The sequence below is a fragment of the Panulirus ornatus genome, chromosome 31 (genome assembly GCF_036320965.1).
Source record: "Panulirus ornatus isolate Po-2019 chromosome 31, ASM3632096v1, whole genome shotgun sequence".
Classification (NCBI taxonomy): Eukaryota; Metazoa; Arthropoda; class Malacostraca; order Decapoda; family Palinuridae; genus Panulirus; species Panulirus ornatus.
The window spans coordinates 18,108,328-18,180,416 of NC_092254.1; the positions used below are offsets into that span (position 1 = coordinate 18,108,328).

Consider the following 72,089-nt stretch of genomic DNA (forward strand, 5'->3'; position numbering starts at 1 on the left):
ACAAGTGGTCCTGGGTCCTCAGAATGTACAAGTGGTCCTGGCTCCTCAGAAGGTACAAGTGGTCCTGGCTCCTCATAAGGTAAAAGTGGTCCTGGCTCCTCAGAAGGTACAAGTGGTCCTAGCTCCTCAGAAGGTACAAGTGGTCCTGGCTCCTCAGAAGGTACAAGTGGTCCTGGCTCCTCAGAAGGTAGAAGTGGTCCTGGCTCCTCAGAAGGTAGAAGTGGTCCTGGTTCCTCAGAAGGTACAAGTGGTCCTGGCTCCTCAGAAGGTACAAGTGGCCCTGGCTCCGCAGAAGGTACAAGTGGTCCTAGCTCCTCAGAGGGTAGAAGTGGTCCTGGCTCCTCAGAAGGTACAAGTGGTCCTGGCTCCTCAGAAGGTAGAAGTGGTCCTGGCTCCTCAGAAGGTACAAGTGGTCCTGGCTCCTCAGAAGGTACAAGTGGTCCTGGCTCCTCAGAAGGTACAAGTGGCCCTGGCTCCTCAGAAGGTAGAAGTGGTCCTGGCTCCTCAGAAGGTAGAAGTGGTCCTGGCTCCTCAGAAGGTAGAAGTGGTCCTGGCTCCTCAGAAGATAGAAGTGGTCCTGGCTCCTCTTAAGGTAGCAGTGGTCCTGGCTCCTCTAGAAGGTAGAAGTGGTCCTGGCTCCTCAAAAGGTACAAGTGGTCCTGGCTCTTAGAAGGTAGAAGTGGTCCTGGCTCTTAGAAGGTAGAAGTGGTCCTGGCTCCTCAGAAGGTAGAAGTGGTCCTGGCTCCTCAGAAGGTAGAAGTGGTCCTGGCTCCTCAGAAGGTAGAAGTGGTCCTGGCTCCTCAGAAGGTAGAAGTGTTTCTGGCTCCTCAGAAGGTAGAAGTGGTCCTGGCTCCTCAGAAGGTAGAAGTGGTCCTGGCTTCTCTCAACTTCATGTTATCATGTTTAAAACCTCCATCTTGACATGTCCCCTCAGCAGTTGTGTTGCAGCAGTTGGGTTTGACTTGATCTATAGCCTCGTTGTTCTTGTGACACATTACATGGAGGCAATAGACACCAAGTCAGTCATAATGCCGTAACTGAGTGTTCTTACAGATGCAGGACAGGCGTCAACATAGCCTTCCTTCATCGATCTTTTGAGACATCTTTCCAACTGGAACTCATGTCGCAATGAACCCAGCGCCTGAAGCAAGCTGACCCTCATCACCGTGAACAACATTGGTCAATATGTTTTCCTGTAGACAGCCGCACAGGAACAACACACACAAGATTTACTGTAATCTGACGTCTCGCTGGTGCAAAACAGAAAATAATACTTCGATGGATCTTTACGTTCCTCTCCGTCTGGCACGGGTCACCCCGCACCTCACCTGCACATACGTTGATGGCATTCACTCCACACACTCACACTCTCCTCATACATCACATGACAACGTGTAACTCGCACAAACTCCATACTTTTGAAACGTGAATCCCCGACCATAAATAGTGTAAATTGTAGTCGTACACTAATTTCATGCTTTTCCGGCGTCAGTCTGAGACAGCATCACCGGCTGAGGAAGATCCGACAGTTGCCAGGATCACCTTGACTGTCATGAAGAAACTAGGACCCACCTGCTTCTTGGCCTGTCTCTGTGTGTATTCATTTCTGCAACATTCACGATCACTGGTCTATCCTCTTCTCCGTGCTACGTCTTCCCTGACCTTCTCTCTGAAACCCAGCTCTCCCAGCCGCCTCTCCTCTGTGCTGCTAAATCTTTAGCATCGTTTCTGATGTGAGGACAGTGTTTGTGCGTACTGTAGTTCAGCAGAAAGCCTCGTGGATCCTGGATGCACCGACTTGTAAGCCAACTGTCTCAATATTTCTCTTTGTTCTGCAAATTTGATTTTATTTTCGTACATAATTTTCTCCGATTTTTTTGGATTATGTAAAACTTTTCGTCTGTTTGTTTTCCTTCGTCGAATTATTTCTGTCTCCTCATGTAAATGTTAAAGTCCTCGATGCAGGGAGTGTCAGTGTGCATCACAAGGATTAGTTAGGTTTTCCTCATTATGAGCCTGGGTGAACTAAGACCTTCTCTCTCTCTCTCCCTCAAAGATCTGCAACAAACAATTACCAGACACGAGTTCCCATCCGTCACTGCTACTCTTCCAGCACGCTCGACCAGCACACTCGACGAGCACACTCGAACACCACACTCGACCTTCCAATCATCTCTAAATCCTGCTTATGCTCACATGGGTCCGTTAACCACAGTTCCATCTGTAACACCTCCAGCTGGGCCCAGCTACCCTTTCTCCACCTCTAAACCCACCAACTTTGGCAATTCGAAAGAGCTGAGCGAACATCTCTACCTAAATATGTTCCTGATTATCTGCAAGAGAGGCCATATTTCCTGTGCTGAGTGCCTCCAGCTGTGTTGGTCGTACAGCGGAGGTGACCTTGGCTGGGATGGTCTACTTTCCTTCTTGTGTACGTCTTTCCTCCCTCAGTTCACGAGGTTATCGCTCCTCTTCTGGTCCCTGTGGCATCAAGGAGACACTCATTCTTACGGACACCATCAATACAATGTTCCTCAATACTCGCAAAGAATGAAGAGTTTAGGAGAGACTTGCATATAAGTAATGAAAAGAAGTACATAAAGGCAATTTTCCAAAACACATATCGCATACATACGGACATGCATATCACATAATGCCCTCCTGAGAGCAGGATTCGAACTCTTACCATTTGTTTGGGAGCTGAGAGTGACCGCTTAGCCATAGTCAGCCATGTGACATATCTGTGAAGTGATGGTATGATGCCCCTCGTATGCTCATCTTTTGCCATTGCCAATATATACATCATTTGTGAATTGGTGTGTGTGTGTTGAAGGAGTACCTGTACACTGATGGTATGCTGGTACCTGTACACTGATAATAACCTGTTACCTGCACTGTGATGGTATGCCGGTACCTGCACTGTGATGGTATGCTGGTACCTGCACTGTGATGGTATGTTGGTACCTGCACTGTGATGGTATGTTGGTACTTGTACAATGAAGATATACAAGTCTGCTACTGATAATTACTCTTCATTTATCGCTGATCTGTGTGGGAGCAGAAGTTGTGATGAAGTCAGCGCTGACATTATGTGGGAGCAGAAGTTGTGATGAGGCCAGCGCTGACCAGTGTGGGAGCAAAAGTTGTGATGAGGCCAGCGCTGACCTGTGTGGGAGCAGAAGTTGTGATGAGGCCAGCGCTGACCTGTGTGGCAGCAGAAGTTGTGATGAAGTCAGCGCTGACCTGTGTGGGAGTAGAAGTTGTGATGAGGCCAGCGCTGACCTGTATCGGAGCAGAAGTTGTGATGAGGTCAACGCTGACCTGTGTGGGAGCAGAAGTTGTGATAACGTCAGCGCTGACCTGTGTTGGAGCAGAAGTTGTAATGAGGTCAGCGCTGATCTGTGTGGGAGCAGAAGTTGTGATGAGGTCAACGCTGACCTCTGTGGTAGAAGAAGTTGTGATGAGGCCAGCGCTGACCTGTGTGGGAGCAGAAGTTGTGATGCGGCCAGCGCTGACCTGTGTGGGAGCAGAAGATGTGATGAGGTCAGCGCTGACCTGTGTGGGAGCAGAAGATGTGATGAGGCCAGCGCTGACCTGTGTGGTAGCAGAAGTTGTGATGAGGTCAGCGCTGACCTGTGTGAGAGGAGAAGTTGTAATGAGGTAAACGCTGACCTTTGTGGGAGCAGAAGTTGCGATGAGGTCAGCGCTGACCTGACCTGTGTGGTCGGAGAAGTTGTGATGAGGCCACCGCTGACCTGTGTGGGAGCAGAAGTTGTGATGAGGCCAGCGCTGACCTGTGTGGGAGGAAAAGTTTTAATGAGGTCAGCTCTTACCTGTGTGGGGGCAGAAGTTGCGATGAGGTCAGCGCTGACCTGACCTGTGTGGGAGTATAAGTTGTGATGAGGCCAGGGCTGACCTGACCTTTGTGGGAGCAGAGGTTGTGATGAGGTCAGCGCTGATCTGTTTGAGAGCATAAGTTGTGATGAGACCAGCGCTGGCTTGTGTGGGAGCAGAAGTTGTGATGAGGCCAGCGCTGACCTGTGTGGGAGCAGAAGTTGTGATGAGGCCAGCGTTGACTTGTGTGGAAGCAGAAGTTGTGATGAATCCAGCGCTACCCTGTGTGGTAGCAGAAGTTGTGATGAGGTCAGCGCTGACCTGTGTGGGAGCAGAAGTTGTGATGAGGTCATCGCTGACCTGTGTGGGAGCAGAAGTTGTGATGAGGCCAGCGCTGACCTGTGTGGTAGCAGAAGTTGTGATGAGGTCAGCGCTGACCTGTGTGGGAGCAGAAGTTGTGATGAGGCCAGCGCTGACCTGTGTGGGAGGAGAGGTTGTGGTGAGGCCAGCGCTGACCTGAGTGGTAGCAGAAGTTGTGATGAGGTCAGCGCTGACCTGTGTGGGAGTAGAAGTTGTGATGAGGCCAGCGCTGACCTGTGTGGAAACAGAAGTTGTGATGTGGCCAGCGCTGACCTGGGTGGGAGAAGAAGTTGTGATGAGGTAAGGACTGACCTGACCTTTGTGGGAGCAGAAGTTGTGATGAGGCCAGCGCTGACCTGTGTGGGAGGAGTAGTTGTCATGAGGCCAGCGCTGACTTGTGTGGGAGCAGAAGTTGTGATGAGGTCAGCGCTGACCTGTGTGGGAGCAGAAGTTGTGATGAGGCCAGCGCTGACCTGAGTGGTAGCAGAAGTTGTGATGAGGCCAGCGTTGACTTGTGTGGAAGCAGAAGTTGTGATGAATCCAGCGCTACCCTGTGTGGTAGCAGAAGTTGTGATGAGGTCAGCGCTGACCTGTGTGGGAGCAGAAGTTCTCATGAGGTCAGCGATGACCTGTGTGGGAGCAGAAGTTGTGATGAGGCCAGCGCTGATCTGTGTGGTGGCAGAAGTTGTGATGAGGCCAGCGCTGATATGTGTGGGAGCAGAAGTTGTGATGAGGTCAGCGCTGACCTGTGTGGGCGCAGAAGTCATGATGAGGTCAGCGCTGACCTGTGTGGGGGCAGAAGTTGTGATGAGGCCAGTGTTGACCTGTGTGGGAGCAAAAGGTGTGATTAGGCCAGCGCTGACCTGTGTGGGAGCAAAAGTTGTGATAAGGCCAGCGTTGACCTGTGTGGGAGCAGAAGTTGTGATGAGGTCAGCGCTGATCTGTGTGGGAGCAGAAGTTGTGATGAGGCCAGCGCTTACCTGTGTGGTCGGAGAAGTTGTGATGAGGCCAGCGCTGACCTGTGTCGGGCAGAAGTTGTGATGAGGTCATCGCTGACCTGTGTGGGAGCAGAAGTTGTGATGAGGCCAGCGCTGACCTGTGTGGTAGCAGAAGTTGTGATGAGGTCAGCGCTGACCTTTGTGGGAGCAGAAGTTGTGATGAGGCCAGCGCTGACCTGTGCGGGAGGAGAGGTTGTGGTGAGGGCAGCGCTGGCCTGAGTGGTAGCAGAAGTTGTCATGAGGTCAGCGCTGACTGTGTGGGAGTAGAAGTTGTGATGAAGCCAGCGCTGACCTGTGCGGAAACAGAAGTTGTGATGTGGCCAGCGCTGACCTGTGTGGGAGAAGAAGTTGTGATGAGGTCAGGACTGACCTGACCTTTGTGGGAGCAGAAGTTGTGATGAGGCCAGCGCTGACCTGTGTGGAAGCAGAAGATGTGATGAGGTCAGGGCTGACCTGACCTGTGTGGGAGCAGAAGTTGTGATGAGATCAGCGCTGACCTGTGTGGGAACAGAAGTTGTGATGATGGCAGGGCTGACCTGACCTGTGTGGGAGCAGAAGTTGTGATGAGGCCAGCGCTGACCTGTGTGGGAACGGAGGTTGTGATTAGGCCAGCTCTGACCTGTGTGGGAGCAGAAGTCGTGATGAGATCAGCGCTGACCTGTGTGGGAGCAGAATTTCTGATGAGGCTAGCGCTGACTTGTGTGGGAGCAGAAACTGTGATGACGCCAGCGCTGACCTGTGTGGGAGCAGAATTTGTGATGAGGTCAGCGCTGACCTGTGTGGGAGCAGAAGTTGTGATGAGGCCAGCGCTGACCTGTGTGGGAACAGAAGATGTGATGAGGCCAGCGCTGACCTGTGTGGGAGCAGAGGTTGTGATGAGGCCAGTGCTGACCTCTGTGGGAGCAGAAGTTCTGATGAGGCCAGCGCTGACTTGTGTGGGAGCAGAAACTGTGATGAGGCCAGCGCTGACCTGTGTGGGAGCAGAAGTTGTGATGAGGCCAGCGCTGACCTGTGTGGGAGCAGAAGATGTGATGAGGTCAGCGCTGACCTGTGTGGGAGCAGAAGTTGTGATGAGGCAGCGCTGACCTGTGTGGGAGCAGAAGATGTGATGAGGCCAGCGCTGACCTGTGTGGGAGCAGAGGTTGTGATGAGGTCAGGCCTGACCTGACCTTTGTAGGAGCAGAAGTTGTGATGAGGCCAGCGCTGACCTGTGACCTGTATGGGAGCAGAAGTTTTGATGAGGCCAGCGCTGACCTGTGTGGGAGCAGAGGTTGTGATGAGGCCAGCGCTGACCTGTGTGGGAGCAGAAGTTGTGATGAGATCAGCGCTGACCTGTGTGGGAACAGAAGCTCTGATGACGCCAGCGCTGACCTGTGTGGTAGCAGAAGTTGTGATGAGGTCAGCGCTGACCTGTGTGGGAGCAGAGGTTGTGATGAGGTCATCGCTGACCTTTGTGGGAACAGAAGTTGTGATGAGGTCAGCGCTGACCTGTGTGGGAATAGAAGTTGTGATGAGGTCAGCGCTGACCTGTGTGGGACCAGAAGTTGTGATGAGGCCAGCGCTGACCTGTGTGGGAGCAGAAGTTGTGATGAGGCCAGCGCTGACCTGTGTGGGAGGAGAAGTTGTAATTAGGCCAGTGGTGACCTGTGTGGGAGCAAAAGTTGTGATGAGGCCAGCGCTGATCTGTGTGGTGGCAGAAGTTGTGATGAGGCCAGCGTTGACCTGTGTGGGAGCAGAAGTTGTGATGAGGTCAGCGCTGATCTGTGTGGAGCAGAAGTTGTGATGAGGCCAGCGCTGACCTGTGTGGGAGCAGAAGTTGTGATGAGGCCAGCGCTGACCTGTGTGGGAGCAGAAGTTGTGATGAGGCCAGCGCTGACCTGTGTGGGGGCAGAAGTTGTGATGAGGCCAGCGCTGACCTGTGTGGGAAGCAGAAGCTGTGATGAGGCCAGCGCTGACCTGTGTGGGAGCAGAAGTTGTGATGAGGCCAGCGCTGACCTGTGTGGTGGCAGAAGTTGTGATGAGGCCAGCGCTGACCTGTGTGGGAGCAGAAGTTGTGATGAGGCCAGCGCTGACCTGTGTGGGAGCAGAAGTTGTGATGAGGCCAGCGCTGACCTGTGTGGGAGCAGAAGTTGTGATGAGGCCAGCGCTGACCTGTGTGGTGGCAGAAGTTGTGATGAGGCCAGCGCTGACCTGTGTGGGAGGCAGAAGTTGTGATGAGGCCAGCGCTGACCTGTGTGGGAGCAAAAGTTGTGATGAGGCCAGCGCTGACCTGTGTGGGAGCAGAAGTTGTGATGAGGCCAGCGTTGACCTGTGTGGGAGCAGAAGTTGTGATGAGGCCAGCGCTGACCTGTGTGGGAGCAGAAGTTGTGATGAGGCCAGCGCTGACCTGTGTGGGAGCAGAAGTTGTGATGAGGCCAGCGCTGACCTGTGTGGGAGCAGAAGTTGTGATGAGGCCAGCGCTGACCTGTGTGGGAGCAGAAGTTGTGATGAGGCCAGCGCTGACCTGTGTGGGAGCAGAAGTTGTGATGAGGCCAGCGCTGACCTGTGTGGGAGCAGAAGTTGTGATGAGGCCAGCGCTGACCTGTGTGGGAGCAGAAGTTGTGATGAGGCCAGCGCTGACCTGTGTGGGAGCAGAAGTTGTGATGAGGCCAGCGCTGACCTGTGTGGGAGCAGAAGTTGTGATGAGGCCAGCGCTGACCTGTGTGGGGAGCAGAAGTTGTGATGAGGCCAGCGCTGACCTGTGTGGGAGCAGAAGTTGTGATGAGGCCAGCGCTGACCTGTGTGGGAGCAGAAGTTGTGATGAGGCCAGCGCTGACCTGTGTGGGAGCAGAAGTTGTGATGAGGCCAGCGCTGACCTGTGTGGGAGCAGAAGTTGTGATGAGGCCAGCGCTGACCTGTGTGGGAGCAGAAGTTGTGATGAGGCCAGCGCTGAGCTGTGTGGGAGCAGAAGTTGTGATGAGGCCAGCGCTGACCTGTGTGGGAGCAGAAGTTGTGATGAGGCCAGCGCTGACCTGTGTGGGAGCAGAAGTTGTTATGAGGCCAGCGCTGACAGGATGTTCTTCAACATAGATACATAACTTAGTACGCCAGGAGAACACCAGAGATGTAGACATTGTTCAGTGTTCGTAGACCGATGGATATATTTGTGTCTGGACGTACATCATAGAAGGTGATCAAACTGTGGTGGGAGAGAGGAAGGTGCTGGAGGGTAACGTAACTCGGGGCTGCATCAGAGCAAGCGGTGTTTCTGAAGTCTATCGTTCAACAGTGAAATGTACTGTCAAAGTAGAGGTGAATCTTGTCGTTTGTTGTCCCAGCCAAGACAACGGAGGAGGAGGAGGAGGAGGTGAGCGGGTCAGTGCACCTGGAAAGAACGTTGACGCCGGCCACACGAGTTGCCACTCTTGTGTTTAGGTCAGGTGGTTGTTGACACGGAGCCACTGTGATCCAGGGGGTGGGGGATGTGGACTGCTACCTAACATCTTGTTTTTGTCTCACTTTAGTTCCGTAGTAGACGATCTCCATCGTGAAGGGCACCCTGGGAGCTGAGCCAGGGTTGATAACGAGGTCAGACAGAGGTGGGGAGAGTGTGGCACCGATCAATGACTCCTGCAGCTGCGGGTCTTCCCCTCCTGTATGTCACCGAAGTTAAGCTGCCGTAATGTAATGTTTGTGCATGTTAAAATGCTCACGAACTTACTACGTGCAACATTGTCTAATGTATGATGACGCTGGATGGTCATTAATTGTGTGGCTATAGCGACCGATGTTTTAAGATATTACAGGATCAAAGTGTAAATAGTAATACCTGATTTACATATAATGTAAAAATATTTACATCGACTTTTGATATAATTTGTAAAACTTAGTCTGTTGATTATACGTTTGGGTGAACCTGGCTGTGAACACTGGACCAAGTGCTTATTTATTTAATGATAAATGATACCTGTACAGAGGTAGTGCCTGTACATTATGGTATGCTGGAATGTGTACAGCACTTGTCCTTTACATATGGTATGTTGGTACCTGTATAGCGGTAGTGCCTGTACACTGTGTTATGCTGGTACCTGCATAGTGGTGGTGCACGTACACTATGGCATGCTGTTACATGCACAATACTGGTGCCTGTACACTATGGTATGCTGGCACTTGTTCTATGGTAGTGCTTGTACACTATATGTTGATAGTGGTATAGTGGTTGTGGTTTCAGAAAAGAAGAGAGAATGTTGAGGTGAAGAGAGTGGTCAGAGTAGGTGAGCTTGGGAAGGAGACTTGTGTGAGGAAGTACCAGGAGAGATTGAGTGCAGAATGGAAAAAGGTGAGAGCAAAGGACGTAAGGGGAGTGAGGGAGGAATTGGATGTATTTAGGGAAGCAGAGATGGCTTACGCAAAAGATGCTTGTGGCATGAGAAAGGTGAGAGGTGGGCAGATTAGAAAAGGTAGTGAGTGGTGGAATGAAGATGTAAGATTGTTAGTGCAAAAGAAGAGAGAACAGTTTGGACGATTTTTCGAGGAAAGTAGTGTAAATGACCGGAAGATATATGAAAAAAGCGACAGGAGGTCAAGAGAAAGGTGCAAGAGGTGAAAACGAGGGAAATGAGAGTTGGGGTGAGAGAGTATAATTAAATTTTAGGGAAAATGTTTTGGAAGGAGGTAAATAAAGTACGCAAGACAAGACTACAAATGGGAACATCGGTGAAGGGGGCTAATGGGGAGGTAACAACAAGTAGTGATGAAGTGAGAAGGAGATGGAGTAAGTATTTTGAAGGTTTGTTGAATGTGTTAGATGATAGGGTGGCGGAGATCGGGCGTTTTGGTCGAGGAGGTGTGCCAAGTGAGAGGGTCAGGGAGAATGATTTGGTAAACACAGAAGAGGTAGTGAAAGCTTTGAGGAAGATGAAAGCCGGCAAGTCGGCGGGTTTGGATGGCATTGCAGTGGAATTTATAAAAAAGGGGGTGACTATGTTGTTGATTGGTTGATAAGGATATTCATTGTTTGTATGGCTTATAGAGAAGTGCCTGAGTATTGGCGGAATGCATGCATAGTGCCATTGTACAAAGGCAAAGGGGATAAAGGTGAGTGTTCAAATTACAGAGGTATAAGTTTGTTGAGTATTCCTGGGAAATTTTACGAGAGGGAATTGACTGAGAGGGTCAAGGCATGTACAGAGCATCAGACTGGGGAAGAGCAGCGTGGTTTCATAAGTGGTAGAGGATGTGTTGATCAGGTGTTTGCTTTGAAGAATGTATGTGAGAAATACTTGGAAAAACAGATGGATTAGTATGTAGCATTATGGATCTGGAGATGGCATATGATGGGGTTGATGGAGATGCTTTGTGGAAGGTATTAAGAGTGTATGGTGTGAGAGGTAAGTTGCTAGAAGCAGTGCAAAGCTTTTACCAAAGATGTAAGGCATGTGTACGAGTTGGAAGAGGAGTGATTGGTTCCCATCAAATGTCGTTTTGCAGCAGGGTTGAGTGATGTCTCAGTGCTTGTTTAATTTGTTTATGGATGGGGTTGTTAGGAAGTTGAATGTAAGTGTTTTAGAGAGGGGGGAAGTATGCAATCCGTTGTGGATGAGAGAGCTTGGGAAGTGAGTCAATTATTGTTCGCTGATGATACAGCGCGGGTGGCTGGCCGATTCGGGTGAGAAACTGCAGAAGCTGATGATGAGTTTAGTAAAGTGTGTGAAAGAAGAAAGTTGAAAGTAAATGTGAATAGGAGTAAGGTTATTAGGATCAGTAAGGGTGAGGGGCAAGTTAACTGGGAGGTCAATTTGAATGGAGAAAAACTGGAGGAATTGAAGTGTTTTAGATACCTGGGAACGGGTTTAACAGCGGGTGGAACCACGGAAGCGGAAGTGAGTCACAGGGTGGGGGAGGGGGCGAAAATTCTGGGAGCGTTGAAAAATGTGTGGAAAGCGAGAACATTATCCCAGAGAGCAGTAATGGGTATGTTTGAGGGAACAGTGGTTCCAACAGTGTTATATGGCTGCGAGGCATGGGCTATAGATAAGGTTGTGCGGAGGAGGGTGGATGCGTTGGAAATGAAATGTTTGAGGACAATATGTGGTGTAAGGTGGTTTGATCGGGTAAGTAATGAAAGGGGAAGAAAGATGTGTGGTAATAAAAAGAGTGTGGTTGAGAGAGCAGAAGTGGGTGTATTGAAATGGTTTGGTTATATGGAAAGAATGAGAGAGGAAAGATTGACAAAGTGGATACAGGTGTCAGAGGTGGAGGGAACGAGGAGAAACGGGAGACCAAATCAGAGGTGAAAGGTTGGAGTGAAAATGAATTTGAGCGATCGGGGCCTGAACATATAGGAGGGTGAAAGGCGTGCAAGGAATAGAGTGAATTGGAACGATATGGTATACCGGGGTCGACTTGCTGTCAGTGGATTGAACCAGGGCATGTGAAGTATCTGGGGTAAACCATGGAAAGTTTTGTGGGGCCTGGATATGGAAAGGAGTTGTAGTTTCGGTACATTATACATGACAGCTAGAGACTCAGTGTGAACGAATGTGGCTTTTGTTGTCTTTTCCTAGCGTTATCTCGCTATTTCATTTGTGTCTGGGTGGCGACGGGAATGAGGGAAGGCAGCGAGTATGAATATATACTTGTGCATATATGTATATGTCTGTGTATGTATATGTATGTATATGTAGAAATATGTATGTTTGTACATGTGAGTGTGTGGGCGTTTATGTATACACATGTGTATGTGGCTGAGTTGAGCCAATCTTAGTCTATTTCCTTGCGCTACTTCGCTAACGCGGGAGACAGCGATCAAGTATAGTAAATGAATAATATATATGTATATGAATAATATGAATAATATAATATAATAATGAATAATATATATGTATATATATATATATATATATATATATATATATATATATATATATATATATATATATATATATATATATATATATATATATATATATATATATATATATATATATATATATATAGATAGATAGATAGATAGATAGATAGATATATAGATATAATCTCGTAAAGGTAATAGGAGATGTTTGGAGAGAGAGGGATGTCCCTTTTTACTGTATATATAGTATGCACACACTCGTTTACCGCGTGGCTTTGTAGATTTATACTTACAGTCTTTAACTGTGTAGGTTTATACTTACACTCCCTTGATGTTCCTGTGAACAGAGGAACGAACACTGTTATTGTTGCTAGGTTTGGAGAAAAAGTTAAATTCATCATTCTATGATTATTTACCAATGCAACATCCTATCTATCTGTTTACTGATAGATACCTAGACAAGAGGTGTATTGGCCTTTGTCCCGGGTGTTGACAGACACTCCAACTACATGCCCCAGCAGCAAGTTACAACCAATGAGAGCGCAGCACTACTTGCACGTCCTCCTACTGTTATTACCCAGTCTCACCCTGTACCCCTACATGGTCTGGTGAAAACAGGTTTCCTTAATTTACCATATTTCAGCTTAGCTTAACTTTACGCTTAGTCAAGCATCTAACCTTCCCTTCAACCTAAATCATATTATTGTGTTTATTTTGTGTGTTAATTTTTCTCTGTATGTTTACAGTGAGACAAGTGAGTGTTGAGCGGTATTGCTGGTGTTGCTGGACCACTGGTACATTTCAGGCAGGAAGGCTGGTGGTGGTGGGACATTACTGTGTACCCATGTGAAGGGTGACCGCAGGAGAACTCAACTCTGCCCTGTTGCGTCCGGCTCTAGTTTGGGTCGCTTTTCTGTCTGATCAGCTGCATCGTATATTTTACCTTTACCTTAGAGAAGATGTAAGGTGTTACAAGTACCTTTTGTGTGGGGTGGTAGGCCACCCCAGAATCTGGGGTCTAGCCTCACTGGTATGGACTCATGTAAGCTATTCATTACCCCAGTAGTGGGTAGTGGTGGCGACCAACCTATGCTCAATTGATGTAAAGTTAAAAAAAAAGGAAAATGAAAAACGCTGAAATAAAGTGATTGATGGCCAGCCAGGCTGGTGCTGTTGAGATGGTAAGGAAACTAGTTAGTGGTGACCTTCTTGTCAAAGTTAACTCATCAAATCAAGTCGCAGACTTACTGAAGCTGAGAAAGTTTCATTCATTACGATGTTGTGGCTTCCATTCCGGTGACCATGAAGTCATGCAGAGGAGTAATCTTGCGTCATGATGTCATGGGCATGAGTGAGGACGACATAGTGAAGGAACTTACACACGAGGAAGTGATCGCTGCTCGATTTATTACAACACTTATTGAGGGCCAGCCACGTACAACCCACCCGATCACTCTAACTTTCGGAAAATCAAAATTGCCAAAGGATATTGCCATAGGTTAGGTTAAGGTAGCTGTGAGACCTTACATACCGAACATCTTGCCATGTTATATATGGCAAGGGTTTGGTCTTGGTGAAAATATTGTACTTTTTCATCTCGATGTGGAAAGTGTGGCAGCGAGGACCATGTTGCTGACAATTGTACAGCCAAGGTGGTACTGTGCGTTAACTGTGGGGGAGAGGCAACCACCCAAGCTCGTACCGAGAATGTCCTCGGTACAAGTTTGAGAAGGAAGTCTGGACAGTTAAGGCAAAGGAGAACATTTCATATGGTGAAGCAAGGAAGAGGATGAAGGAGACTCACCAGACTCCCAAACCCAATGAGTCCTATGCTATGGCATTGAAATGTAAGCTGGTCATGGTCACAATTGCCACGGGAACTACTGAACCCACCACGACTCACCACTCCAGGCGAAACCATAACGAATCAGACAGACACTGACACTGAGTCTGACGATAATACCCACAAAGACTCGTACTCAAGAGCCACCTGCTCTGTTTGCCCCAACAATGTGAGAGGACAAGATGATGTTACCAAACTATCAGAAGAAACTAAGTCGCAGGTCGTCGTTCCTATGGCTCCAGTGAGGAACGCTACCTCGACCAAGCCTTCCTCAGTGCAATCTGTGAAAACAATAGACGATCACACTGTCGCTACCATCAGGAGCCGATTCCGTTCCCCTGGGGACTCGCCCGAGTCCAGGAAAAGGGCTTACAAAGCTGGCCGGCTAAAGAAATCTTAAACTAACGCGTTCAATATCATTCAGTGGAATTGTAGAGGTCTTAGGAATAAGCAAGCACAACTGTCACTGTTGCTTGCATTATATAGGGGCCAGACGTTATTTGTCTACAAGAGACCAATCTGAACAGCACAGTCGAAGATTATGATGTTTTAGATAACTATATATATATAACTATATAACTATATATATATATATATATATATATATATATATATATATATATATATATATATATATATATATATATATATATATATATATATATATATATGTATATATATATATATATATATATATATATATATATATATATATATATATATACATATATATATATATAGACTGGTGATTTCTAATAACTGGTTTTAAAAGAGAGATATACATAAGTATATATATATATATATATATATATATATATACATATATATATATATATATATATATATATATATATATATATATATATATATATATATATATATATATATATATATATATATATATATATATATATATATATATATATATATATATATATATATATATATATACATATATATATACAAAATGGGAAACAGAAGAAGGAGTCACGCGGGGAGTGCTCATCCTCCTCGAAGGCTCGTATTGGGGTGTCTAAATGTGTGTGGATGTAACCAAGATGTGAAAAAAGGAGAGATAGGTAGTATGTTTCAGGAAAGGAACCTGGATGTTTTGGCTCTGAGTGAAACGAAGCTCAAGGGTAAAGGGGAAGAGTGGTTTGGGAATGTCTTGGGAGTAAAGCCAGGGGTTAGTGAGAGGACAAGAGCAAGGGAAGGAGTAGCAGAACTCCTGAAACAGGAGTTGTGGAAGTATGTGATAGAATGTAAGAAAGTAAATTCTCGATTAATATGGGTAAAACTGAAAGTTGATGGAGAGAGATGGGTGATTATTGGTGCATATGCACCTGGGCATGAGAAGAAAGATCATGAGAGGCAAGTGTTTTGGGAGCAGCTGAATGAGTGTGTTAGTAGTTTTGATGCACGAGACGGATTTATAGTGATGGGTGATTTGATGGCAAAGGTGAGCAATGTAGCAGTTGAGCGAATAATTGGTGTACATGGAGTATTCACTGTTGTAAATGAAAATGGTGAAGAGCTTGTAGATTTATGTGCTGAAAAAGGACTGGTGATTAGGAACACCTGGTTTAAAAAGTATACAAAAGCATACGTATGTAAGTACGAGAGATGGCCAGAGAGTGTTATTGGATTACGTTTTAATTGATAGGCGCGGGAAAGAGAGACTTTTGGATGTTAATGTGCTGAGAGGTGCAACCGAAGGGATGTCTGATTATTATCTTGTGGAGGCGAAGGTGAAGATTTGTATGGGTTTTCAGAAAAGAAGAGAGAATGTTAGGGTGAAGAGAGTGGTGAGAGTAAGTGAGCTTGGGAAGGAGACTTGTGTCAGGAAGTACCAGGAGAGATTAAGTACAGAATGGAAAAAGGTGAAAACAAAGGACGTAAGGGGAGTGGGGGAGGAATGGGATGTATTTAGGGAAGCAGTGATGGCTTGCGTAAAAGATGCTTGTGGCATGAGAAGCGTGGGAGGTGAGCAGATTAGAAAGGATAGTGAGTGGTGGGATGAAGAAGTAAGATTATTAGTGGAAGAGAAGAGAGAGGCATTTCGACAATTTTTGCAGGGAAATAATGCAAATCACTGGAAGATATATAAAAGAAAGAGGCAGGAGGTCAAGAGAAGGGTGCAAGAGGTGAAAAAGAGGGCAAATGAGAGTTGGGGTGAGATAGAATATTTGAATATTAGGGAGAATAGAAAGATGTTTTGGAGGGAGTTAAATAAAGTGAGTAAGACAAGGGAAGAAATGGGAACATCAGTGAAGGGGGTTAATGGGGAGGTGATAACAATTAGTGGTGATGTGAGGAGATGGAGTGAGTATTTTGAAGATTTGTTGAATGTGTTTGATGATAGAGTGGCAGATAGAGGGTTTTTTTGGTCGAGGTGGTGTGCAAAGTAAGAGGATTAGGGAGAATGATTTGGTAAACAGAGAAGAGGTAGTAAAAGCTTTGCGGAAGATGAAAGCTGGCAAGGCAGCGGTGTTTGGATGGTATTGCTGTGGAATTTATCAAAAATGGGGGTGACTGTATTGTCGAGTGTTTGGTAAGGTTATTTAATGTATGTATGACTCATGGTGAGGTGCCTGAGGATTGGTGGAATGCTTGCATAGTGCAATTGTACAAAGGGAAAGGTGATAAAAGTGAGTGCTAAAATTACAGAGGTATAAGTTTGTTGAGTATTCCTGAGAAATTATATGGGAGGGTATTGATTGAGAGGATGAAGGTACATACAGAGCATCAGATTGGGGAAGAGCAGTGTTGTTTGAGAAGTGGTAGAGGATGTGTGGATCTGGTGTTTGCTTTGAAGAGTATATGTGAGAAATACTTAGAAAAGCAGGTGGATTTGTATGTAGCATTTATGGATCTGGAGAAGGCATATGATAGTGTTGATAGAGATGCTCTGTGGAAGGCATTACGAATATATGGTATGGGGGGTATATTGTCAGAAACAGTGAAAAGTTTTTATCGAGGATGTAAGGCATGTGTACGTGTAGGAAGAGAGGAAAAGTGATTGGTACTTAGTGAACGTTAGTTTGCGGCAGGGGTGTGTAATGTCTCCATGGTGGTTAGGGAGGTGAATGCAAGAGTTTTGGAGGGAGGGGCAAGTATGCAGTCTGTTGTGGATAAGAGAGCTTGGAAAATGAGTCAGTTGTTGTTCGCTTTATGATACAGCGTTGGTGGCTGATTCGGGTGAGAAGCTGCAGAAGCTGGTGACTGAGTTTGGTAAAGTATATGAAAGAAGGAAGCTGAGAGTAAATGTGAATAAGAGCAAGGTTATTAGGTACAGTAGGGTTGAGGGACAAGTCAATTAGGAGGTAAGTATAAATGGAGAAATACTGGAGGAAGTGAGGTGTTTTAGATACCTGGGAGTTGCTTGGCAGCGGATGGAACCATGGAAGCGGAAGTGAATCATAGGGTGGGGGAGGAGGTGGAAGTTCTGGGAACGTTGAAAAATGTGTGGAAGTCGAGAACATTATCTTGGAAAGCAAAAAATGGGTATTTTTTAAGGAATAGTGGTTCCAACAATGTTATATGGTTGCGAGGCGTGGGCTATAGATAGGGTTCTGCGGAGGAGGGTGGGTGTGCTGGAAATGAGATGTTTGAGGACATATGTGGTGTTAGGTGGTTTGACAGAGTAAGTAATGAAAGGGTAAGAGAGATGTGTGGTAATAAAAAGAATGTGGTTGAGAGAGCAGAAGAGGGTGTTGTGAAACGGTTTGGTCACATGGAGAGAATGAATGAGGAAAATATGTGTTAGAGGTGGAGGGAATGAGAAGTGGGAGACCAGATAGGAGGTGAAAAGATGGAGTGAAAAAGGTTTTTAGTGATCGGCGCCTGAACATGCAGGAGGGTGAAAGGCATGAAAGGAATGGAAAAAATTGGAACGATGTGGTGTACTTGGGTCGACGTGCTGTTAGTGGATTGAACCAGGGCATGCGAAGAGTTTGGGGTAAACCTTGGAAAGTTTTGTGGGGCCTGGATGTGAAAAGGGAGCTGTGGTTTCGGGGCATTATACCTGACAGATAAAGACTGTGTGTGAACAAATGTAGCCCTTGTTGTCTTTTCCTAGCGCTACCTCGGGCATTTGTGGGGGGAAGGGGTTGTCATTTTATGTGTGGCGGGGTGGCGACGAGAATGAATAAGAGCAGAAAGTATGAATTATGTATATGTGTATATATGTATATGTCGATCTGTGTGTGTATGTATGTATACTTTGAGATGTATAGGTATGTAAATGTGTGTGTGTGGACGTGTATGTATATACATGCGTATGTGGGTGGGTTGGGCCATTCTTTCGTCTGTTTCCTTGCCCTACGTCGTTAACGCAGGAGACAGCGACAAAGTTTAATAAATATGAATATATATATATATATATATATATATATATATATATATATATATATATATATATATATATATATATATATATATATATATATATATTTTCATTATTATTTTGCTTTGTCGCTGTCTCCCGCGTTTGCGAGGTAGCGCAAGGAAACAGACGAAACAAATGGCCCAACCCACCCCCATACACATGTATATACATACACGTCCACACACGCATATATACATACCTATACATCTCAATGTACACATATATATATACACTCACACACATATACATATATACACATGTACATAATTCATACTGTCTGCCTTTATTTATTCCCATCGCCACCTCGCCACACATGAAATAACATCCCCCTCCCCCCTCATGTGTGCGAGGTAGCGCTAGAAAAAACAACAAAGGCCCCATTCGTTCACACTCAGTCTCTAGCTGTCATGTAATAAAGCACCGAAACCACAGCTCCCTTTCCACATCCAGGCCCAACCGAACTTTCCATGGTTTACCCCAGACGCTTCACATGCCCTGATTCAATCTATTGATAGCACGTCGACCCCGGTATACCACATCGATCCAATTCACTCTATTCATTGCCCGCCTTTCACCCTTCTGCATGTTCAGGCCTCGATAACTCAAAATCTTTTTCACTCCATCTTTCCACCTCCAATTTGGTCTCCCATTTCTCCTCGTTCCCTCCACCTCCAACACATATGTCCTCTTGGTCAATCTTTCCTCACTCATTCTCTCCATGTGCCCAAACCATTTCATAACACCCTCTTTTGCTCTCTCAACCACGCTCTTTTTATTTCCACACATCTCTCTTACCCTTACATTACTTATTCGATCAAATCACCTCACACCACATATTGTCCTCAAACATCTCATTTCAAGCACTTCCACCCTCCTGCGCACAACTCTATCCATAGCCCACGCCTCGCAACCATACAACATTGTTGGAACCACTATTCCTTCAAACATACCCATTTTTGCTTTCCGAGATAATGTTCTCGACTTCCAAACATTCTTAAAGGCTCCCAGAATTCTCGCCCCCTCCCCCACTCTATGATTAACTTCCGCTTCCATGGTTCCATCCGCTGCCAGATCCACTCCTAGATATCTAAAACACTTTACTTTCCTCCAGTTTTTCTACATTCAAACTTACCTCCAAATTGACTTGATCCTCAACCCAACTGTACCTAATAACCTTGCTCTTATTCACATTTACTCTTAACTTTCTTCTTTCACACACTTTACCAAACTCAGTCACCAGCTTCTGCAGTGTCTCACATGAATCAGCCACCAGCGCTGTATCATCAGCGAACAACAACTGACTCACTTCCCAAGCTCTCTCATCCACAACAGACTGCATACTTGCCCCTCTTTCCAAAACTCTTGCATTCACCTCCCTAACAACCCCATCCATAAACAAATTAAACAACCATGGAGACATCACACACCCCTGCCGCAAACCTACATTTACTGAGAACCAATCACTTTCCTCTCTTCCTACACGTACACATGCCTTATATCCTCGATAAAAACATCTCACTGCTTCTAACAACATGTCTCCCACACCATATATTCTTAGTACCTTCCACAGAGCATCTCTATTAACTCTCTCATATGCCTTCTCCAGATCCATAAATGCTACATAAAAATCCATTTGCTTTTCTAAGTATTTCTCACATACATTCTTCAAAGAAAACACCTGATCCACACATCCTCTACCACTTCTGAAACCACACTGCTCTTCCCCAATCTGATGCTCTGTATATGCATTCACACTCTCAAGCAATTCCCTCCCATATAACTTACCAGGAATACTCAGCAAACTTATACCTCTGTAATTTGAGCACTCACTCTTATCCCCTTTGCCTTTGTACAATAGCACTATGCACGCATTCCGCCAATCCTCAGGTACCTCACCATGAATCATACATACATTAAATAACCTTACCAACCAGTCAACAATACAGTCATCCCCATTTTTTAATAGATTCCACTGCAATACCATCCAAACCTGCTGCCTTGCCCGCTTTCATCTTCCGCAAAGCTTTTACTACCTCTTCTCTGTTTACAAAATCATTTTCCCTTACCCTCTCACTTTGCACACCACCTCGACCAAAACACCCTATATCTGCCACTCTATCATCAAACACATTCAAGAAACCTTGAAAATACTCACTCCATCTCCTCACATCACCAATACTTGTTATCACCTCCCCATGAGCCCCCTTCACTGAAGTTCCCATTTGCTCCCTTGTCTTACGCACTTTATTTACCTCCGTCTAGAATATCTTTTTATTCTCCCTAAAATTTAATGATACTCTCTCACCCCAACTCTCATTTGCCCTCTTTTTCACCTCTTGCACCTTTCTCTTGACCTCTTGCCTCTTTCTTTTATACATCTACCACTCAATTGCATTTTTTTCCCTGCAAAAATCGTCCAAATGCCTCTCTCTTCTCTTTCACTAATAATCTTACTTCTTCATCCCACCAGTCACTACCCTTTCTAATCAACCCACCTCCCACGCTTCTCATGCCACAAGCATCTTTTGCGCAAGGCATCACTGCTTCCTTAAAACCATTCCCATTCCTCCCCCACTCCCCTTACCTCATTTGTTCTCACCATTTTTCATTCTGTACTCAGTCTCTCCTAGTACTTCCCAACACGTGTCCTTCCCAAGCTCACTTACTCTCACCACGCTCTTTACCCCAACATTCTCTCTTCTTTTCTGAAAACCCCACAAATCTTCACCTTCGCCTCCACAAGATAATGATCAGACATCCCTCCAGTTGCACCTCTCAGCACATTAACATCCAAAAGTCTCTCGCGCGCCTGTCAATTAACACGTAATCCAATAACGCTCTCTGGCTATCTCTCCTACTTACATACGTATACTTATGTATATCTCCCTTTTTAAACCAGGTATTCCCAATCACCAGTCCTTTTTCAGCACATAAATCTACAAGCTCTTCACCATTTCCATTTACAACACTGAACACCCCATGTATACCAATTATTCGCGCAACTGCCACATTACTCACCTTTGCATTCAAATCATCCATCACTATAATCTGGTCTTGTCCATCAAAACCACTAACACACTCATTCAGCTGTTCCCAAAACACTTGCCTCTTATGATCTTTCTTCTCATGCCCAGGTGCATATGCACCAATAATCACCAATCTCTCTCCATCAACTTTCAGTTTTACCCATATTAATCTAGAATTTACTCTCTTACATTCTATCACATACTCCCACAACTCCTGTTTCAGGAGTAGTGCTACTCCTTCCCTTGCTCCTGTCCTCTCACTAACCCCTGACTTTACTCCCAAGACATTCCCAAACCACTCTTCCCCTTTACCCTTGAGCTTCGTTTCATTCAGAGCCAAAACATCCTGGTTCCTTTCCTCAAACATACAACCTATCTCTCCTTTTTCTCATCTTCTCATTTTTTCTCATCTTTTTTCTCATCATCCACACACATTTAGACGCCCCTGTCTGAGCCTTCGATGAGGATGAGCACTCCCCTCTGACTCCTTCTTCTGTTTCCCATTTTAAAAACTTAAAATACAAGGAGGGGAGGATATCTGGCCCCCGCTCCCGTCCCCTTTAGTCGCCTAGAAATATGTATACATATATATATATATATATATATATATATATATATATATATATATATATATATATATATATATATATATATATATATATATATATATATATATATATATATATTTTTTTTTTTTTTTTTTTTTCAAACTATTCGCCATTTCCCGCATCAGCGAGGTAGCGTTAAGAACAGAGAACTGGGCCACTGAGGGAATATCCTCACCTGGTCCCCTTCTCTGTTCCTTCTTTTGGAAAATTAAAAAAAATTGAGAGGGGAGGATTTCCAGCCCCCCGCTCCCTCCCCTTTTAGTCGCCTTCTACGACACGCTGGGAATACGTGGGAAGTATTCTTTCTCCCCTATCCCCAGGGATAATATATATATATATATATATATATATATATATATATATATATATATATATATATATATATATATATATATATATATATATATATTTATATATATATATATATATATATATATATATATATATATATATATATATATATATATATATATATATATATATATATATCATTATTATTATTTATCCCTGGGGATAGGGGAGAAAGAATACTTCCCACGTATTCCCTGCGTGTCGTAGAAGGCGACTAAAAGGGGAGGGAGCGGGGGGCTGGAAATCCTCCCCTCTCAATTTTTTTTTAATTTTCCAAAAGAAGGAACAGAGAAGGGGGCCAGGTGAGGATATTCCTTCAAATGCCCAGTCCTCTGTTCTTAACGCTACCTCGCTAACGCGGGAAATGGCGAATAGTTTGAAAAAAAAAAAAAAAATATATATATATATATATATATATATATATATATATATATATATATTTATATATATATATATATATATATATATATATATATATATATATATATATATATATATATTTATATATATATATATATATATATATATATATATATATATATATATATATATATATAAATATATGTATATATATATATATATATATATATATATATATATTTATATATATATATATATATATATATATATATATATATATATATATATATATATATATAAATATATGTATATATATATATATATATATATATATATATTTTTTTTTTTTTCAAACTATTCGCCATTTCCCGCGTTAGCGAGGTAGCGTTAAGAACAGAGGACTGGGCATTTGAAGGAATATCCTCACCTGGCCCCCTTCTCTGTTCCTTCTTTTGGAAAATTAAAAAAAAATTGAGAGGGGAGGATTTCCAGCCCCCCGCTCCCTCCCCTTTTAGTCGCCTTCTACGACACGCAGGGAATACGTGGGAAGTATTCTTTCTCCCCTATCCCCAGGGATAAATAATAATAATGATAATAATAATAATAATAATAATGATAATAATAATAATAATGATAATAATAATAATAATAATAATCTTGTATCTTGTAGCCAAATAGGAATGCCTGATATCTAATACCCTTTGGGGGCCATATGGGTAAACCTTGGAACAATGGAATCCTCAGCTTGGCATGAGCATTAGTAGTGGAGTGGAGGTCTGGCATGGACAATCATAGCTCTCATTATATATATTACAGGAATCCTAGTCACACCTTCACCCACACCACCTGTGCCTGTCTCCCGCAGCAGAAGGTGTCACAACAGTAGCCGTAAGTAGGCTGACTGCCACTTTTAATACATTACGGCTGAAGTGATGACACCTTCCCTAAACTAAACTATATATATATATATATATATATATATATATATATATATGTATATATATATATATATATATATATTTTTTTTTTTTGCTTTGTCGCTGTCTCCCGCGTTTGCGAGGTAGCACAAGGAAACAGACGAAAGAAACGGCCCAACCCACCCCCATACACATGTATATACATACGTCCACACACGCAAATATACATACCTGCACAGCTTTCCATGGTTTACCCCAGACGCTTCACATGCCCTGATTCAACCGACTAACAGCACGTCAACCCCGGTATACCACATCGATCCAATTCACTCTATTCCCTGCCCTCCTTTCACCCTCCTGCATGTTCAGGCCCCGATCACACAAAATCTTTTTCACTCCATCTTTCCACCTCCAATTTGGTCTCCCACTTCTCCTCGTTCCCTCCACCTCTGATACATATATCCTCTCGGTCAATCTTTCCTCACTCATTCTCTCCATGTGCCCTAACCATTTCAAAACACCCTCTTCTGCTCTATCAACCACGCTCTTTTTATTTCCACACATCTCTCTTACGCTTACATTACTTACTCCATCAAACCACCTCACACCACACATTGTCCTCAAACATCTCATTTCCAGCACATCCACCCTCCTGCGCACAACTCTATCCATAGCCCACGCCTCGCAACAATACAACATTGTTGGAACCGCTATTCCTTCAAACATAGCAATTTTTGCTTTCCGAGATAATGTTCTCGACTTCCACACATTCTTTAAGGCTCCCAGGATTTTTGCCCTCTCCCCCACCCTATGATTCACATCCGCTTCCATGGTTCCATCCTCTGCCAGATCCACTCCCAGATATCTAAAACACTTTACTTCCTCCAGTTTTTCTCCATTCAAACTTACCTCCCAATTGACTTGACCCTCAACCATACTGTACCTAATAACCTTGCTCTTATTCACATTTACTCTAAACTTTCTTCTTTCACACACTTTACCAAACTCAGTCACCAGCTTCTGCAGTTTCTCACATGAATCAGCCACCAGCGCTGTATCATCAGCGAACAACAACTAACTCACTTCCCAAGCTCTCTCATCCACAACAGACTTCATACTTGCCCCTCTTTCCAAAACTCTTGCATTCACCTCCCTAACAACCCCATCCATAAACAAATTAAACAACCATGGAGACATCACACACCCCTGCCGCAAACCTACATTCACTGAGAACCAATCACTTTCCTCTCTTCCTACACGTACACATGCCTTACATCCTCGATAAAAACTTTTCACTACTTCTAACAACTTGCCTCCCACACCATATATTCTTAATACCTTCCACAGAGCATCTCTATCAACTCTATCATATGCCTTCTCCAGATCCATAATTGCTACATACAAATCCATTTGCTTTTCTAAGTATTTCTCACATACATTCTTCAAAGCAAACACCTGATCCACACATCTTCTACCACTTCTGAAACCACACTGCTCTTCCCCAATCTGATGATCTGTACATGCCTTCACCCTCTCAATCAATACCCTCCCATATAATTTACCAGGAATCATCAACAAACTTATACCTCTGTAATTTGAGCACTCACTCTTATCCCCTTTGCCTTTGTACTATAATATATATATATATATATATATATATATATATATATATATATATATATATATATATATATATATATATATATATATATATATATATATATATATATATATATATATATTTTTTTTTTTTTTTTTTTTTTTTTTTTTTATACTTTGTCGCTGTCTCCCGCGTTTGCGAGGTAGCGCAAGGAAACAGACGAAAGAAATGGCCCAACCCCCCCCCCCCATACACATGTACATACACACGTCCACACACGCAAATATACATACCTACACAGCTTTCCATGGTTTACCCCAGACGCTTCACATGCCTTGATTCAATCCACTGACAGCACGTCAACCCCTGTATACCACATCGCTCCATTTCACTCTATTCCTTGCCCTCCTTTCACCCTCCTGCATGTTCAGGCCCCGATCACACAAAATCTTTTTCACTCCATCTTTCCACCTCCAATTTGGTCTCCCTCTTCTCCTCGTTCCCTCCACCTCCGACACATATATCCTCTTGGTCAATCTTTCCTCACTCATTCTCTCCATGTGCCCAAACCATTTCAAAACACCCTCTTCTGCTCTCTCAACCACGCTCTTTTTATTTCCACACATCTCTCTCACCCTTACGTTACTTACTCGATCAAACCACCTCACACCACACATTGTCCTCAAACATCTCATTTCCAGCACATCCATCCTCCTGCGCAGGAGGATATATATATATATATATTTATTATCTATTTATTTTGCTTTGTCGCTGTCTCCCGCGTTACGAGGTAGCGTAAGGAAACAGACGAAAGAATGGCCCAACCCGCCCACATATACATGTATATACATACACGTCCACACACGCAAATATACATGCCTATACATCTCAATGTACACATATATATACACACACAGACATATACATATATACACATGTACACAATTCATACTGTCTGCCTTTATTTGTTCCCATCGCCACCTCGCCACACATGGAATAACATCCCCTTCCCCCTCATGTGTGCGAGGAAGCGCTAGGAAAAGACAACAAAGGCCTAATTCGTTCACACTCAGTCTCTAGCTGTCATGTAATAATGCGGCGAAACCACAGCTCCCTTTCCACATCCTGGCCCCACACATCTTTCCATGGTTTACCCCAGACGCTTCACATGCCCTGCTTCAATCCATTGACAGCACGTCGACCCCGGTATACCACATCGTTCCAATTCACTCTATTCCTTGCCCGCCTTTCACCCTCCTGCATGTTCAGGCCCCGATCACACAAAATTTTTTTCACTCTATCTTTCCACCTCCAATTTGGTCTCCCACTTCTCCTCGTTCCCTCCACCTCCGACACATATATCCTCTTGATCAATCTTTCATCACTCATTCTCTCCATGTGACCAAACCATTTCATAACACCCTCTTCTGCTCTCTCAACCACACTCTTTTTATTTCCACACATCTCTCTTACCCTTCCATTATTTACTCGATCAAACCACCTCACACCACATATTGTCCTCAAACATCTCATTTCCAGCACATCCACCCTCCTGCGCAGAACTCTATCCATAGCCCACGCCTCGCAACTATACAACATTGTAGGAACCACTATTCCTTCAAACATACCCATTTTTGCTTTCCGAGATAATGTTCTCGACTTTCACACATTCTTCAAGGCTCCCAGAATTTTCGCCCCCTCCTCCACCCTATGATTCACTTCCGCTTCCATGGTTCCATCCTCTGCCAGATCCACTCCCAGATATCTAAAACACTTTACTTCCTCCAGTTTTTCTCCATTCAAACGTACCTCCCAATTGACTTGACCCTAAACCATACTGTACCTAATAACCTTGCTCTTATTCACATTTACTCTTAACTTTCTTCTTTCACACACTTTACCAAACTCAGTCACCAGCTTATGCAGTTTCTCACATGAATCAGCCACCAGCGCTGTATTATCAGCGAACAACAACTGACTCACTTCCCAAGCTCTCTCATCCCCAACAGACTTCATACTTGCCCCTCTTTCCAAAACTCTTGCATTCACCTTTCTAACAACCCCATCCATAAACAAATTAAACAACCATGGAGACATCACACACCCCTGCCGCAAACCTACATTCACTGAGAACCAATCACTTTCCTGTCTTCCTACACGTACACATGCCTTACATCCTCGATAAAAACTTTTCACTACTTCTAACAACTTGCCTCCCACACCATATATTCTTAATACCTTCCACAGAGCATCTCTATCAACTCTATCATATGCCTTCTCCAGATCCATAATTGCTACATACAAATCCATTTGCTTTTCTAAGTATTTCTCACATACATTCTTCAAAGCAAATACCTGATCCACACATCCTCTACCACTTCTGAAACCACACTGCTCTTCCCCAATCTGATGCTCTGTACATGCCTTCACCCTCTCAATCAATACCCTCCCATATAATTTACCAGGAATTATCAACAAACTTATACCTCTGTAATTTGAGCACTCACTCTTATCCCCTTTGCCTTTGTCCTATAATATATATATATATATATATATATATATATATATATATATATATATATATATATATATATATATATATATATATATATATATATTTTCTTTTCTTTCTTTTAAACTATTCGCCATTTCCCGCGTTAGCGAGGTAGCGTTAGGAACAGAGGACTGGGCCTTTTTTGGAATATCCTCACCTGGCCCCCTCTGTTCCTTCTTTTGGAAAAAAAAAAAAAAAACGAGAGGGGAGGATTTCCAGCCCCCCGCTCCCTCCCCTTTTAGTCGCCTTCTACGACACGCGGGGAATACGTGGGAAGTATTCTTAATCCCCTATCCCCAGGGATATATATATTTATTATTTATTTATTTTGCTTTGTCGCTGTCTCCCGCGTTACGAGGTAGCGTAAGGAAACAGACGAAAGTATGGCCCAACCCGCCCACATACACATGTATATACATACACGTCCACACACGCAAATATACATGCCTATACATCTCAATGTACACATATATATACACACACAGACATATACATATATACACATGTACACAATTAATACTGTCTGCCTTTATTTGTTCCCATCGCCACCTCGCCACACATGGAATAACATCCCCTTCCCCCTCATGTGTGCGAGGTAGCGCTAGGAAAAGACAACAAAGGCCCAATTCGTTCACACTCAGTCTCTAGCTGTCATGTAATAATGCACCGAAACCACAGCTCCCTTTCCACATCCTGGCCCCACACATCTTTCCATGGTTTACCCCAGACGCTTCACATGCCCTGCTTCAATCCATTGACAGCACGTCGACCCCGGTATACCACATCGTTCCAATTCACTCTATTCCTTGCCCTCCTTTCACCCTCCTGCATGTTCAGGCCCCGATCACACAAAATTTTTTTCACTCTATCTTTCCACCTCCAATTTGGTCTCCCACTTCTCCTCGTTCCCTCCACCTCCGACACATATATCCTCTTGATCAATCTTTCCTCACTCATTCTCTCCATGTGACCAAACCATTTCATAACACCCTCTTCTGCTCTCTCAACCACACTCTTTTTATTTCCACACATCTTTCTTACCCTTCCATTATTTACTCGATCAAACCACCTCACACCACATATTGTCCTCAAACATCTAATTTCCAGCACATCCACCCTCCTGCGCAGAACTCTATCCATAGCCCACGCCTCGCAACTATACAACATTGTAGAAACCACTATTCCTTCAAACATACCTATTTTTGCTTTCCGAGATAATGTTCTCGACTTCCACACATTCTTCAAGGCTCCCAGAATTTTCGCCCCCTCCCCCACCCTATGATTCACTTCCGCTTCCATGGTTCCATCCGCTGCCAGATCCACTCCCAGATATCTAAAACACTTTACTTCCTCCAGTTTTTCTCCATTCAAACTTACCTCCCAATCAACTTGACCCTCAACCCTACTGTACCTAATAACCTTGCTTTTATTCATATTTACTCTTAACTTTCTTCTTTCACACACTTTACCAAACTCAGTCACCAGCTTCTGCAGTTTCTTACATGAATCAGCCACCAGCGTTGTATCATCAGCGAACAACAACTGACTCACTTCCCAAGCTCTCTCATCCACAACAGACTGCATACTTTTCCCTCTTTCCAAAACTCTTGCATTCACCTCCCTAACAAATCCATCCATAAACAAATCAAACAACCATGGAGACATCACACACCCCTGCCTGAAACCTACATTCACTGAGAACCAATCACTTTCCTCTCTTCCTACACGTACACATGCCTTAAATCCTCGATTCGAACATTTCACTGCTTCTAACAACTTGCCTCCTACACCATATATTCTTAATACCTTCCACAGAGCATCTTTATCAACTCTATCATATGCCTTCTCCAGATCCATGAATGCTACATACAAATCCATTTTTTTTTCTAAGTATTTCTCACATACATTCTTCAAAGCAAACACCTGATCCACACATCCTCTACCACTTCTGAAACCACACTGCTCTTCCCCAATCTGATGCTCTGTACATGCCATCACCCTCTCAATCAATACCCTCCCATATAATTTACCAGGAATACTCAACAAATTTATACCTCTGTAATTTGAGCACCCACTTTTATCCCCTTTGCCTTTGTACAATGGCACTATGCAAGCATTCCGCCAATCATCAGGCACCTCACCATGAGTCATACATACATTAAGTAACCTTACCAACCAGGCAACAATACAGTCACCCCATTTTTTAATAGATTCCACTGCAATACCATCCAAACCTACTGCCTTGCCGGCTTTCATCTTCCGTAAAGCTTTTACTACCTCTTCTCTATTTACCAAATCATTTTCCCTAACCCTCTCACTTTTCACACCACCTCGACCAAAACACCCTATATCTGCCAGTCTATCATCAAACACATTCAAGAAACCTTGAAAATACTCATTCCATCTCCTTCTTACATCACCACTACTTGTTATCACCTCCCCATTAGCGCCCTTCACTGAAGTTCCCATTTGCTTCCTTGTCTTACGCACTTGATTTACCTCCTTCCAAAACGTCTTTTTATTCTCCCTGAAATTTAATGATACTCTCTCACCCCAACTCTCATTTGCCCTCTTTTTCACCTCTTGCACCTTTGTCTTGACCTCCTGCCTCTTTCTTTTATACCTCTCCCACTCATTTGCATTTTTTCCCTGCAAAAATCGTCGAAATGCCTCTCTCTTCTCTTTCACTAATAATCTTACTTCTTCATCCCACCACTCACTGCCTTTTCTAATTAACCCACCTCCCACGGTTCCCCTGCCACAAGCATCATTTGCGCAAGCCATCACTGCTTCCTAAATACATCCCATTCCTCCCCCACTCCCCTTACCTCCTTTGTTCTCACCTTTTTCCATTTTGTACTCAGTCTCTCCTGGTAGTCTCTCCTGGTACTTCCTGACACAAGTCTCCTTCCCAAGCTCACTTACTCTCATCACTCTCTTCACCCCAACATTTTTCTCTTCTTTTCTGAAAACCCCCACAAATCCTCACCTTCGCCTCCACAAGATAATGATCAGACATCCCTCCAGTTGCACCTCTCAGCACATTAACATCCAAAAGTCTCTCTTTCGTGCGTCTATCAATTAACGCGTTATCCAATAACGTTCTCTGGCTATCCCTCCTACTTACATACGTATACTTATGTATATCTCGCTTTTTAAACCAGGCATTTCCAATCACCAGTCCTTTTTCAGCACATAAATCTACAAGTTCTTCACCATTTCCATTTACAACACTGAACACCCCATGTATACCAATTATTCCCTCAACTGCCACATTACTCACCTTTGCATTCAAATCACCCATCACTATAACCCGGTCTTGTGCATCAAAACCACTAACACACTCATTCAGCTGCTTCCAAAACACTTGCCTCTCATGATCTTTCTTCTCACACCCTGGTGCATATGCACCAATAATCACCCATCTCTCTCCATCAACTTTCAGTTTTACCCATATTAATCTAGAATTTACTTTCTTACATTCTATCACATACTCCACAACTCCTGTTTCAGGAGTACTGCTACTCCTTCCCTTGCTCTTGTCCTCTCACTAACCCTTGACTTTACTCCCAAGACATTCCCAAACCACTCTTCCCCTTTACCCTTGAGCTTCGTTTCACTCAGAGCCAAAACATCCAGGTTCCTTTACTCAAACATACTACCTATCTCTCCTTTTTACACATCTTGGTTACATTCACACACATTTAGACACCCCAATCTGAGTCTACGAGGAGGATGAGCACTCCCCGCGTGACTCTTCTGTTTCCCATTATTAGAAAGTTAAAATATATATATATTCCTATGAGTCCACGGGGAAAATGAAACACGAAAAGTTCCCAAGTGCACTTTCGTGTAATAATCACATCATCAGGGGAGACACAAGAGAGAAATATAACACTCAGTTGATATACATCGAAGATGTGATTATTACACTAAAATGCTCTTGGGAACTTTTCATGTTTCATTTTCCCTGTGGACTCATAGGAATATCTTGATCACTCACTAGAGGGGACGGGAGCGGGAGGCCAGAAATCCTCCCCTCCTTGTATTTCTTTAACTTTCTAAAATGGGAAACAGAAGAAGGAGTCACGCGGGGAGTGCTCATCCTCCTCGAAGGCTCAGATTGGGATGCCTAAATGTGTGTGGATGTAACCAAGATGAGAAAAAAGGAGAGATAGGTAGTATGTTTGAGGAAAGGAACCTGGATGTTTTGGCTCTGAGTGAAACGAAGCTCAAGGGTAAAGGGGAAGAGTGGTTTGGGAATGCCTTGGGAGTAAAGTCAGGGGTTAGTGAGAGGACAAGAGCAAGGGAAGGAGTAGCAGTACTCCTGAAACAGGAGTTGTGGAAGTATGTGATAGAATGTAAGAAAGTAAATTCTCGATTAATATGGGTAAAACTGAAAGTTGATGGAGAGAGATGGGTGATTATTGGTGCATATGCACCTGGGCATGAGAAGAAAGATCATGAGAGGCAAGTGTTTTGGGAGCAGCTGAATGAGTGTGTTAGTGGTTTTGATGCACGAGACCGGGTTATAGTGATGGGTGATTTGAATGCAAAGGTGAGTAATGTGGCAGTTGAGGGAATAATTGGTATACATGGGGTGTTCAGTGTTGTAAATGGAAATGGTGAAGAGCTTGTAGATTTATGTGCTGAAAAAGGACAGATGATTGGAATACCTGGTTTAAAAAGCGAGATATACATAAGTATACTTATGTAAGTAGGAGAGATGGCCAGAGAGCGTTATTGGATTACGTGTTAATTGACAGGCGCGCGAAAGAGAGACTTTTGGATGTTAATGTGCTGAGAGGTGCAACTGGAGGGATGTCTGATCATTATCTTGTGGAGGCTAAGGTGAAGATTTGTATGGGTTTTCAGAAAAGAAGAGTGAATGTTGGGGTGAAGAGGGTGGTGAGAGTAAGTGAGCTTGGGAAGGAGACTTGTGTGAGGAAGTAGCAGGAGAGACTGAGTACAGAATGGAAAAAGGTGAGAACAATGGAAGTAAGGGGAGTGGGGGAGGAATGGGATGTATTTAGGGAATCAGTGATGGATTGCGCAAAAGATGCTTGTGGCATGAGAAGAGTGGGAGGTGGGTTGATTAGAAAGGGTAGTGAGTGGTGGGATGAAGAAGTAAGAGTATTAGTGAAAGAGAAGAGAGAGGCATTTGGACGATTTTTGCAAGGAAAAAATGAAATTGAGTGGGAGACGTATAAAAGAAAGAGACAGGAGGTCAAGAGAAAGGTGCAAGAGGTGAAAAAAAGGGCAAATGAGAGTTGGGGTGAGAGAGTATCATTAAATTTTAGGGAGAATAAAAAGATGATCTGGAAGGAGGTAAATAAAGTGCGTAAGACAAGGGAGCAAATGGGAACTTCAGTGAAGGGCGCAAATGGGGAGGTGATAACAAGTAGTGGTGATGTGAGAAGGAGATGGAGTGAGTATTTTGAAGGTTTGTTGAATGTGTTTGATGATAGAGTGGCAGATATAGGGTGTTTTGGTCGAGGTGGTGTGCAAAGTGCGAGGGTTAGGGAAAATGAGTTGGTAAACAGAGAAGAGGTAGTAAAAGCTTTGCGGAAGATGAAAGCCGGCAAGGCAGCAGGTTTGGATGGTATTGCAGTGGAATTTATTAAAAAAGGGGGTGACTGTATTGTTCACTGGTTGGTAAGGTTATTTAATGTATGTATGACTCATGGTGAGGTGCCTGAGGATTGGCGGAATGCGTGCATAGTGCCATTGTACAAAGGCAAAGGGGATAAGAGTGAGTGCTCAAATTACAGAGGTATAAGTTTGTTGAGTATTCCTGGCAAATTATATGGGAGGGTATTGATTGAGAGGGTGATGGCATGTACAGAGCATCAGATTGGGGAAGAGCAGTGTGGTTTCAGAAGTGGTAGAGGATGTGTGGATCAGGTGTTTGCTTTGAAGAATGTATGTGAGAAATACTTAGAAAAGCAAATGGATTTGTATGTAGCATCTATGGCTCTGGAGAAGGCATATGATAGAGTTTATAGAGATGCTCTGTAGAAGGTATTAAGAATATATGGTGTGCGAGCCAAGTTGTTAGAAGCAGTGAAAAGTTTTTATCGAGGATGTAAGGCATGTGTACGTGTAGGAAGAGAGGAAAGTGATTGGTTCTCAGTGAATGTAGGTTCGCGGCAGGGGTGTGTGATGTCTCCATGGTTGTTTAATTTGTTTATGGATGGGGTTGTTGGGGAGGTGAATGCAAGAGTTTTGGAAAGAGGGGCAAGTATGAAGTCTGTTGGGGATGAGAAACCTTGGGAAGTGAGTCAGTTGTTGTTCGCTGATGATACAGCGCTGGTGGCTGATTCATGTGAGAAACTGCAGAAGCTGGTGACTGAGTTTGGTAAAGTGTGTGAAAGAAGAAAGTTAAGAGTAAATGTGAATAAGAGCAAGGTTATTAGGTACAGTAGGGTTGAGGGTCAATTCAATTGGAAGGTGAGTTTGAATGTAGAAAAACTGGAGGAAGTGAAGTGTTTTAGATATCTGGGAGTGGATCTGGCAGCGGATGGAACCATGGAAGTGGAAGTGGATCATAGGGTGGGGGAGGGGGCGAAAATTCTTGGAGCCTTGAAGAATGTGTGGAAGTCGAGAACATTATCTCGGAAAGCAAAAATGGGTATGTTTGAAGGAATAGTGGTTCCAACAATGTTGTATGGTTGCGAGGCGTGGACTATGGATAGAGTTGTGCGCAGGAGGATGGATGTGCTGGAAATGAGATGTTTGAGGACAATGTGTGGTGTGAGGTGGTTTGATCGAGTAAGTAACGTAAGAGTAAGAGAGATGTGTGGAAATAAAAAGAGCGTGGTTGAGAGAGCAGAAGAGGGTGTTTTGAAATGGTTTGGTCACATGGAGAGAATGAGTGAGGAAAGATTGACCAAGAGGATATATATGTCGGAGGTGGCGGGAACGAGGAGAAGAGGGAGACCGAATTGGAGGTGGAAAGATGGAGTGAAAAAATTTTGTGTGATCGGGGCCTGAACATGCAGGAGGGTGAAAGGAGGGCAAAGAATAGAGTGAATTGGAGCGATGTGGTATACCGGGGTTGACGTGCTGTCAGTGGATTGAATCAAGGCATGTGTATGGGGGTGGGTTGGGCCATTTCTTTCGTCTGTTTCCTTGCGCTACCTCGCAAACGCGGGAGACAGCGACAAAGCAAAAAAAAAAAAAAAAAAAAATATATATATATAGGGGAGAAAGAATACTTCCCACGTATTCCCTGCGTGTCGTAGAAGGCGACTAAAAGGGGAGGGAGCGGGTGGCGGGAAATCCTCCCCTCTCGTTTTTTTTTTTTTTTTTAAATTTTCCAAAAGAAGGAACAGAGGGGGGCCAGTTGAGGATATTCCAAAAAAGGCCCAGTCCTCTGTTCTTAGCGTTACCTCGCTAACGCGGGAAATGGCGAATAGTTTAAAAGAAAAAAAAAAGATATATATATATATATATATATATATATATATATATATATATATATATATATATATATATATATATATTTATATATCCACACACATTCAGACACCCCAATCTGAGCCCTCGAGGAGGATGAGCACTCCTCGCGTGACTTCTTCTGTTTCCCCTATTAGAAAGTTTAAATACAAGGAGGGAGGGTTTCTGGCCCCTGCTACCGTCCCCTTTAGTCGCCTACTGCACGTGAGGAATGCGTATATATATACACATATATATATATATATATATATATATATATATATATATATATATATATATATATATATATATATATATATATATATATATATATATTTTTTTTTTTTTTTTTTTTTTTTTTTTTGCTTTGTCGCTGTCTCCCGCGTTTGCGAGGTAGCGCAAGGAAACAGACGAAAGAAATGGCCCAACCCACCCCCATACACATTTATATACATACGTCCACACACGCAAATATACATACCTACACAGCTTTCCATGGTTTACCCCAGACGCTTCACATGCCTTGATTCAATCCACTGACAGCACGTCAACCCCGGTATACCACATCGCTCCAATTCACTCTATTCCTTGCCCTCCTTTCACCCTCCTGCATGTTCAGGCCCCGATCACACAAAATCTTTTTCACTCCATCTTTCCACCTCCAATTTGGTCTCCCTCTTCTCCTCGTTCCCTCCACCTCCGAAACATAGTTCCTCTTGGTCAATCTTTCCTCACTCATTCTCTCCATGTGCCCAAACCATTTCAAAACACCCTCTTCTGCTCTCTCAACCACGCTCTTTTTATTTCCACACATCTCTCTTACCTTTACGTTACTTACTCGATCAAACCACCTCACACCACACATTGTCCTCAAACATCTCATTTCCAGCACATCCATCCTCCTGCGCACAACTCTATCCATAGCCCATGCCTCGCAACCATACAACATTGTTGGAACCACTATTCCTTCAAACATACCCATTTTTGCTTTCCGAGATAATGTTCTCGACTTCCACACATTCTTCAAGGCCCCCAGAATTTTTGCCCCCTCCCCCACCCTATGATCCACTTCCACTTCCATGGTTCCATCCGCTGCCAGGTCCACTCCCAGATATCTAAAACACTTCACTTCCTCCAGTTTTTCTCCATTCAAACTCACCTCCCAATTGACTTGACCCTCAACCCTACTGTACCTAATAACCTTGCTCTTATTCACATTTACTCTTAACTTTCTTCTTTCACACACTTTACCAAACTCAGTCACCAGCTTCTTCAGTTTCTCACATGAATCAGCCACCAGCGCTGTATCATCAGCGAACAACAACTGACTCACTTCCCAAGCTCTCTCATCCCCAACAGACTTCATACTTGCCCCTCTTTCCAAAACTCTTGCATTCACCTCCCTAACAACCCCATCCATAAACAAATTAAACAACCATGGAGACATCACACACCCCTGCCGCAAACCTACATTCACTGAGAACCAATCACTTTCCTCTCTTCCTACGCGTACACATGCCTTACATCCTCGATAAAAACTTTTCACTGCTTCTAACAACTTGCCTCCCACACCATATATTCTTAATACCTTCCACAGAGCATCTCTATCAACTCTATCATATGCCTTCTCCAGATCCATAAATGCTACATACAAATCCATTTGCTTTTCTAAGTATTTCTCACATACATTCTTCAAAGCAAACACCTGATCCACACATCCTCTACCACTTCTGAAACCACACTGCTCTTCCCCAATCTGATGCTCTGTACATGCCTTCACCCTCTCAATCAATACCCTCCCATATAATTTACCAGGAATACTCAACAAACTTATATATACATATCATATTCTATTATAGTTAACCGCTGTCTCCCGCGTTAGCGAGGTAGCGCAAGGAAACATACGAGGAATGCTCCAACCCGCACACATACACATACATGTACACAAACGCCCACACACGCACATATAAATACATATACATTTCAACGTATATATACATATATATTCACAGACATATACATATATACACATGTACATATCCATGCTTTCTGTCTTCATCATTTCTAGTCGCCTCCCACCACACACGAAATAGGCCTCCCCCCCCCCCCCCCCCCAGAAAAAAAAGAAAAGCGCGGCAGCGCTAGGAAAAGACAACAAAGGCCCGATTCGTTCACACTCAGTCTCTAGCTGTCATGTAATAATGCACAGAAACCACAGCTACCTTTACACATCCAGGCCCCACAGAACTTTACATGGTTTACCCCAGACACTTCACATGTTCTGGTTCAATCCATTGACTGCACGTCGACCCCGATATACCACATCGTTCCTGTTCACTCGATTCCTTGCACGCCTTTTACCGTCTAGTATGTCCAGGCCCCGATCGGTCAAAATCTTTTTCACTCCATCCTTACACCTCCAGTTTGGCCTCCCACTTCTCCTTCCCTCCACCTCTGACACATATATCTTCTTTGTCAATCTTGCCTCACTCTTTCTCTCCATGTGTCCAAACTATTTCAATATACCCTGTTCTGCTCTCTCAACCACACTCAGTTTATTACCACACATCTCTCTTACCCTTTCATTACTTACTCGATCAAACCACCTCACACCACATATTGTCCTCAAACATTTCATTTCCAACACATCCACCCTCCTCCGCACAAACCTATCTATAGCCCATGGCTCGCAACTATATAACTTTGTTGGAACTATTATTTCTTGAAATATACCCATTTTTGCTTTCCGAGATAATGTTTTCTCCTTCCACACATTCTTTATCCCTCCCAGAAGTTTCGCCCCGTCCCCCACCCTGTGACTCACTTCCGCCTCCACGGTTCCATCCGCTGCTAAATCCACTCCCAGATATCTAAAACACTTCACTTCCTCCAGTTTTTCTCCATTCAAACTTACCTCCCAATATTCTTGTCCCTCAACGCTACTGAACATAACAGCCTTGCTCCTATTTACATTTATCCTCAAGTTTCTCCTAATTGCCTTTTCCAAAGCCAGTCATCAACCTCTCCAGTTTCTCACCCGAATCAGCCACCTACGCTGTATTATCAGTGAACAAATGACTCTCTTCCCAAGCCCTCTCATCCACAACAGACTGCATTTTGCCCCTGTCTCCAAAACTCTTGCATTCATCTCCCTAACAACCCCATCCATAAACAAATTAAACGACCATGGAGACATCGCACACCCCTGCCGCAAACCTAAATTCACTGAGAACCAATCACTTTCCTCTCTTCCTACTCGTACACATGCCTTACATCCTTGGGAAAAACTTTTCACTGCTTCTAGCAGCTCACCTCTCACATGATATGCTCTTAATACCTTCTTCAAAGCATCTCTAACAACCCTATCATATGCCTTCTCTAGATCCATAAATGCCACATACAAATCCATCCGTTTTTCCGAGCATGTCTCACTCATTCTTCTAAGCAAACACCTGATGCACACATACTCTACCACTTCTGAAACCACACTGCTCTTCCCTAGTCTGATGCTCTGTACATGCCTTCACCCTCTCGGTCAATACCCTCCCATATGATTTCCTAGGAATAAACAACAGATTTATGCCTCTGTAGTTTCAACACTAACCTTTATCCCTTTTGCCTTTTTGAATTTGCACTATGCATGCATTCCGCCAATCCTCAGGCGCTTCAACATGAACCATACATACGCTAAATATCCTTACCAACCAATCAACAACACAGTCATCCCCTTTCTTAATGAATTTCCAAACCTGCCGCCTTGCCAGCTTTCAACCTGCGCAAAGCTGTCACAATCTCTTCTCTGTTTACTAAACCATTCTTCATAACCCTCTCACTTCTTTACAATAGTTATATATATATATATATATATATATATATATATATATATATATATATATATATATATATATATATATATATATATATATATATATATGTATATATATATATATAAGAACAGAGAAGGGGGCCAGGTGAGGACATTCCCTCAGTGGCCCAGTTCTCTGTTCTTAACGCTACCTCGCTAACGCGGGAAATGGCGAATAGTTTGAAAAAAAAAAAAAATATATATATATATATATATATATATATATATATATATATATATATATATATATATATATATATATATATTGGAAAGGATCACAATTTTGCGAGTGATCAAGATATTCCTATGAGTCCACGGGGAAAATGAAACACGAAAAGTTCCCAAGTGCATTTTCGTGTAATAATCAGATCTTCGATGTATATCAACTGACTGTTATATTTCTCTCTTGTGTCTCCCCTGATGATGTGATTATTACATGAAAGTGCACTTGGGAACTTTTCGTGTTTCATTTTCCCCGTGGACTCATAGGAATATATATATATATATATATATATATATATATATATATATATATATATATATATATATATATATATTTTTTTTTTTTTTTCTTTTTTTTTTCTTTGAAACTATTCGCCATTTCGCGCGTTAGCGAGGTAGCGTTAAGAACAGAGGACTGGGCCATTGAGGGAATATCCTCACCTGGCCCCCTTCTCTGTTCCTTCTTTTGGAAAATTAAAAAAAATTGAGAGGGGAGGATTTCCAGCCCCCCGCTCCCTCCCCTTTTAGTCGCCTTCTACGACACGCAGGGAATACGAATATATATATATATATATATATATATATATATACGAATAAAGTGCATATGAACGCGCACCTTCATAGAACATACAAACCTCCAACAGCCAGGATCGAACCCGGGACCCCTGTGCAAGAGGCAGGCATGCTAACCGCTAGGCTATGGGACTGTATAATAGGAAACAACTATTCGTAATACTAAGTACTCGAATACCCTTCGTCTCACAATGGTGAGCAACGGGGTTTATACCGGTTATTTCCGAACAGAACACATAGCCAGCTGATAGCGTTTTACCGAACCTAACTGTACAACGCAGAGGTATATGAATACGAATAAAGTGCGTACGAACGCGCACCTTCATAGAACATACAAACCTCCAACAGCCAGGATATATATATATATATATATATATATATATATATATATATATATATATATATATATATATATATATATATATATATATATATATATATATATATATATATATATATATATATATATATATATATATATATATATATATATATACTCCTATGAGTCCATAGGGACTCATAGGAATATCCTTTATGTCGTGATCCTTTCCAATTCATATTCATACATATACATGCACATACACTGACATCTGCATATATACACATGTACATATTCTTACTAGCTTGCCTTTATCCATTCCTGGCGCTATCCCACCACACAGGAAACAGCATCTCTACCCCTGCTTCAGCGAGGTAGCGCTAGGAAAACAGACAAAAAAGATCACATTCGTTCACACTAAGCGTCTAGCTCTCATGTGTAATGCACCGAAACCACAGCTCATTGTCCAAATACTTTCCCCACAGACCTTTTCATGGTTTACCCAAGACGCTTCACATGCCCTGGTTCAGTCCATTGACATTACTCGACTCCGGTATACCACTTTGTTCCAATTCACTTTATTCCTTGCACGCCTTTCACCCTCCTGTATGTTCAGGCCCCGATCGCTCAAAATCTATTTCACTCCATCCATCCACCTCCAATTTGGTCTCCCAATTCTCCTTCCCTCCACCTCTAACCCATATATCACTCATTCTCTCTATGCGACCAAACCATTTCAACACACCTTCTACTGCTCTCTACCTTTACTTACTCGATCATACTCTAATTAAGTCTACAGAGGTCGCGAAAGACTTGCTCGTTGCCATCTTGAAGTCCAGGACGTGTTAGAATCAGGTCGTGCTGGGACCAGGCCGTGCTGGGACCAGGTCGTGCTGGGACCAGGCCGTGCTGGGACCAGTTCATGCTGGGACCAGGTCACGCTGGGACCAGGTCATGCTGGAACTTAATCGTACTGGGACCAGGTCATGCTGGAACCTAGTCGTACTGGGACCAGGTCATGCTGGAACCTAGTCGTACTGGGACCAGGTCATGCTGGAACCTAGTCGTACTGGGACCAGGTCATGCTGGAACCTAGTCGTACTGGGACCAGGTCATGCTGGAACCTAGTCGTACTGGGACCAGGTCATGCTGGCGTAAAATAGTCAAACTGATCAACCAAACTGGGGAGTCTCCACCTCCCCGCCTTGACGACGCAAGGAAAGACAACCTCGAGGATGCCCTCCGCCCATACTGTCTACTTGGTAAAATAACCCAAAAGGAAAAGTTGAAGACATATTGGTCTGTTTCCTGCCCTCTTATCTGACTTCAAACAGAATACATCCAGATGTGAGGTATCTTATCTGGACACACTGAGCGGCGAACGACCTCAGCTACTGTGTACACGAGAAAGTTGTAACAAGAATGAAATAATTCCTCATGTTGGTAAGTACTGTTACCTGATGTCAGACTGACCGTATGCATCACCCCACTCATATACGGGTCGACGTTACGTACTGTTACCTGATGCCAGACTGACCGTATGCATCACCCCAGTCACATACGGGTCGACGTTACGTCCTGTTATCTGATGCCAGACTGACCGTATGCATCACCCCAGTCACATACGGGGCGACGTTACGTCCTGTTACCTGATGCTAGACTGACCGTATGCACCACCCAACTCATATACGGGTCGACGTTACGTACTGTTACCTGATGCCAGACTGACCGTATGCATCACCCCAGTCACATACGGGTCGACGTTACGTACTGTTACCTGATGTCAGACTGACCTTATGCATCACCCCAGTCACATACGGGTCGACGTTACGTCCTGTTACCTGATGCCAGACTGACCGTATGCATCACCCCAGTCACATACGGGTCGACGTTACGTACTGTTACCTGATGCCAGACTGACCGTATGCATCACCCCAGTCACATACGGGTCGACGTTACGTACTGTTACCTGATGTCAGACTGACCTTATGCATCACCCCAGTCACATACGGGTCGACGTTACGTCCTGTTACCTGATGCCAGACTGACCGTATGCATCACCCCAGTCACATACGGGTCGACGTTACGTACTGTTACCTGATGCCAGACTGACCGTATGCATCACCCCAGTCACATACGGGTCGACGTTACGTACTGTTACCTGATGCCAGACTGACCGTATGCATCACCCCAGTCACATACGGGTCGACGTTACGTCCTGTTATCTGATGCCAGACTGACCGTATGCATCACCCCAGTCACATACGGGTCGACGTTACGTACTGTTACCTGATGTCAGACTGACCGTATGCATCACCCCACTCATATACGGGTCGACGCTGTGGATTGTCTGTGTATTATTCAGAAATGACATTTTCTGAACACAAACATCATGAATGTAAACCTCTTCAAACATGTCTGTAAAACTGCCAACACAAAAGGTCACTTCTTGCTATTCACAGTGAAGCGAAAATCAATAAAACTTGCCATGCAAGATGCCATGCCTTACCCGAGAGACACGGTGCTATGTTAGTGCCGGAGAATCTACTTACAAAGACGTTTTCATACTTCCATAATGAGGGTAGGTTTCTATAGTATTGTCAATAGACAATTATAAAGTCATCCAGACAATACACACACTACTATAATGCATGATACATGTATGATACATGTATTCTTTCTACGATTATTACTTCTATCACTTGAGATTTCTAAGTAATTGTTATCAATGTTTAATCAACATCTGTAGTGAATACATAATCAACACCTGTAGTGATTACATAATCAGCACCTGTAGTGGTTACATAATCAACACCTGTAGTGATTACATAATCAACACCTGTAGTGATTACATAATCAACACCTGTAGTGATTACATAATCAACACCTGTAGTGATTACATAATCAACACCTATAGTGATTACATAATCAACACGTGTAGTGATTACATAATCAACACCTGTAGTGATTACATAATCAACACCTGTAGTGATTACATAATCAACATCTGTAGTGATTACATAATCAACACCTGTAGTGATTACATAATCAACACCTGTAGTGATTACATAATCAACACCTATAGTGATTACATAATCAACACGTGTAGTGATTACATAATCAACACCTGTAGTGATTACATAATCAACACCTGTAGTGATTACATAATCAACACCTGTAGTGATTACATAATCAACACCTGTAGTGATTACATAATCATCACCTGTAGTGATTACATAATCAACACTTATAGTGATTACATAATCAACACGTGTAGTGATTACATAATCAACACCTGTAGTGATTACATAATCAACACCTGTAGTGATTACATAATCAACACCTGTAGTGATTACATAATCAACACCTGTAGTGATTACATAATCAACACCTGTAGTGATAACACCTGTAGTGATTACATAATCAACACCTGTAGTGATTACATAATCAACACCTGTAGTGATTACATAATCAACACCTGTATTGATTACATAATCAACACGTGTAGTGATTACATAATCAACACCTGTAGTGATTACATAATCAACACCTGTAGTGATTACATAATCAACACCTGTAGTGATTACATAATCAACACCTGTAGTGATTACATAATCAACACCTGTAGTGATTACATACTCAACACGTGTAGTGATTACATAATCAACATCTGTAGTGATTACATAATCAACACCTGTAGTGATTACATAATCAACACCTGTAGTGATTACATAATCAACACATGTAGTGATTACATAATCAACACCTGTAGTGATTACATAATCAACACCTGTAGTGACTACATAATCAACACGTGTAGTGATTACATAATCAACACCTGTAGTGATTACATAATCAACATCTGTAGTGATTACATAATCAACACGTGTAGTGATTACATAATCAACATCTGTAGTGATTACATAATCAACACCTGTAGTGATTACATAATCAACACCCGTAGTGATTACATAATCAACACGTGTAGTGATTACATAATCAACATCTGTAGTGATTACATAATCAACATCTGTAGTGATTACATAATCAACACCGTAGTGATTACATAATCAACATCTGTAGTGATTACATAATCAACATCTGTAGTGATTACATACAACCGAGAAAAGTACTGAATAATAATCTGAGCTTCCCTATATATGATCAGTTATGACAGATTATCCTTTATTTCAAGTAAAACATTTAGTCAAAATGTCGGTAACTTAACAGTATGTGTAGTGAATCACTTCAGTGTTTGGTACTACAGCATCACTACACAAACTAATACATTGCCCGACATGGTTTGTGGTCAACACTAACGTACTAATACATCATACAGTTACCTATAATGTGGACATGAAGTGCGTTACTGCATTAGTGAGAAAAACATCGAGTAGACGTATATGTGTGAGGTGAGGGTGAGTAGATGTATATGTGTGAGGTGAGGGTGAGTAGATGTATATGTGTGAGGTGAGGGTGAGTAGATGTATGTGTGAGGTGAGGGTGAGTAGATGTATATGTGTGAGGTGAGGGTGAGTAGACGTATATGTGTGAGGTGAGGGTGAGTAGACGTATATGTGTGAGGTGAGGGTGAGTAGACGTATATGTGTGAGGTGAGGGTGAGTAGACGTATATGTGTGAGGTGAGGGTGAGTACATGTATATGTGTGAGGTGAGGGTGAGTAGACGTATATGTGTGAGGTGAGGGTGAGTACATGTATATGTGTGAGGTGAGGGTGAGTAGATGTATATGTGTGAGGTGAGGGTGAGTAGACGTATATCTGTGAGGTGAGGGTGAGTAGACGTATATGTGTGAGGTGAGGGTGAGTAGATGTATATGTGTGAGGTGAGGGTGAGTAGATGTATATATGTGAGGTGAGGGTGAGTAGACGTATATGTGTGAGGTGAGGGTGAGTACATGTATATGTGTGAGGTGAGGGTGAGTAGATGTATATGTGTGAGGTGAGGGTGAGTAGATGTATATGTGTGAGGTGAGGGTGAGTACATGTATATGTGTGAGGTGAGGGTGAGTAGACGTATATATGTGAGGTGAGGGTGAGTAGATGTATATGTGTGAGGTGAGGGTTAGTAGACGTATATGTGTGAGGTGAGGGTGAGTAGACGTATATGTGTGAGGTGAGGGTGAGTACATGTATATGTGTGAGGTGAGGGTGAGTAGACGTATATGTGTGAGGTGAGGGTGAGTAGATGTATATGTGTGAGGTGAGGGTTAGTAGACGTATATGTGTGAGGTGAGGGTGAGTAGATGTATATGTGTGAGGTGAGGGTGAGTAGACGTATATGTGTGAGGTGCGGGTGAGTAGATGTATATGTGTGAGGTGAGGGTGAGTAGACGTATATGTGTGAGGTGAGGGTGAGTAGACGTATATGTGTGAGGTGAGGGTGAGTAGATGTATATGTGTGAGGTGAGGGTGAGTAGACGTATATGTGTGAGGTGCGGGTGAGTAGACGTATATCTGTGAGGTGAGGGTGAGTAGATGTATATGTGTGAGGTGCGGGTGAGTAGACGTATATCTGTGAGGTGAGGGTGAGTAGACGTATATGTGTGAGGTGCGGGTGAGTAGACGTATATGTGTGAGTTGAACCATGAATATATACCGAGAGATATCTCATGATATAATGAGGATTGATATGATATAAAGAGCAGACATGAGCAGGAACTGATAACATATGTTCACCTGAGCATGAAGAGCTAAAGAATACATAACTGAGCATGAGGGGCATACGTGAGCATGAGGAGCATACCTGAGCATGAGGAGCCACAGGGAGACATACGTGAGCATGAGGAGCATACGTGAGCATGAGCTTACATGAGCATGAGGAGCCACAAAGAGGCATAAGTGAGCATGAGGAGCATACGTGAGCATGAGGAGCCATAAGGAGACATACGTGAGCATAAAAAGCATACGTGCGCATGAGGAGCATACGTGAGCATGAGGAGCCAAAAGGAGACATACCTCAGCATGAGGAGCATACGTGACCATCAGAAGCCACAAAGAGACACGTGAGCATGAAGAGCATACCTGAGCATGAGGAGCATACATGAGCAAGAGGAGCATACCTGAGCATGAGAAGCATACGTGAGCATGAGGAGCATATGTGAGCATGAGAAGCCACAAGGAGACATACATGAGCATGACGAGCCACAATGAGACATACGTGAGTATGAGTAGCATACGTGAGCATGAGAAGTATATCTGAGAATGAGGAGCCACAAAGAGCATACGTGAGAATGAGAAGCATACGTGAGCATGAGAAACCACAAGGAGACATGCGTGAGCATGAGGAGCCACAATGAGACATACGTGAACATGAGGAGCCACAATGAGCAATACGTGAGCATGAGGGGCATACGTGAGCATCAGGAGCATACCTGATCATGAGGAGCCTCAAGGAGCAAAAATGAGCATGAGGAGCATACGTGAGCATGAGGAGCATACCTGAGCATGAGGACCCACAAGGAGACATACGTGAGCATGAGGAGCATACGTAGCATGAGGAGCATACCTGAGCATGAGGAGCCACAAGGAGGCACATTTGAGCATGAGGAGTATACGTGAGCGTGAGGAACCACAAGGAGACATACGTGAGCATGAGGAGTCATAAGAAGACATACCTGAGCATGAGGAGCATACGTGAGCATGAGAAACCACAAGGAGACATAATTGAGCATGAAGAGCATACCTGAGTATGAGGAGCATACCTGAACATGAGGAGCATATGTGAGCATGAGGAGCTAACCTGAGCATGAGGAACATACCTGAGCATGAGGATCATATGTGAGCATGAGAAGCAAAAAGGAGACATACATGAGCATGAGGAGCATACGTGAGCATGAGAATCCAAAAGGAGACATACATGAGCATGAGGAGCATATTTGAGCATGAGAAGCCAAAAGGAGACATACATGAGCATGAGGAGCATACGTGAGCATGAAGAGCATACATGAGCATGAGGAGCCACAATGGGGCATACGTGAGTATGCGGAGCATACGTGAGCATGAGAAGCGACAAGAAGACATACCTGAGCATGAGGAGCATACCTGAACATGAGGAACATACATGAGCATGAGGAGCCACAATGAGATACGTGAGCAAGAGGAACCACAATGAGACATAAGTGAGCATGAGGGGCATACGTGAGCATCAGGAGCATACCTGAGCATGAGGAACACTACAAGGAGCAAAAAAAAGCATGAAGAATACTACAAGGAGCAAAAATGAGCATGAGGAACATACGTGAGCATGAGGAGCATACCTGAGCATGAGGAGCCACAAGGAGACATATTTGGGCATGAGGAGCATACATGACCATGAGGAGCCACAAGCAGACATATGTGAGCTTGAGGAGCATACGTAGCATGAGGAGCATACCTGAGCATGAAGAGCCACAAGGAGACATATCGGAGCATGAGGAGCATACGTGAGCATGAGGAACCACAAGGAGACATACGTGAGCGTGAGGAGCATACGTGAGCATGAGGAGGATACCTGAGCATGAGGAGCCACAAGGAGACATATTTGAGCATGAGGAGCATACGTGACCATGAGGAGCCACAAAGAGACATACGTGTGCATGAGGAGCATTCGTGAGCATGAGGAGCCACAAGGAGACATACCTGGGCATGAGGAGCATACCTAAGCATGAACAGCATAAGTGAGCATAAGGAGCCACAAGGAGACATACCTGAGCATGAGGAGCCACAAGAAGACATACACGAGCATCAGGAGCAAACATGAGCATGAGGAGCATACGTAAGATAGAGGAGCCACAAGGAGACATACCTGAGCATGAGGAGCATACCTGAGCATGAGGAGCGTCAAGGAGACATAACTGAGATTGAGGAACATACGTGAGCATGAGGAGCCACAAGGAGACATACCTGAGCATGAGGAGCATACCTGAGCATGAGGAGCATACGTAAGCATGAGGAGCATACTAGAGGATGAGGAGCCTCAAGGAGACACCTGAGCATGAGGAGCCACAAGGAAACATACCGGAGCATGAGGAGCCACAAGGAGACATACCTACGCATGAAGAGCATACCTGAGCCTGAGGAGACACAAGGAAACATGCCTGAGTATCAGGAGCAAACCTGAGCATGAGGAGCATACTAGAGGATGACGAGCCACAAAGAGACATACCTGAGCATGGGGAGCCACAAGGAAACATACCCGAGCATGAGGAGCATACGTGAGCATGAGGAGCCACAAGGAGACATATCTGAGTATGAGGAGCCACAAGGGGGCATACGTGAACATGAGGAGCATACATGAGCATGAGGAGCCACAAGGGGGCATACGTAAACATGAGGAGCATACCTGAGCATGAGGAGCCACAAGGAGACATGTGAGCATGAGGAACATACGTGCGTGTGAGGAGCATACGTTAGCATGAGGAGCAAACGTGGGCATGAGGAGGATACATGGCATGAGGACCCACAATGACACATACGTGAACATGAGGAGCATACGTGAGCATGAGGAGCATACCTGAGCATGAGGAGCCACAAGGAGACATATTTGAGCATGAGGAGCATACATGAGCATGAGGAGACACAAGGAGACACACGTGAGCATAAGGAGAATACGTGAGCATGAGGAGCCACAATGAGACATACCTTAGCATTAGGAGCATAACTGAGCATAAGGAACATGAGCATGAGGAGCATACGTGAGCATGAGGAACCACAAGGAGACATACCTGGGCATAATGGGCATAAGTGAGCATGAGGAGCCATAAGGAGACATACCTGAGCATTAGGAGCCACAAGGTGACATACCTGAGCATTAGGAGCCACAAGGAGACACAACTTAGCATCAGGAGCATATATGAGCAAAAGGAGCAAACGTGAGCATGAGGAGCCCACAAGGGCACATACCTTAGCATCAGGAGCATACCTGAGCAAGAGGAGCAAACGTGAGCATGAGGAGCCACAAGGAGACATACCTGAGCATCAGGAGCATACGTAAGCATGAGGAGTATACGTGAGCATGAGGAGCCACAAGAAGATATACCTGAGCATTAGGAGCATACGTGGGCATGAGGAGCCTCAAGGACAGATACCTGAGATGTGGAGCATACGTAAGCATGGGGAGCCACAAGGAAACATGCCTGAGCATTAGGAGCATAAGTGAGCATGGGGAGCATACGTGAGCTTGAGGAGCATACCTGAGCATGAGGAGCATACCTAAGCATGAGGAGCCACAAGGAGACATATTTGAGCATGAGGAGCATACGTGAGCATGAGGAGCATGCGTGACCATGAGGAGCATACGTGAGCATGAGTAGCCACAAGGAAACTTACGTGAGCATGAGGAGCATACGTGAGCATTAGGAGCCACAAGGAGACATACTTGAGCATAAGGAGCATAAGTAAGCATGAAGAGCCACAAGGAGACATACCTGAGTATGAGCCACAAGGAGACATACCTCAGCACGAGGAGCCTCAAGGAGACATACCTGAGCATGAGGAGCATATGTGGGCATGAGGAGCCACAAGGAGACTTACCTGAGCATGAGGAGCATACGTGAGCCTGAGGAGTCACAAGGAGACATACCTGAGCATCAGGAGCATACGTGAGCATGAGGAGCCACAAGGAGACATACCTGAGCATGAGGAGCATACGTGAGCATGAGAAGCCACAAGGAAACGTACCTGAACATGAGGAGCATACGTGAGCATGAGGAGCATACGTGAGCTTAAGGAGCATACGTGAGCATGTGGAACATTCGTGAACATGATGAGCCACAAAGAGACATACCTGAACAAGAGGAGCATAAGTGAGCATGAGGATAATACGTGAGCATGAGGAGCCATAAGGAGACATACCTGAGCATGAGGAGCATACGTGAGCATGAGGAGCATACGTGAGTATAAAGAACCACAAGGAAACATACCTGAGCATGAGGAGCATACGTAGCATGAGGAGCCACAACGACACATACTTGAGCATGAGGAGCATACGTGAGCATGAGGAGCAAACCTGAGCATGAGGAGCTACAAGGAGATATATCTGAGCATGAGGAGCATACCTGAGCATGAGGGGCATACGTAAGCATGAGGAGCCACAAGGAGACATGCCTGAGCATGAGGAGCCACAAGGAAACATGTCTGAGCATGAGGGGCATACGTGAGCATGAGGAGCCACAAGGAAACATGCCTGAGCATGAGTAGCATACGTGAGCATGAGGAACATACGTGAGCATGAGGAGCCACAAGGAGACATACCTGAGCATGAGGAGCATACCTGAGCATGTGGAGCTACAAGGAGACATATGTGAGCATGAGGACCTTACCTGAGCATGAAGAGCCACAAGGAGACATACTTGAGCATGAGGAGTATGCCTGAGCATGAGGAGCCACAAGGAGACATATCTGAGCATGAGGAGCCACAAGGCGACATACCTGAGCGTGAGGAGCATGCGTGAGCATGAGGAGCCAGGAGACATACGTGAGCATGAGGAGCTTACGTGAGCATGAGGAGTATACGTTAGCATGAGGAGCATAACCGAGCATGAGGAGCCACAAGGAGACATACGGGAGTATGAAGAGCATGCATGAGCATGAGAAGCATACTTGAGCATGAGGAGTATGCCTGAGCATGAGGAGCCACAAGGAGACATGTCTGAGCATGAGGAGCATACCTGAGCACGAGGAGCGACAAGGAGACATGCCTGAGCATGAGGAGCATACGTGAGCATGAGGAGCATACGTGAGCATGAGGAGCCACAAGGAGACATACGTGAGCATGAGGAGCATACGTGAGCATGAGGAGCATACCTGAGCATGACGTTGTGTTGGTTGGTAAGGTTGAGCTGGAGTACAAGTGCCATGCTGCTGACCACACACAGGAGCACCAGTAACCTCATTAACATGGAGGGTCCACCACTCTCCTGCAGGAGTGCCAAGGTCAGTAAGTTACCTGTTTCCTCACTAACGTGTGTACGATGTCTCAAAACTCATGAGTCAAACGTAGAATTTTCCCGTCTTTTGTTCTAAGTTAACTAAGACGGTGCTTACGCCAGATACCCATCTTATCGACCAGTCCCCACGGGAGGATGAACAGCTGGGCTAACCGTGGACTCACTCCCGTAACCAGGATCGACCCCAGACAGCCCGTAAATGCATGTCACAAGCAGACACACACATACCTACCAGGTCAACTGTAGCAGTAAAGGTAATTCCTGAGCTCTGCCTTTCTTTCTGAGTATCCATGCGCTCCGTACAGCACGGTGTCCAGTAAACAGATGGAGAATATATGATAATACATATGTTATCTAATTTGCTAAACATATGATGCCTTCTGACAGATCTCTTGATTGTCAACATAAAGCGTGTGACGCGGTAGTAAGTGGTGTGCCACCACAATTACAATCTCTTCCAGGACACTATCAACATGTTTACTATTCATTAACTTTATTATGGCTTAATGAAGGGAAGATGTTACTCCAGTCATATTTCATATCAGATGTGGAACTTTATCAGGATAACTGAAACTCTGAAACAGAAACTTATTAATGTTAAGATACATAGAAAAAAATTTTTGTTTGAATTTAGTTCAATACAGGGGACAACGAGTGTTGGCAGCCACGTCCACTGTGAACACATGAGTGACAGTTTATACAGTCCAGGTCATCCAACATGACTGTTAACGTCAGAGTGATCACACTTCACTCTCCTGCTGAACAACAAAACCAAATCTGCCAAACACAATGTGTGTGGTATATACAGCTGGCAAGCACAATGTGTGTGGTATATACAGCTGCCAAGCACAATGTGTGTGGTATATACAGCTGGCAAGCACAGTGTGTGTGGTATATACAGCTGCCAAACACAATGTGTGTGGTATATACAGCTGGCAAGCACAATGTGTGTGGTATATACAGCTGCCAAGTACAATGTGCGTGGTATATACAGCTGGCAAGCACAGTGTGTGTGGTATATACAGCTGCCAAGCACAATGTGTGTGGTATATACAGCTGCCAAGCACAATGTGTGTGGTATATACAGCTGCCAAGCACAATGTTTGTGGTATATACAGCTGCCAAGCACAATGTTTGTGGTATATACAGCTGCCAAGCACAATGTGTGTGGTATATACAGCTGCCAAGCACAATGTTTGTGGTATATACAGCTGCCAAGCACAATGATTGTGGTATATACAGCTGCCAAGCACAATGTGTGTGGTATATACAGCTGCCAAGCACAATGTATGTGTTATATACAGCTGCCAAGCAGAATGTTTGTGGTATATACAGCTGCCAAGCACAATGTGTGTGGTATATACAGCTGCCAAGCACAATGTTTGTGGTATATACAGCTGCCAAGCACAATGTGTGTGGTATATACAGCTGCCAAGCACAATGTTTGTGGTATATACAGCTGCCAAGCACAATGTGTGTGGTATATACAGCTGCCAAGCACAATGTGTGTGGTATATACAGCTGCCAAGCACAATGTGCGTGGTATATACAGCTGGCAAGCACAATGTGTGTGGTATATACAGCTGCCAAGCACAATGTGTGTGGTATATACAGCTGCCAAGCACAATGTGTGTGGTATATACAGCTGCCAAGCACAATGTGTGTGGTATATACAGCTGCCAAGCACAATGTGTGTGGTATATACAGCTGCCAAGCACAATGTGTGTGGTATATACAGCTGCCAAGCACAATGTGTGTGGTATATACAGCTGCCAAGCACAATGTGTGTGGTATATACAGCTGCCAAGCACAATGTGTGTGGTATATACAGCTGCCAAGCACAATGTGTGTGGTATATACAGCTGCCAAGCACAATGTTTGTGGTATATACAGCTGCCAAGCACAATGTGTGTGGTATATACAGCTGCCAAGCACAATGTTTGTGGTATATACAGCTGCCAAGCACAATGTTTGTGGTATATACAGCTGCCAAGCACAATGTGTGTGGTATATACAGCTGCCAAGCACAATGTGTGTGGTATATACAGCTGCCAAGCACAATGTTTGTGGTATATACAGCTGCCAAGCACAATGTGTGTGGTATATAGAGCTGCCAAGCACAATGTTTGTGGTATATACAGCTGCCAAGCACAATGTGTGTGGTATATACAGCTGCCAAGCACAATGTGTGTGGTATATACAGCTGCCAAGCACAATGTGTGTGGTATATACAGCTGCCAAGCACAATGTTTGTGGTATATACAGCTGCCAAGCACAATGTGTGTGGTATATACAGCTGCCAAGCACAATGTTTGTGGTATATACAGCTGCCAAGCACAATGTGTGTGGTATATACAGCTGCCAAGCACAATGTGTGTGGTATATACAGCTGCCAAGCACAATGTTTGTGGTATATAGAGCTGCCAAGCACAATGTTTGTGGTATATACAGCTGCCAAGCACAATGTGTGTGGTATATACAGCTGCCAAGCACAATGCTTGTGGTATAAACAGCTGCCAATCACAATGTGTGTGGTATATAGAGCTGCCAAGCACAATGTTTGTGGTATATACAGCTGCCAAGCACAATGTGTGTGGTATATACAGCTGCCAAGCACAATGTTTGTGGTATATACAGCTGCCAAGCACAATGTGTGTGGTATATACAGCTGCCAAGCACAATGTTTGTGGTATATACAGCTGCCAAGCACAATGTGTGTGGTATATACAGCTGCCAAGCACAATGTGTGTGGTATATACAGCTGCCAAGCACAATGTGTGTGGTATATACAGCTGCCAAGCACAATGTGTGTGGTATATACAGCTGCCAAGCACAATGTGTGTGGTATATACAGCTGCCAAGCACAATGTTTGTGGTATATACAGCTGCCAAGCACAATGTGTGTGGTATATACAGCTGCCAAGCACAATGTGTGTGGTATATACAGCTGCCAAGCACAATGTGTGTGGTATATACAGCTGCCAAGCACAATGTGTGTGGTATATACAGCTGCCAAGCACAATGTTGTGGTATATACAGCTGCCAAGCACAATGTGTGTGGTATATACAGCTGCCAAGCACAATGTGTGTGGTATATACAGCTGCCAAGCACAATGTGTGTGGTATATACAGCTGCCAAGCACAATGTGTGTGGTATATACAGCTGCCAAGCACAATGTTGTGGTATATACAGCTGCCAAGCACAATGTTGTGGTATATACAGCTGCCAAGCACAATGTGTGTGGTATATACAGCTGCCAAGCACAATGTGTGTGGTATATACAGCTGCCAAGCACAATGTGTGTGGTATATACAGCTGCCAAGCACAATGTGTGTGGTATATACAGCTGCCAAGCACAATGTGTGTGGTATATACAGCTGCCAAGCACAATGTGTGTGGTATATACAGCTGCCAAGCACAATGTTTGTGGTATATACAGCTGCCAAGCACAATGTTTGTGGTATATACAGCTGCCAAGCACAATGTGTGTGGTATATACAGCTGCCAAGCACAATGTGTGTGGTATATACAGCTGCCAAGCACAATGTGTGTGGTATATACAGCTGCCAAGCACAATGTTTGTGGTATATAGAGCTGCCAAGCACAATGTGTGTGGTATATACAGCTGCCAAGCGCAATGTGTGTGGTATATACAGCTGCCAATCACAATGTTTGTGGTATATTGAGCTGGCAAGCACAATGTGTGTGGTATATACAGCTGCCAATCACAATGTTTGTGGTATATACAGCTGCCAAGCAGAATGTGTGTGGTATATACAGCTGCCAAGCACAATGTTTGTGGTATATACAGCTGCCAAGCACAATGTTTGTGGTATATAGAGCTGCCAAGCACAATGTGTGGTATATAGAGCTGGCAAGCACAATGTGTGTTGTATATACAGCTGCCAAGCACAATGTTTGTGGTACATACAGTTGCCAGGCACAATGTGTGTGGTATATGCAGCTGCCAAGCACAATGTGTGTGGTATATACAGCTGCCAAGCACAATGTGTGTGGTGTATACAGCTGCCAAGCACAATGTGTGTGGTATATAGAGCTGGCAAGCACAATGTTTGTGGTATATACAGCTGCCAAGCACAATGTTTGTGGTATATACAGTTGCCAAGAACAATGTTTGTGGTATATACAGTTGCCAAGCACAATGTTTGTGGTATATAGAGCTGCCAAGCACAATATGTGTGGTATATAGAGCTGCCAAGCACAACGTGTGTGGTATATACAGCTGCCAAGCACAATGTGTGTGGTATATACAGCTGCCAAGCACAATGTGTGTGGTATATGCAGCTGCCAAGCACAATGCTTGTGGTATATACAGCTACAAGCACAATGTGTGTGGTATATACAGCTGCCAAGCACAATGTTTGTGGTATATACAGCTACAAGCACAATGTGTGTGGTATATAGAGCTGGCAAAGGTTACATTACTCTGAGTTACTGATGGAGTCTATCATCTGACTGATGTATCAACTACTGAACATTTGTCTTATTATAGAAGAGATAGAAGGTATACAACGTGATTATAGAAGAGATAGAAGGTATACAACGTGATTATAGAAGGGATAGAAGGTATACAACGTGATTATAGAAGAGATAGAAGGTATACAACGTGATTATAGAAGAGATAGAAGGTATACAACGTGATTATAGAAGAGATAGAAGGTATACAACGTGATTATAGAAGAGATAGAAGGTATACAACGTGATTATAGAAGAGATAGAAGGTATACAACGTGATTATAGAAGAGATAGAAGGTATACAACGTGATTATAGAAGAGATAGAAGGTATACAACGTGATTATAGAAGAGATAGAAGGTATACAACGTGATTATAGAAGAGATAGAAGGTATACAACGTGATTATAGAAGAGATAGAAGGTATACAACGTGATTATAGAAGAGATAGAAGGTATACAACGTGATTATAGAAGAGATAGAAGGTATACAACGTGATTATAGAAGAGATAGAAGGTATACAACGTGATTATAGAAGAGATAGAAGGTATACAACGTGATTATAGAAGAGATAGAAGGTATACAACGTGATTATAGAAGAGATAGAAGGTATACAACGTGATTATAGAAGAGATAGAAGGTATACAACGTGATTATAGAAGAGATAGAAGGTATACAACGTGATTATAGAAGAGATAGAAGGTATACAACGTGATTATAGAAGAGATAGAAGGTATACAACGTGATTATAGAAGAGATAGAAGGTATACAACGTGATTATAGAAGAGATAGAAGGTATACAACGTGATTATAGAAGAGATAGAAGGTATACAACGTGATTATAGAAGAGATAGAAGGTATACAACGTGATTACAGAAGAGATAGAAGGTATACAACGTGATTATAGAAGAGATAGAAGGTATACAACGTGATTATAGAAGAGATAGAAGGTATACAACGTGATTACAGAAGAGATAGAAGGTATACAACGTTGTTGTTAGCGTCAGGTCTTCCATGATAGCATATATACTTACCTTGCTCCTAATAACCTTCTGGTCTTTTCTTCTTCCCATGTTGAACACCTGGAGACAGACACTTCCAGCACATTACTGGCCAGACAGAGGGCGTGCACACTTAGGTCTCGGCTGGCAACACCATCAGGGCCTCAGTCTACACTCCCACTCCATTTTCTGAAAGGTGATGGAGGAACGTTACCCATTTTCCTCCCTTGATTGATATACAACAATAGATGTAGCGGATATATCTATTTCTCATCACCAACACCGGGATATGAAGAACTAATGTCTTAATTCTTTAGTTTTTGTTCGTGCTTGATGGGTTGAGAGAGAGAGAGAGAGAGAGAGAGAGAGAGAGAGAGAGAGAGAGAGAGAGAGAGAGAGAGAGAGAGAGAGAGAGAGAGAGAGAGAGAGGTGGGGGGGGGGGGTGGATTCTTGTCCAGAGAGAGTGGAGAGCATTGTACAAGTTCACAAAGAAAGCCAGATTATCGCTGGATCTCTTCAAGACTCATAATGACAACCCAGGTCAAGCTATGTAAGCGATGGTAACTCACAACTGATAACAACTTTGTGGAACACACTGGTCACAACATCCCTTGAGTGGCTTAAAGCAACGTTAAACTGTCGTAACTCCTCAGATCATTGCGTGACACTGGTAAAGTGTAGTGACTGTATAACTGACTGTTGTAGAAGCATGGTAGAGTGTAGTGACTGTATACCTGACTGTTGTAGAAGCATGGTAGAGTGTAGTGACTGTATACCTGACTGTTGTAGAAGCATGGTAGAGTGTAGTGACTGTATAACTGACTGTTGTAGAAGCATGGTAGAGTGTAGTGACTGTATACCTGACTGTTGTAGAAGCTTGGTAGAGTGTAGTGACTGTATACCTGACTGTTGTATAAGCATGGTAGAGTGTAGTGACTGTATAACTGACTGTTGTAGAAGCATGGTAGAGTGTAGTGACTGTATAATTGACTGTTGTAGAAGCATGGTAGAGTGTAGTGACTGTATAACTGACTGTTGTAGAAGCATGGTAGAGTGTAGTGACCGTATAACTGACTGTTGTAGAAGCATGGTAGAGTGTAGTGACTGTATAATTGACTATTGTAGAAGCATGGTTGTATCAGGAAGGGAGAGTGTCACACTTGTTGTATCAGGAAGGGAGAGTGTCACACTTGTTGTATCAGGAAGGGAGAGGGTCACACTTGTTGTATCAGGAAGGGAGAGTGTCACACTTGTTGTATCAGGAAGGGAGAGTGTCACTGTATACCTGACTGTTGTATAAGCATGGTAGAGTGTAGTGACTGTATACCTGACTGTTGTATAAGCATGGTAGAGTGTAGTGACTGTATACCTGACTGTTGTAGAAGCATGGTAGAGTGTAGTGACTGTATACCTGACTGTTGTAGAAGCATGGTAGAGTGTAGTGACTGTATAACTGACTGTTGTAGAAGCATGGTAGAGTGTAGTGACTGTATAACTGACTGTTGTAGAAGCATGGTAGAGTGTAGTGACCGTATAACTGACTGTTGTAGAAGCATGGTAGAGTGTAGTGACTGTATACCTGACTGTTGTAGAAGCATGGTAGAGTGTAGTGACTGTATACCTGACTGTTGTAGAAGCATGGTAGAGTGTAGTGACCGTATAACTGACTGTTGTAGAAGCGTGGTAGAGTGTAGTGACTGTATAACCGACTGTTATAGAAGCATGGTAGAGTGTAGTGACCGTATAACTGACTGTTGTAGAAGCATGGTAGAGTGTAGTGACTGTATAACTGACTGTTGTAGAAGCATGTAGAGTGCAGTGATGTATTGATGTTTACTGGTGATAACCCTTTACCACTGCTTGTATCAGTGAGCAGGAGAGTCACACTTGTTATATCAGGGAGGAAGAATTTTGCTCTTGTTGTATCAGGAAGGGAGAGTGTCACACTTGTTGTATCAGGAAGGGAGAGTGTCACACTTGTTGTATCAGGAAGGGAGAGTGTCACACTTGTTGTATCAGGAAGGGAGAGTGTCACACTTGTTGTATCAGGAAGGGAGGGTGTCACACTTGTTGTATCAGGAAGGGAGGGTGTCACACTTGTTGTATCAGGAAGGGAGAGTGTCACACTTGTTGTATCAGGAAGGGAGGGTGTCACACTTGTTGTATCAGGAAGGGAGAGTGTTACACTTGTTGTATCAGGAAGGGAGGGTGTCACACTTGTTGTATCAGGAAGGGAGGGTGTCACACTTGTTGTATCAGGAAGGGAGGGTGTCACACTTGTTGTATCAGGAAGGGAGAGTGTCACACTTGTTGTATCAGGAAAGGAGAGTGTCACACTTGTTGTATCAGGAAAGGAGAGTGTCACACTTGTTGTATCAGGAAGGGAGAGTGTCACGCTTGTTGTATCAGGAAGGGAGAGTGTCACACTTGTTGTATCAGGAAGGGAGAGTGTCACACTTGTTGTATCAGGAAGGGAGAGTGTCACACTTGTTGTATCAGGAAGGGAGAGTGTCACACTTGTTGTATCAGGAAGGTAGAGTGTCACACTTGTTGTATCAGGAAGGGAGAGTGTCACACTTGTATCAGGAAGGTAGAGTGTCACACTTGTTGTATCAGGAAGGGAGAGTGTCACACTTGTTGTATCAGGAAGGGAGAGTGTCACACTTGTATCAGGAAGGTAGAGTGTCACACTTGTTGTATCAGGAAGGGAGAGTGTCACACTTGTTGTATCAGGAAGGGAGAGTGTCACACTTGTTGTATCAGGAAGGGAGAGTGTCACACTTGTTGTATCAGGAAGGGAGAGTGTCACACTTGTATCAGGAAGGTAGAGTGTCACACTTGTTGTATCAGGAAGGGAGAGTGTCACACTTGTTGTATCAGGAAGGGAGAGTGTCACACTTGTTGTATCAGGAAGGGAGAGTGTCACACTTGTTGTATCAGGAAGGTAGAGTGTCACACTTGTTGTATCAGGAAGGGAGAGTGTCACACTTGTTGTATCAGGAAGGTAGAGTGTCACACTTGTTGTATCAGGAAGGGAGAGTGTCACACTTGTTGTATCAGGAAGGGAGAGTGTCACACTTGTTGTATCAGGAAGGGAGAGTGTCACACTTGTTGTATCAGGAAGGGAGAGTGTCACACTTGTTGTATCAGGAAGGGAGAGTGTCACACTTGTTGTATCAGGAAGGGAGGGTGTCACACTTGTTGTATCAGGAAGGGAGAGTGTCACACTTGTTGTATCAGGAAGGGAGGGTGTCACACTTGTTGTATCAGGAAGGGAGAGTGTCACACTTGTTGTATCAGGAAGGGAGAGTGTCACACTTGTTGTATCAGGAAGGGAGGGTGTCACACTTGTTGTATCAGGAAGGGAGGGTGTCACACTTGTTTTATCAGGAAGGGAGAGTGTCACACTTGTTGTATCAGGAAGGGAGAGTGTCACACTTGTTGTATCAGGAAGGGAGAGTGTCACACTTGTTTTATCAGGAAGGGAGAGTGTCACACTTGTTGTATCAGGAAGGGAGAGTGTCACACTTGTTGTATCAGGAAGGGAGAGTGTTGCAGTTGTATTTTCAAAGATGGAGAGTTTTGCCCTTGGTCCATCAGGGAGGCAGAGTTTCGTAATATACACCCACTACAATACTGTTTAGAGTCATAATACACCCACTACAATACTGTTTAGAGTCATTGTACACCCACTACAGTACTGTGCAATGTTATAAACCTACTACAGTATTGTGTGGTGTCTTTATGCACCATTAAAGTATTATGTAGTTTCATTATACGACCACGACAGTTCTATTTAGTGTTTTTATATATCCACTACAGTATTGTGAAGTGTCATTATACAACCACTACAGTATATTGTGGTGTCATTATTCAACCACTGTGTTGAGTCTTTACTCACCTACTACACTACTATGCATTGTCATTATACTCCTGTTACAGTACTGTGTTATGTCTTTATAAACCCACTACAGTACTGAGCAGTGTCATTATACATCCATTACAGAATTGTTAGTATCATATTGCACCTTCTACAGTATTGTCTAGTGTAGTTATACACCTTTATAGTGCTGTGCACAGTTATAATACACCAACTACAGTACAGTGTAGTGAAATTATATATATATATATATATATATATATATATATATATATATATATATATATATATATATATATATATATATATATATATATATATATATTATCCCTGGGGATAGGGGAGAAAGAATACTTCCCACGTATTCCCTGCGTGTCGTAGAAGGCGACTAAAAGGGGAGGGAGCTGGGGGCTGGAAATCCTCCCCTCTCAATTTTTTTTAATTTTCCAAAAGAAGGAACAGAGAAGGGGGCCAGGTGAGCATATTCCCTCAATGGCCCAGTCCTCTGTTCTTAACGCTACCTCGCTAACGCGGGAAATGGCGAATAGTTTGAAAAAAAAATTTATATATATATATATATATATATATATATATATATATATATATATATATATATATATATATATATACATATATATATATATATATATACATATATATATATATATATATATATATATATATATATATATATATATATATATATATATATATATATATATATATATATATATATTATCTATATATTTTCTATTTTATTATACTTTGTCGCTGTCTCCTTCGTTAGCGAGATAGCGCAAGGAAACAAACGAAAGAATGGCCCAACTCAACCACATACACATGTACATACGTACACGCCCACACACGCACATATACATACCTATACATATCAAATGTACACATACCTATACATACACAGACTGATACATATATACATATGTACATATTCATACTTGCTACCCTCAGCCATTTCCGTTGCCATCCAGCCACACATGAAATGGCACCCCCTACCCCCGCAAGCGAGCGAGGTAGCGGTAGGAAAAAGACAACAAAGGCCCCATTCGTTCACACTCAGTCTCTATCTGTCATGTGTAATGCACCGAAACAACAGCTCCCTTTCCACATCTAGGTCCCAGAAAACTTTCCATGGTTTACCCCAGACACTTCACATGCCCTGGTTCAATTCATTGACAGCACGTCGACCCCGGTATATCACATCGTTCCAATTAACTCTATTCCTTGCACGCCTTTCACCCTCCTGCATGTTCAGGCCCCGATTGCTCACAATCTCTTTCACTCCATCTTTCCACCACCAATTTGATCTCCCACTTCTCCTCATTTCCTCCACCTCCGACACATATATCCTCTTTGTCAATCTTTCCTCACTCATTCTCTCCATGTGACCAAACCATTTCAATATACCCTCTTCTGCTCTCTCAACCACACTCTTTTTATCACCACGTATCTCTCTTACCCTTTCATTACTTACTTGATCAAACCTCGTCACACTACATATTATCCTCAAACATCTCATTTCCAACAAATCGACCCTCTTCCGCATAACCCTATCTGTAGCCCACGCCTCGCAACCTTACAACATTGTTGAAACCACTATTCCTTCAAACATACCCGTTTTTGCTTTCCGAGATAATGTTCTCGCCTTCCACACATTCTTCAACGCTCCCAGTACCTTTGCCCCCTCCCCCACCTTGTGACTCACTTCCGTTTCCATGGTTCCATTCGCTGTTAAATCCACTCCGAGATATCTAAAACACTTCACTTCCTCCTATTTTTCTCCATTCAACTTTGCCTCCCAAATGATTTGTCCCTCAACCTCACTGAGCCTAATAACCTTGCTCTTATTCACATTTACTCTCAGCTTTCTTCTTTCACACACTTTATCGAACTCAGTCACCAGCTTCTGCAGTATCTCACCCGAATCAGCCACCAGCGTTGTACTATCAGCGAACAACAACTGACTCACTTCCCAAGTCCTCTCATCCACAGCAGACTGCATACTTGCCCCTCCCTTCAAAACTCTTGCATTCACCTCCCTAACAACCCCATCCATAAACATATTAAACAGCCATGGAGACATCACGCACCCCTGCCACAAACCGACATTCACTGGGAACTAATCACTTTCCTCTCTAACTGGTCGCGCACATGCCTTACATCCTCGATAAAAGCTTTTCACTGCTTCTACCAAATTACCTCCCACACTATATACTCTTAATACCTTCTACATAGCATCTCTATCAGTTCTTATTATATGCCTTCTCCCGCTCCATAAATGCCACATACAAATCCATTTGTTTTTTCTAAGTATTTCTCACATACATTCTTCAAAGCAAACACCTGTTCCATACATCCTCTACCACTTCTGAAACCACACTGCTCTTCCCCAGTCTGAGGCTCTGTACATGCCTACACCCTCTCAATCAATACCCTCCTATATAATTTCCCAAAAATACTCAACAAGCTTATGCCTCTGTAATTTGAACATTCACCTTTATCCCCTTTGCCTTTGTACAATGGCACTATGCACGCATTCCGCAAATCCTCAGGTAGCTCACCATGAGTCATACATACATTATGTATCCTTACCAACCACTCAACAATACTGTCATCCCCTTTTTTAATAAATTCCACAGCAATACCATCCAAACCCGCCGCCTTGCCGGCTTTCATCTTCCGCAGAGCTTTCACTCCCTCTTCTCTGTTTACCAAACCATTCTCCTTGACCCTCTCACTTCGCACACCACCTCGACCAAAACACCCTATGTCTGCCACTCTATCATCTAACACATTCAACAAACTTTCAAAACACCTACTCCATCTTCTCACTTCACCACTACTTGTTATTACCTCCCCATTAGTCCCCTTCACCGATGTTCCCAGTTGTTCTCTTGTCTTACGCACTTTATTTACCTCCTTCCAAAACATCACTTTATTCTCCCTAAAATTTAACGATGCTTTCTCACCTCAACTCTCCTTTTTTTTTGTTATACTTAGTCGCTGACTTCCGAGTTAGCGAGGTAGCGCAAGGAAGCAGACGAAAGAATGACCCAACCCACCCCCATACACATGTACATATATATGAACGCTAACACACGCACATATACATACCTAAACATTTCATCGTTTACACGCATATACAAACACAGACATATTCATATCTAAACATGTACATATCCATACTTGCTGCCTTCATCCATTCCCGCTTTTCACTCCGCCACACTTGAAAATGGCACCCCGCTCCGCCCCGCGCGAGGTACCGCTAGGAAAAGACATCAAAGGCCACACTCGTTCACACTGAATCTCTTGCTGTCAAGTATAATGCACCGAAACCACAGCTCCTTTTCCACATCCAGGCCCCACAAAACTTTTCATGGTTTACCCCAGACTCTTCAAATGCCCTGGTTCGATCCATTGAGAGCAAGTCGACCCTGGTATACCATATCGTTCCAATTTTCTCTTTTCCTTGCACGCCTTTCACCCTCTTGTATGTTCAGGCCCCGATCACTCAAAATCTTTTTCACTCTATCCTTCCGCCTCCAATTTGGTCTTTTGCTTCTTCTCGTTCCCTCCACCTCTGACACGTATATCCTCTTTGTCAATCTTTCCGCACTCATTCTCTCCATGTGACCAAACCAACTATATACACCTTCTTCTGCTCTCAACCACACTCTTTACTAACACACATTTCCCTTACCCTTTCATTACTTACTCGATCAAACCACCTCACACCACATATTGCCGGAAAACATTTCATTTCCAACTCTTCCACTCTCCTCCTCACAACCCTATCTATAGCCCATGCCTCGCAACCGTATAATGTTTTTGGAACCACTATTCCTTCAAACATACAAATATTTGCTCTCCGAGATAACGTTCTAGCCTTCCACATATTCTTCAACGCATCCCGAAACCTTCGCCCCCTCCCACACCCTGTGACTCACTTCCGCTTCCATGGTTCCATCCGCTGCCAAATCCACTCCCAGATATCTAAAACACTTCATTTTCTCCAGTTTTTCTCCATTCAAACTTACCTCCCAATTAATTTGTCCTACAACCCTACTTAATCTAACAACCTTGCTCTTATTCACATTTACGCTCAACTATTTTCTTTCACATACTTTCCCAAACTCAGTCACCAACTGCAGTTTTTCACCCGAATCAGCCACCAGCGCTGTATCGTCAGCGAACAACAACTGACTCACTTCCCAAGCCCTGTCATCCACAACAGACTGCATACTTGCCCCTCTCTCCAAAACTCTTGCATTCACCTCCCTAACAATGCCATCCATAAAAAATTAAACAGCCACGGAGACATCACGCACCCCTGCCGCAAACCGACCTTCACTGAGAACCATTCACTTTCCTCTCTTCCTACTCGTAAACATGCCTTACATCCTTGATAAAAACTTTTCACTGCTTCTAGCAACTACTTCCTACACCATATATACTTAACACCTTCCAGGAAGAATCTCTATCAATTCTGTCATATACCTTCTCCAGATCTATAAATGCTACATATAAATCCATTTGCTTTTCTAAGTATTTCTCCAAAGCAAACACCTGATCCACACATCCTCTACCACTTCTGAAACCACACTGTTCTTCCCCAATCTGATGCTCTGTATATGCCTTTACCCTCTCAATCAATACCCTCCTATACAATTTCCCAGGAGTACTCAACAAATTTATACTTCTGAAATTTGAACACTCTCCCTTATCCCCTTTGCCTTTATACAATGGAACTATGCAAGCATTCCGCCAATCCTCAGGCACTTCATGAACTTCATGAACCATACATACAGTCACCTTCTTTTTTAATAGATTCCACTGCAATACTATCCAAACCCGCCGCCTTGTCGGCTCTCATCTTCCGCAAAGCTTTCACTATCGCTTCTCTGTCTACCAAATCATTCTCCCTAACCCTCTCACTTCGCACACCAACTTGACCAAAACACCCTATATCTGCCACTCTGTCATCAAACACATTCAACAACCCTTCAAAATACTCACTCCATCTCACTCTCACTTCACCACTACTTAGTATTACCTCCCCATTAGCCCCCTTCATAAATGTTCCCATTTGTTCTATCGTCTTACGCATTTTATTTACCTCCTTTACCTTCTTTTATCCTCCCTGAGATTTAATGATACTCTCTCACCCAAACTCTCAATTGCTCTCTTTTTCATCTCATGCACCTTTCTCTTGACCTCCTGTCTCTTTCTTATATACATCTCCCAGTCATTCGCATTACTTACCTGCAAATATCCCTGGGGAAAGGGGAGAAAGAATTGTTCCCACGCATTCCTTTCGCGTCGTAGAAGGCGACTAAAGGGGATGGGAGTGGAGGCTAGAAACCCTCCCCTCCTTGTATTTTAACTATCTAAAAGGGGGAACAGAAGAAGGAGTCATGCGGGGAGTTCTCATCCTCCTCGAAGGCTCACATTGGGGTGTCTAAAAGCGTGTGGATGTAAACAATATGAAAAAAAACGGAGAGAGATAGGTGGTATGTTTGACTAAAGGACCCTGGATGTTGTGGCTCTGAGCGAAACGAAGCGCAAGGGTAGAGGTGAAGAGTGGTTTGGGAATGTTTTGGGAGTAAAGTCAGGAGTTGGTGATAGGACAATAGCAAAGGAAGGAGTAGCTCTCCTCCTGAAGCAAGAGTTGTGGTAGTATGTGATAGAGTGTATGAAAGTAAACTCGAGACTGATATGGGTAAAATTGAAAGTGCATGGAGAGATGGGTTATTTTTGTGCTTATGCACCTGGTCATGAGAAGAAAGATCATGAGAGTCAAGTGTTTTGGGAGCAGCTGAGTGAGTGTGTTAGCAGCTTTGATGTACGAGACCGGGTTATAGTGATGGGTAATTTGAATACAAAGGTGCGTAATATGGCAGTTGATGGAATAATTGGTGTACATGGGGTGTTCAGTGTTAAAATGGAAATGGTGAACAGCCTGTAGATGTGTGTGCTGAAATGGACCGGTGATTCGAAACACCTGGTGTCAAAAGAGAGATATACGTATGTTAGTAGGAGAAATGGACAGAGAGCGTTATTGGACTACGTATTAATTGATATGCGCGCGAAAGAGAGACTTTTGGATGTTAATGTGCTGAGAGGGGCAACTGGAGGGATGTCTGATCATCATCTTGTGGAGGCGAAGGTGAAGATTTGTAGATGTGTTCAAAAAAGAAGAGAGAATGTTGGGGTGAAGAGAGTGATGAGAGTAAGTGAGCTTGGGAAGGAGACTTGTGTGAGGAAGTACCAGGAGAGACTGAGTGCAGAATGGAAGAAGGTCATAGCAAAGGGGAGTCGAGGAGGAACGGGATGAATTTAGGAAAGCTGTGATGGCTTGCGCAAAAGATGTTTGTGGTATGAGAAACGTGGGAGGCGGGCAGATTAAAATGGGTAATGAGTGGTGGGATGAAGAAGTAAGATTATTAGTGAAAGAGAAGAGAGAGGCATTTGGACCATTTTTGCGGGGAAATAGTGCAAATGACTGGGAGATGTATAAAAGAAAGATGCAAGAGGTCAAGAGAAAGGTGTAATAGGTGAAAAAGAGGGCAAATGAGAGTTAGGGTGAGAGAGTATCATTAAATTCTAGGGAGAGTAAGAATGTTTTGGAAGTAGGAAAATAAAGTGCGTAAGACAAGAGAACAATGGGAACATCGGTGAAGGAGAAGGGGACTAATGGGGAGGTAATAACAAGTAGTGGTGATGTGAGGAGGTGGAGTGAGTATTTTGAAGGTTTGTTGAATGTGCTAATGATAGATTGGCATATATAGGGTGTTTTGGTCGATGTGGTGTGCGAAGTGAGAGGGTTAGGGAGAATGGGTTGGTAAACAGAGAAGAGGTAGTGAAAGCTTTGCGGAACATGAAAGACGACAAAGCGGCGGGTTTGGATGGTATTGCAGAGGAATTTATTAGAAAAGGGGGTGACTGTATTGTTAACTATTTGGCGAGATTCAATGTATGTATGGCTCATTGTGAAGTACCTGAGGATTGGTGGAATGCATGCATAGTACCATTGTACAAAGGCAAAGAGGATAAAGGTGAGTGCTCAAATTACAGAGGTATAAGTTTGTTGGGTATTTCTGGGAAATTATATGGGAGGGTATTGAATGAGAGGGTGAAGGCATGTACAGAGCATCAGATTGGTGAAGAGCAGATTGGTTTCAGAAGTGGTAGTGGATGTATGGATCAGGTGTTTTTTTTTTTGAAGAATGCTTGTGAGAAATACTTAGAAAAACAAATGGATTTGTATGTAGCAATTATGGATCTGGAGAAGGCATATGACAGAAAGGCATATGTGAAGCGTCTGGGGTAAACCATGGAAAGTTCTGTGGGGCCTGGATGTGGAAAGGGAGCTGTGGTTTCGGGCATTATTACATGACAGCTAGAGAATGAGTGTGAACGAATGGGGCCTTTGTTGTCTTTTCCTAGCGCTACCTCGCACACATGAGAGGGGAGGGGGATGTTATTCCATGTGTGGCGAGGTGGCGATGGGAATAAATAAAGGTAGACAGTATGAATTATGTACATGTGTATATATGTATATGTCTGTGTGTGTATATATATGTGTACATTGAGATGTATAGGTATGTATATTTGCGTGTGTGGACGTGTATGTATATACATGTGTATGGGGGTGGGTTGGGCCATTTCTTTCGCCTGTTTCCTTGCGCTACCCCGCAAACGCGGGAGACAGCGACAAAAAAAAAGAAAAAAAAGAAATATGTATATATATATATATATATATATATATATATATATATATATATATATATATATATATATATATATATATATATTTTTTTTTTTTTTTTTTGCTTTGTCGCTGTCTCCCGCGTTTGCGAGGTAGCGCAAGGAAACAGACGAAAGAAATGGCCCAAACCACCCCCATACACATGCCTTGATTCAATCCACTGACAGCACGTCAACCCCGGTATACCACATCGCTCCAATTCACTCTATTCTTTGCCCTCCTTTCACCCTCCTGCATGTTCAGGCCCCGATCACACAAAATCTTTTTCACTCCATCTTTCCACTTCCAATTTGGTCTCCCTCTTCTCCTCGTTCCCTCCACCTCCGACACATATATCCTCTTGGTCAATCTTTCCTCACTCATTCTCTCCATGTGACCAAACCATTTCAAAACACCCTCTTCTGCTCTCTCAACCACGCTCTTTTTATTTCCACACATCTCTCTTACCCTTACGTTACTTACTCGATCAATATATATATATATATATATATATATATATATATATATATATATATATATATATATATATATATATATATATATATATATATATATATATATATATATATATATATATCTTTCTTTCAAACTGTTCGCCATTTCCCGCATTAGCGAGGTAGCGTTAAGAACAGAGGACTGGGCCTTTGAGGGAATACCCTCACCTGGCCCAATTCTCTGTTCCTTCTTTTGGAAAAAAAAAAAAAAAAAAAAAAAACGAGAGGGCAGGATTTCCAGCCCCCCGCTCCCTCCCCTTTTAGTCGCCTTTTACGACACACAGGGAATACGTGGGAAGTATTCTTTGTCCCCTATCCCCAGGGAAAATATATATATATATATATATATATATATATATATATATATATATATATATATATATTCTTTATTTTCTTTTAAACTATTCGCCATTTCCCGCGTTAGCGAGGTAGCGTTAGGAACAGAGGACTGGGCCTTTTTTGGAATATCCTCACCTGGCCCCCTCTGTTCCTTCTTTTGGAAAATTTAAAAAAAAAGAGAGGGGAGGATTTCCAGCCCCCCCCGCTCCCTCCGCTTTTAGTCGCCTTCTACGACACGCAGGGAATACGTGGGAAGTATTCTTAATCCCCTATCCCCAGGGATAAAATATATATATATATTTATCTATTTATTTATTTATTATCTATTTTGCTTTGTCGCTGTCTCCCGCGTTTGCGAGGTAGCGCAAGGAAACAGACGAAAGAAATGGCCCAACCCACCCACATAGACATGTATCTACATACACGTCCACACACGCAAATATGCATACCCATACATGTCAATGTACACATATATATACACACACAGACACATACATATATACACATGCACACAATTCACACTGTCTGCCTTTATTCATTCCCATCGCCACCTCGCCACACATGGAATAACATCCCCCTCCCCACTCATGTGTGCGAGGTAGCGCTAGGAAAAGACAACAAAGGCCCCATTCGTTCTCTAGCTGTCATGCAATAATGCCCGAAACCACAGCTCCCTTTCCACATCCAGGCCCCACAGAACTTTCCTTGGTTTACCTCAGACGCTTCACATGCCCTGATTCAATCCATTGACAGCACGTCGACCCCGGTATACCACATCGATTCAATTCACTCTATTCCTTGCCCGCCTTTCACCCTCCTGAATGTTCAGGCCCCGATCACTCAAAATCTTTTTCACTCCATCTTTCCACCTCCAATTTGGTCTCCCACTTCTCATCGTTCCCTCCACCTCCGGCACATATATCCTCTTGATCAATCTTTCCTCACTCATTCTCTCCATGTGCCCAAACCATTTCAAAACACCCTCTCCTGCTCTCTCAACCATGCTCTTTTTATTTCCACACATCTCTCTTACCCTTACATTACTTACTCGATCAAACCACCTCACACCACATATTGTCCTTAAACATCTCATTTCCAGCACATTCACCCTCCTGCGCACAACTCTATCCATAGCCCACGCCTCGCAACCATACAACATTGTTGGAACCACTATTCCTTCAAACATAGCCATTTTTACTTTCGGAGATAATGTTCTCGACTTCCACACATTCTTCAAGGCTCCCAGGATTTTCGCCCTCTCCCCCACCCTATGTTTCACTTCCGCTTCCATGGTTCCATCCGCTGCCAGATTCACTCCCAGATATCTAAAACACTTTACTTCCTCCAGTTTTTCTCCATTCAAACTTACCTCCCTTTTGACTTGACCCTCAACCCTACTGTACCTAATAACCTTGCTCTTATTCACATTTAGTCTGAACTTTCTTCTTTCACACACTTTACCAAACTCAGTCACCAGCTTCTGCAGTTTCTCACATGAATCAGCCATCAGCGCTGTATCATCAGCGAACAACAACTGACTCACTTCCAAAGTTCTCTCATCCCCAACAGACTTCATACTTGCCCCTCTTTCCAAAACTCTTGCATTCACCTGACTATATGTATATATATATATATATATATATATATATATATATATATATATATATATATATATGTATGTGTGTGTGTATATACATATATACGTACGAACAAAGTGCATAGGAAAGCGCACCTTCATAGAATATACAAACCTCCAACAGTCAGAATCGAACCCGGGACCCCTGTGCCACAGGCGGGAATGCTACAGCTAGGATATGAGCCTGGCTAATAGAAAACAACTATTAGAATAGTATGTACTCGAATAGCCTTCGTCCCACGTTGGTGAGCAACGGGGTCTACATCGGTCATTTCCCAACAGGCGCACAAAGCCATCAGATAGCATTTTATTGAGCCTAACTGTACAACGCGGAGGTTTTCTAATTTTCCATAGAGGAACAGAGAAGGCTGCCAAGTGAGGATGTTCCCTCAAAGGCTTAGTCCTTTGTTCTTAACGCAACCTCGCTGATGGCGAATAGTATAAAAAAAAAGAAATATATATATATATATATATATATATATATATATATATATATATATATATATATATATATATATATATATATATATATATATATATTCTTTTTCTTTCTTTTAAACTATTCGCCATTTCCCGCATTACCGAGGTAGCGTTTAAGAACAGAGGACTGGGCCTTTGTGGAATTTCCTCACCTGGCCCCCCTCTGTTCCTTCTTTTGGAAAATTAAAAAAAAAACGAGAGGGGAGGATTTCCAGCCTCCCGCTCCCTCCCCTTTTAGTCGCCTTCTACGACACGCAGGGAATACGTGGGAAGTATTCTTAACCCCCTATCCCCAGGGATAATATATATATATATATATATATATATATATATATATATATATATATATATATATATATATATATATTTATTTATTTATTTATTCTGCTTTGTCGCTGTCTCCCGCGTTTGCGAGGTAGCGCAAGGAAACAGACGAAAGAAATGGCACAACCCACCCCCATACACAATGTACACACATACACGCCCACACACGCAAATATACATACCTATACATCTCAATGTACACATATATATACACACACAGACACATACATATATACCCATGCACACAATTCACACTGCCTGCCCCTATTTATTCCCATCGCCACCTCGCCACACACACACATATATATAAATATATTTATATATATATATATATATATATATATATATATATATATATATATATATATATATATATATATATATATATGTATATATATTTCTTTTCTTTCTTTCATACTAGTAGCTATTTCTTGCGTTAGCGAGATAGCGTTAAGGACAGAGGATTGGGCCTTTGAGGGAATATCTTCATCTGGCCCCCTTCTCTGTCCCTTCTTTTGGAAAACTGAAAGAACGAGAGGGGAGGACTCCCAGCCCCCGCTCACTTTTCTTTTAGCTGCCTTGTACGACACACAGGGATTATGTGGGAAGTATTCTTTCTACCCTATCCCCAGGGATAATATATA

At 43.3% G+C, this 72,089-nt stretch overlaps 1 long non-coding RNA gene across 1 annotated transcript; it reads right to left on the minus strand.

Moving 5' to 3' along the window:
* Positions 1-12,346: 12,346 nt before the first annotated feature.
* On the minus strand, positions 12,347-56,718 carry LOC139758877 (uncharacterized). Its single transcript, XR_011714962.1, has 3 exons — positions 56,543-56,718; positions 50,891-51,003; positions 12,347-12,361 (listed from the first exon to the last, which is right to left on the minus strand). It is a non-coding gene; the product is annotated as an uncharacterized lncRNA (long non-coding RNA).
* Between the last annotated feature and the right edge of the window lie 15,371 nt (positions 56,719-72,089).